Raw genomic sequence first — 72,089 nt, 5'->3', positions numbered from 1 at the left:
GGCGAGATCATGGACATAATTGTAGACCTTCCTTTCAAGGCCTTACAAAGCTAATTTTCTAGGGAAAATTACATGATTACCCATTTTTGGGTTTCCCTTTACAAAATTACCCACAAAAAGTTTTGGTCAACAAAAATACACAAAATTAGGTTTGGATTTACAAAACTACCCAAATCAGGCCGCGCTACCACCTCGGCCTAAATCAGGCCGCACTATCACCTCGGCTTCCATCAGGCCGGGCTTCCACCTCGGCCTCCATCAGGCCGTGCTACAACCTTGGTCAGGGGTAAAAATGACAAAACAAATAGGCAAATGAAGGAGAATCACTGTTTTGGGTAGTTTTGTAAACCCAAACCTAATTTTTGGTATTTTTGTTGACCAAAACTTTTTGTGGGTAATTTTGTAAAGGGAAACCCAAAAGTGGGTAATCATGTAATTTTCCCAATTTTCTAAGCCAAAGGATTATATCTCTACCCTCTAACAAAAGACCACTCTAGACAAAATGTTATGAATTTCCCCCCCCACCCCCACCCCCACACCCACACCCACACCCCCCCCCCCAAAAAAAAAAAAAAAACTAAAGAATGCCATAACCACGGACTGGGAACTGGGTAGCACATCCACCACTTGTACTGGAGAAAACTCGCTAAGTTTAGCTGTGGGATTTCTAACTTTGCTAAAATTGGGGAATGGATCTTCCTGTCTGCCTTATCTTCTTATCTTTGAAAGAGAGGACAAGCCATGTTGAGGTATATTGGGATAAAGCTTGTTACCCGGTTGCCTTTGCTTGTCCATTCCTAAATGTACCCATTTTTCAGAAGGGAAGAGGAAAAGACAAAGGGACAATGGGAGGTTAGCTGCCAGGTGGCAGATGGCCAGAGTATCAGAATCCACTCCATTTGGGTTTCACTTCCTGCAAAACCTGTTTCAACATAGGAGTTCCTGCAGATGAACGAAACTATGGAGTGGGGTGAGGAACGAGTGTACACGGAAGGATTGGTGGGGCGGAGCGAGACTAGAGCGAAGGTGGGGTTCAAAGTTAAGAGAAAGAGGCAATAGCAGGGGTTCAAAGTTGGGGAGAAAGGAAGAAAGGCAAAGGCTTGGTTATAGGGTTTCGAGGTAAATGACATGTTTGCTTTAGTGTCCTCAAACAATTGAGCACAAATAGATAGAAATGATTTCGATGAAACAGGTGAAATATCTCCTTTGTTATTTCACAATTTTTGTTCAAATTGATTTCAGTTTCTCAGAAATATAAGGTGCAAAAGTCATACTAAACAGTTCAAAAAATTGAAATCACCAAAATAATTATCAAAATCATACCAAAGAGTGCCTAAGTTGAAAATAATGTGAACTTTCTAGAATTGGGTCCACCACAGCCAACTAAACACAACCCCACACTCGCGCCTCACACCCCCACCCCTAAAACAAACAGAAAAAGAAAAAGCGAAATAGATCATAGAGATCAACAAATTCCAAAATAACCATTTTTAAGGTGTTCGCTCTCAATGTTCTTAGTCCCAAGATAGTACTACTTCAAACGACAAAGATAAAGTAAGAAATGATTGTATAAGAAATAAAATGGGAGTTGCTTCAATTCAAGACAAGCTCCGAGGGCCAATTGAGGTGATATAATCATGTTCAACAGAGATCTAAGAATACCCCAGTATGAAAAACCGACCAAATTTATATAGAGGGTTCTAGAAAAGGTAAGGATGCATCTAAAATGATTATTGACGAAATGGTAAAGAAAGATATGCAAATGATAGGGTTGGATTCTAATATAACCACATATAGACCTTTGTGGAGGACAAAGACCCTTTAGCCGACCCATTATAAGGGATGTCCTTATGATGTTCTATTTTATCGCTAAAACTTATTTCTTTTATCATCTTCTACTTCCTTCTTGTGCTTCTTTTATTTTGTATTTCTTTTACTTTAATGATCATAATGGATCCATGTAGCCAACCCAATTTAATTAAAATAGGAAAATTTACCGCGCCACCCCTTGGAGAATGCCACAATTATAAGACCATCCCCTCTGTTTCACCAAATTATACTCAAACCCCCTACTATTAGTCATTTTTAAGTGTCGAGTTAAAATGACCATTATACCCTTGCCATTAAAAAACTCTTCATTTGGCTTTTAGTGCTTTGATCCTCAAAGAAAAAAAAGAAGGATTTGAGACAAATATCGAGACAGGGAGAAAGCCCATTTAGTGATATCCACACGGTACTGCCACCTTCTCAGGCGGTGGTTTCATGCCTTCTCAGGCTACTCAAACCCTCGATACCAACTTTTCTTCTGTGAAGAATCAAGATAATCAGGGGTTGTTACCGCTAACAGTGAAGCAAATAAGTGAGGCTCCTCTTTCAAATGATGATAAGTCCAATATTTTCATTGATGGAGTTGATGTGAACAATATGACGATGATTGGGATGGTATTGAATAAAGCAGAAAGGGTTACAGATATTGCTTTCACCCTTGACGATGGAACAGGGCGAATCGAGTGTCACAGATGGGTGAATGTGTAAGGAGATGGAGGGAATACAGGATGGGATGTATGTGCAAATCCATAGACACTTGAAAACCTTTTAGGGGAAACGGCAATTAAATGCTTTCTCTGTTAGGCCTGTGACTGACTTCAATGAGATAACATGCCACTTCCTTGAGTGTATAAATGTTCACTTGTATAACACAAAAGTAAAGGGTGGGGCACCAATGCAGGCTAATATGATGAGTATGAACACCCCCTTGCAAAATGTGTCCAAGGGATATCAAGCTGCCACGCCAAATCAATTTTCTGGTCAATTTGGCATTGATGGCCTTAAAGGCATCGATCGAAAGGTCCTTGACTATTTGCAGCAACCTTCAAACCTTGGACGGGAGAAGGGTGCTCATAGAGACGAATTAGCTCAACAGCTAAGGTTCCTTTGGAGAAGATCATGGAAACCATTAGATCTCTTGAAGAAGAAGGCTTGATTTACTCAACAATTGATGAATTCCACTAGAAGTCTACTGGCAATGGTTAATACCTTGCTATCCACCCCAACCCCCCAAATATAAGACATACTGTGTTCATAGAAGCCATAGCTCTGGCTTAACTTCCACAATGTAAGTTCTCCCTGTTCACCTCCTGGAATGAGGTATGGAGTTAAGAGACCGACAAGATCAATGTCAATGTTTAGGTTATCTGATCCTTTTTTGAGTTCCTTATTTGAATATGTTTGATACTATGTTTTCTGGGATGTTAATCTTCATAATATGTTGTTGGTTGGAATTGGTTATCAGGATTGGAAGTGGGGCACTTTCGGGTGGAAGTGAATTCTCCGGTAGTGTTTTGTTGCGTGAAAGTGAGCTCTATCGACAAAGCAGACGGAAAGCCCATCGTTGTTGTAGTTGAATAGCGGCGAGTTGTTGCTGGCGCTCACGCCTTCTAAAAACAGGGACCCAAGTTTTCTTAACATGTTTCTGAGTATGTTCTTATCCATTGTTGTCCGCTGTCAATGCCGCCATTGCCGTTTGTTATCGTCAAGAATCTCCAGAAGGTCAAGCGTCGATCCTACACAAGCACAGAAGGCAGAGGCCCGGAGGTGACTCCAGGATTAGTCCTCCGATGCCCAAGTTAGAAACTTGGGCAACAGTTCTTCTAGCAGAGTAATGTCGTGAATGTATATATGTACTTACCTCGTTCTGTCTCGAAGGGTCTCCTCTTATAGGAATCTTCTAGTAGACTCCTACTGGGATACATCCCCCCTTTTCTGAAGGGATTGGGATGGTTTCTTGGAGGACTCCTCCTTGCACGCCCCATGACTCCTCAGGGAATATTCCCTTAAGGAACGGAGTCCTATTATGACTACTACTGAGGAGAGGCTAGGGTTCCTTCGCAATATCCAAAGCTGCATTATAGGTACGTGGTGAGATGCCACGTGTCTATGTCTGATTGGATGGTTTATTATGTGCATATCAAATTCCCCCTTACTACCACTGAGGAGTCCTTCCAGTGGGAGTAACGACTTCTTTTTTCTTCTTTTAAGTTCTCCTTCGGTCCTCTCCGTTCGACTTCGGCCTTCGTCCTGACTAAGGTAGGGACCTTCAGTCAGGTCTACTCAGCCTTGGCCTGAGCCCTCACCCAAGGTAGGGACCTTTGGTTAGGTCTGCTTGGCCTTGGCCTGAGCCCCCAACCAAGGTAGGGACCTTCGGTCAAGTCCGCTCGGCTTTGGCCTGAGCCCCCAACTGAGGTAGGGACCTTTGGTTGAGTTGCTCAACCTTAGCCTAAGCCCCCAACTGAGGTAGGGACCTTCGGTCAGGTCTACTCGGCCTTGGCCTGAGCCCCCAACCGAGGTAAAGACCTTCGGTCAGGTCCTTTCGGCCTTAGCCTAAGCTGCCAACCGAAGTAGGGACCTTCGGTCAGGTCCGATCGGCCTTCGCCTGAGCCCCCAACTGAGGTAGCAACCTTCATTTAGGTCCGCTCGGCCTTAGCCTGAGCTCCCAATTGAGGTAGGGACCTTTGGTACCCTACCTCGGTTAGATCCACTCGGCCTTGGCCTAAGCCCCCAACCGAGGTGGGGACCTTCGATCAGGTCAGCACGGCCTTAGCCTAAGCCACCAACCGAGATAGGGACCTTCCGTCAGGTCTGCTCGACCTTGGCCTGAGCTCCCAACTGAGGTAGGGACCTTCGATCAGGTCCCCTCGGCCTTAGCCTGAGCCCCAACTGAAGTAGGGACCTTCAGTCGGGTTTTCTCAACCTTGGCCCGAGCCCCCAATAGAGGTTGAGACCTTCAGTTAGGTCTGGCCGGCCTTGGCCTGGGCCTAGGCCCCAACCGAGGTGGGTAGTCTCTTGCTCTTGCACCTAGTCTATGTGAGTCACGGGAATCGTTATTGATGACGTGGCCTAGCCATTAATGCTCGGGTAGTCGTACAATCTTTCTTCCCTTTATAAGAGATGGTGGTCATTTTTGGCCCACAATTATCTTTCCTTCGGAGAGCATTCCTTCAGTTTCAATGTCTCCTTCTTTCTATCATCTGGTTACTTCAGTCCGTCATAAGTGCCAATGTCTAGTTTGTCTGGGTATAGTCCGTCATCCTCGGAAAGGACGACGTCAAACCAAAGGGGTAGAAGCCCAGAAGGGATCCGAGGGATTTCTTCAGCCTCCTCTCCGGATTCACCCTCCTCCCGTGACTCCTTGTCGACAGCTACACCAAGTAGGTCCGAGGGATGTTTGAATGGAGAGGGCTTTAGGGAAAGGGTGCTCGAGCCTCGTTCCCGAACCCAGGATACCCTTGAGGTGGAGGCTCATAACATTGTTTCCACTATGGACGGACTCGAACTAGAGGAGTTGAAGGCCTCTTGTAGCATTTCGGATGCCTTCGTGCTCCAAACACCGAAACCCATAGATCGGGCCAGCTATAGGAATCTTGAGGAGTTGTGTTTGTATAGAGAAGCTTTCAAGGTTGGCCTTCGGCTGCCCTTCCATCCCTTCTTTTCCTGAGTGTTTCGACACTACGGGATCTGCCCAACCCAGTTGACGCCGAATGGGTGGCAGCAGATGCTAAGTTTTATCATCCTTTTCTCTAGACACTGAATCCCCCTCTCCCTTCCTCTCTTTCTCAATTATTTTCTTCTTCAGGCCAGTAAGGGGGTTTCGGGCTGGTAATATTTCAACCCCAAAAGGATCTTTGGCTTCTGAATGTTTACCCTACCTCGATCCACAACTGGAAGGAGAAATTCTTCTTCGTGAGGTCGTCGGAGGGGGTGTCCTTCAGCACAGTCTGGGACATCCCTAATCTGACGACGGTGAACTTTGCACCTGCCCTTTTTGGGACAGATGCAGAGTCGATGGCGATGGCGAGGGATTAGAATACTTACCCTCTGATCGAGTCCGATAGTCTCAAATCGGACATTGTTTTGTTTAGATTCGGGCTTAGCCCAGGTGAGTCCTAGGGCTTGGCCTGAATTTATTTTAGCTATGAACCTTTGTCCTTCGTACTGATCTTCTTCGTCTTCATTTTGTTGCAGTGTAAATTTCAAGAGCTAAGGCCAAAGCTACTGCTGCCGAGAGGCAGGCCCAGATGAGGGAGGCTAAGGCGCGAGAGGCGCAACAAAAGCAGCAAAAACAGAAGAAGGAAAAGAAGAAGGGAGCTTTCACCTCTGAGGCTCCCTCAAAGAAGAGAGCTAGAGTTGAAGACCCCACTTCCAAGGCCGTTCTGGTGCTTGCTGCTCCTGGCCGCACCATCTCACCCCCTCGTGTTGTTCCTCCTGGTACTGACTTTCGAAGCCCAAGGGTGAGCCTAGTTCGAGATGAAGTTGGCTTCGTCCCTCACTGGTCTATTAGGGAGGACGACACCCTGAATGTAGGGCGAGTGGCTTAGGAGTTGGTGCAGAAGGGTAGCCTTCCGAGAGACGCTACCGAGGATCAGGGTTAAGGGACCGCGGCTATGATAACCAACACTTGCGTATTCATGGCAGGGGTAAGCTTTGGCCTTCAGCTTCTTATTATTTATTTATTTATTTATTTACTGTGGTTGCTCTTCAGGCTCAGAACTAGGTGTGCCAGTTGACAATCTGAGCCGAGGCCCTGGCCCAAGACCTTGAGGTGTCTAAACGCGAGAAGTTGGCCCTTGACAATGAGCGTACCCTCTTTCTTGAGAAGGTGGAGCATCTGGAGGCCGACATCTTTTGGACCTGCTAGGAGAGCAATTGCAAGCTTTCGAAGCTGAAGGCGTAGGTAGCTGCTATGCTGCAGGAAGCCAAGGTCCAAGGGGTCAATCAGTTCAAGGCCTCTAAGGAGTTTCAGGAGGAGGTCAAGCACCCCATCTCCCCTGGGTACACCATGGGCTCCATTAAAGTCCGAGATTGGATCCTCGAGCACCATCCGGAGATCTCTTTCAAGGGGAGTGGCCTTGTCTTCGAGGAAGAGGGTGAGAGAGCAGCTCCAATTGCTACCGAAGTGGCCAACGAAGAGGAGAGCAGTGGTGAGGATGAGGAGGTTCAGATGCAACGTGAAGTGCCTTTGACCCCCATCCACGATGGTTCCGATCGAGAAATTCTCAACCCCGCTAAGGACGAGGCTACAAACTCAACGGACGCCCCATGAGGCTGCTTTTACTATGTTTCTTTTGGCCTTCGGGCCCAGCTTTATCTTAGAGGCTTTTGGCCCTCTTTTGCTTTTTTTTGTGACCTTCGGGCCTTTTCTAATGTAATTTTGGCCTTCGGGCCTTTTGATGTAATTTCGGCCTTCAGGCTTTCTAATGAATGAACACCTTTCCCTTTCGGGTCCTCTTACTTCTTGTATTGTCTTTGCTTTTTTCTTCTTTGTAATCCCAACGATTACTCTCAAATCCGAAGGACAGCTAAGGGATCTTTGGCCCGCATGTAGGTGTGTGAAGGCCGAAACTGTTATTCAAGTAATTTTTCCTAAGTGTAATATGTGCTTCAGACAATCTTAAGTACAAGGGATGGCCCTGCTGTGTCTTTGGTCTGATGGTAGGAGCATGAAAGCCGAAGCTCCTACACAAGTAAAACATCTAAGTGTCGTGTTTCCCTTTAGCTCCAGCTGAGGAAGCTTTCTTTATGTCAGAAGGTCGAGGGTTTTGTTGACGATCCATTCGACCTTGGCCTATGACCCCAACCGAGGTTGGGACCTTTGGTCAAGTCCACTCAGCCTTAGCCTGAGCCCCCAACTGAGGTTGTGACCTTCAGTTGGGTCCAATCGACCTTGGCCTGAGCCCCCAATCTAGGTAGGGACCTTTCGTAGGGTCCGCTCAATCTTAGCCTGAGCCCCCAATCGAGGTAGGGACCTTCGGTCAGGTTTGCTTGGCCTTGGCCTGAGCCCCCAACCGAGGTATATTTTTTTACTCATAGCCATTATCTGGAATCAATTGCTGTAAACCAGCTTATATATTTTTTGTAATAAAAATCCTCCGAAAAGCTCGGAGATGGAAAACTACAAATTGAGAGTGCTTAAGAAGCAACAAATATTAGGAATTCAAAAAATGACTAAGTAAATGTGCACGCTACTACTACTGATAGAATTCTTCAAGTTCTTCGAGTTCCATGATCGGGGTACCTTTTCTCCCCCTATAGTCTCCAGGTAATAGGAGCCTGGTCGTATTATCCTGGTGACTCTGTAAGGCCCTTTCCAATTTGGAGTTAACTTTTCTTGATGCTTCAAGTTCGATACCTCCACCCTTTTTAGGACAAGGTCTCCCATTCTGAACTCGTTCCTTCGAACTTTGGAATTGTAATGTCTTACCACCTTCCGTTGGTAGGCTGCAATTCTTTCTTGCGAGTCTTCTCGTACTTCATCCACGAGGTCTAGGTTAGCTCGAAGCCCTTTATCCTTTTTTTCCTTCGTTGTAGTGTTGAACTCGATGGGTCATGGTTCCTATCTCCACTAGGAATATAGCTTCGGTGCCGTAAGTTAAATTGAAGGGTGTTTCTCTGGTGGCTAACCTTTCAGTCGTTCGGTAGGCCCAAAGGATGTTGTGTAGTTCATCTGCCCATAGATTCTTGGTATTATCTAGTCTCTTCTTTATTCCTTGGAGTAAGGTACGATTGGTTACCTCTGTCAATCCGTTGATCGATGGATAACTGACGAAAGTGTTCCTATGCTCAATACCGAGGGCCTCACAGAACGAACCAAAAATTGGATTGGCTAATTGAGTTCCATTGTCTGTTACTATCACTCGGGGGATCCCAAATCGATAGACCACCGCCCTCTCGAAGAAGTCCCTTACATTCTTCTCTGTTATTGTTGCCAGTGCTTCAACTTCTGCCCATTTTTTTAAGTAGTCTATTGTCACCACAAAAAACTTTCGTTGCCTCGTAGCCAGTGGGAATGGACCCAAGATATCCATTCCCCATATGGCGAACGGTATGGGGCTTGACAGGGAGGAAAGCTCGGTGGCACGCTATCGAGGGATGGGGCAAACATTTGAAACTTCATGCACTTTCTGACGAACTCCTCTGCATCTTTCCTCATGGTCAGTAAGAATAGGCCCTAATGCAATACCTTGTGGGCCAAGGCCCGGGTCCCCAAATGTTGGCCACATATCCCTTCGTGCACCTCTCGAAGAGCATATTCGGCATCGATAGGGTCCAAACACTTGAGGTACAGTGTGGTGAACCCTATTTTGTACCTTATTTCATCCTTCAATAGGAACCGTGCTGACCTTATGCGTACTTTCCTTGCCTTGTCCCTATCCTCTAGGAGCACTCCTTCCTTCAGATACTTTGCTATGGGATCCATCCAGTTAGGGTCGTTCTCGTTAACGGGCAAACAACTCTGGGGTACTTTTGGTACTCGGTTGAGGTAATACCTCAAAATATACTGAACGTCCAAGGTCAATGTAGTCTGAAGTGGCCAATTGTGACAGTGTGTCTGCACTTGCATTTTTTACGCGCTATAGCTGCTTTACCTCAAACTCCCTGAAGGCTGCCACCTTTTCTCACACTTTCTTCAAGTATTTAGCTATCCTTTGTTCCTTTGCTTCATAGTCTCCATTCACTTGGAGCACCACAAACTGTGAGTCACTATGCACCACTAGCTTTTGTACCATCAAAGCTTGCGCCAGATTAATTCCGGCTATCAGTGCTTCATATTCAGCTTCATTATTGAAGGCACTGAAGTCAAACCGTAGGGCGTATTCTATTTTGAATCCTTTGGGACTGATTAGTATGATCCTTAGGCTGCTTCCCATCTTATTGGATGCACCATCCACATACAATACCCAAGCCTTGTCTATCCGAGCCTTGGTAAACTCCTGAAGTTCATCTAGGAACGTAGTCTCAGCTATGAAGTCCATCAGGGCTTATGCTTTTATCGCAGTCCTTGATTTAGATTAGATATCAAATTCTCCCAACTCTATGGCCCAATTTACTAACCTATCGGATATATCCGGTCTCTGAAGTATCTTCTTCAATGGTTGGTCCGTGAGCACACATATCATGTGTGATTGGAAATAGGGTCTTAGCTTTCTTGCCGCTATCAGAAGAACGTATGCCATCTTTTCCACCTTTCTGTACCTAGTTTCTGCATCCATCAAAGTTTGGCTGACATAATATATCAGCCATTGTTGTCTTTCCTCTTCTTTTAGCAGCACTGCGCTTATTGCCACAGTTGATACAGCTAGGTATAACTGCAAAGTATCTCTGGTGTCTGGCTTCGTCAGCAACGGGGGGGTCGCTAGGTATTCCTTCAGTTGTTAGAAGGATTTCTTGCACTCTTCTGTCCACTCGAACTTTTTGGATCCTTTCAAGGTTTTGAAGAAAGGAAGGCACTTGTCAGCTGACCGAGATATGAACCATCCCAGTGCGGCGATTCTGCCTATCATCTCTTAGACTTACTTCACACTCTGTGGAGACTTCATATCTCAAATGGCCTGTATTTTTATCTAGTTGATTTCAATCCCTCTTTCTGAGACGATGAAGCCGAGGAACTTTCCTGACGCTACTCCGACTGTGTACTTTGTTGGGTTCAGCTTCATGTCGTATTGCCTTAGTTGGAATACTTGCACTAGGTCTCAGATATGGTGTTCTGCTTTTAGGCTTTTCACAAATATGTCATCCACGTACACCTCCATGGTCTTGCCGATCATCTCCTTGAAGATCTTGTTCACTAACCTTTGGTAGGTGGCCCTTACGTTTTTTAGCCCAAAAGGCATTACTTTATAGCAATACAGCCCCCCTTTAGTTACGAAGGACGTCTTCGGGACATCGGCCTCACACATCTTGATCTGATTGTACCCTGAGTACGTGTTCATGAAGCTTAATGCCTCATGTCCTGAAGTGGCATCAATGAAAAGGTTTATCTTCAGTAGGGGTAGCTATCCTTTGGGCAGGCCTTATTCAAATCCATGAAGTCGATGCATATTCTCCATTTTTCGTTTGCCTTTGGGACTATCACAACATTGGATATCCATTCGGGGTATTGGATTTCCCGAATGAACTTGGCCTTTAGCAACTTCTCTACCTCTTCATCTATCTTCTGCTGCCTCTTGGGGGCGAAAGTCCTTTTCTTCAGTTGTACCGGCTTCTTAATCGGATCGACACTTAAATGAAGCTCTATTACTTCTCGGGCTATCCCTGGCATGTTAGGCTAACGAGGCGAAGATGTCAGAATTGTCTCGGAGGAATGAGATTATCTTTTCCCGTTGTTGCCTTGGCATTAAGGCCCCAACTTGGAACTGGCGAATACTATCCCCTTCTTCGACGTCGACCTAGATCAACTCCTCAGCTGGTTCTGCTCTATGGTAATTGGTGTCATTGCGCAAATCCTCTATAGGGAGTGCCTTGCCCGCCTTTTCTTTTTCCCACAGGGTTGTGGCGTAGCACTTTCGAGACACTTCGTGATCACCTCGGCATTCGTCGACCCCATTCTTGGTTGGGAACTTCATCTTGAGGTGTGGTGTGGAGACAACGGCTTTTAACAAGTATAAGCCGACTCTTCCTAGTATGGCATTGTATGCAGAAGTGATGTTGACCACGACAAAGTTTTCATAATTGTTACTTGGCGGTCTCCCATGCCGACTCTTACTAATAATTCGACTGAACCTTCTACTTTAACCGGGGCACCTGAGAACCCGCGCAACGGGTTTTCAACCTTCTTCAACTTTTCTTTGCCCAGGCCCATCTTCTGGAAGGCTTTAAGGAACAAGATATCAACTGAGCTGCCGTTATCCACCAAGATCCTCTTTACTCTGCAATCGGCTAGGGTCATGGTGATTACCAGGGCATCGTCATGTGGCGCCTGCACCCCTTTCAGATCATCATCCAAGAAGGAGATAACCGTCCCTGTCTTTGCCTTCTTGTTTGACCATTCGGCCATATGTACGCTTCTTGCATAGGCCTTTGCTTTCCTGGCTAAGATGGAACTTTCTCCAGCCGCCAAACCTCCATTGATAGTGGCTATGACCCTGGTTGGGATTTTCTGATCGTCCTGGGGGCAAGGGTCAGCTTCTTCAAGTGTCCAGTCCCTTCGTCGTTCCTGATTATCTCTGTGGGCCAACCCCCTTCTTTCACGGTGACCCCTTCCGTCCCTCTGGTGGTTGTCCCATTGGTCATTGTCGTCTTAGGCATCTTCCTTTTCATGGTTTACAAACCGGCCCAGATATCCTCTTCAGATCATACTTTCTATTTCTCCCTTCAGGTGTCAGCATTCTTCAGTGTCATGGCCATGGTCCCTATAGAAGTGTCCATGTTGCATCTTTCGGGATGTCGCCCCCATCTTCCCTAGCCACTTCATGGCTCTGGCATCCGAAGAGTCTTTTATCTGCATTAACATGTCCGTCCTCCTCCAGTTTAGGGGTGCATACCTTTTAAACTTCCTTGGCGGACTGGGTGCCCGATCACGTTCAGACTTTTGTCTCTTGCCCTCAGAAGGCTTATCATCACCTCTTGAAGTTCTTTTCTTCCCTGCCTTCCCTTCGGCTTCTTCTTCAACCTGAAGGGTTTCTTCCATCTAGATGTACTTATTGCATTGAGCCCTCAACTCAGCCAAGTTCCTCGGTGTATGCTTTGCCAAAGACCTTTTTAGTTCTTTGTCCTTGACGCCCCCCAACAGGGCCATGAACTCTTCCTTTGGGTCCAAACCTCTGATCGTGATCTTCTCCTGTTGGAAGCGTTTCATGTAGTTCCGCAGTGACTCCCCCTTATACTATTTGACATGGGTGAGGTTCAATGTAGTCTTTTGAAGGGGTTGGCTGCTGGAGAATCCCTTCATGAAGAAGTAGCTCAGATCGCTGAAGCTGTGAATTGATTTTATTGGCAAGCGGTTGTACCATAGCCTTACCGCTCCTCTAAACATCAAAGGTAAGGCACAGCATATGATGTTTTCCGAGACTCGGTGGAATTGCATTGCGACTTTGAAGCCTTCCAGATACGTGTCATATTTGGGCTGGCGAAATCCAACCAGGAGCAGATCCCTCATGACTTCATCAGCTAAAGCCATGTCACTAGTGAGGTCCAGCTCGCGAGTGCCTACCAGGTTTTCTGCCACCTTCCGGATCTCGTCCTTCAGGTCGAGAATCATCTGCTTCAACCCTGGGTCTTCATGTCTTTGACTGTCTCCTTGATGTGGCTCTTCATGCCTAGCCCTCGTGGAGCACCACGTCCTTTCTTTCGGTGAGAGGCTTTCCCTGATCGTGCGATTTTGAGGATTTCGGTCGATAATCTTGAACTCTCTCTGATTGGACATGGGAACCTTTCGCAATTCCATTGGTCTTCTGAGTGATGACTTTGGAGACCTCCTTCATTGTTTCGGCCATCCGGTCGTATTTTTCTTGAAGGGCATCGAACTACTCCTTAATCACATATTCTTGCGCCCTGGGAGGGGATGGGGGATTACCGTCCCTACGCACCGAATAGCCGAATGCTGGTCCCTTATGGAGCCTTCTTAGCCGTTGTTCCCTTGTTCTTCACCTGCGTCTGCGCGAGGGGGGCAAAGATTCTAAAGGCTCTCCCACATTCATATTTCTATTCGATGCTGCTCTTGTTTTCTTACGATTGTAGGTTTTCCCCACCATTACTCTGTCGTTCCCAAGGACGGTGCCAATCTGTTACCGCCGAGAATCTCCAGGAGGTCAAGCGTCGATCCTGCACAATCACAGAAGGCAGAGGCTCGGAAGTGACTCCGGGATTAGTGCTCTGATGCCCAAGTCAGAAACCTATGCAATAGTTCTTCTAGCAGAGTAATGGCGTGAATGTATGTGTGTACTTACCTCGTTCTATCTGGCGGGTCTCCTCTTGTAGGAATCTTCTAAGAGACTCCTACTGGGATACATCCCCCCTTTTCTGAAGGGATTGGGATGGTTTGTTGGAGGACTCCTCCTTGCGCGCCCCATGACTCCTCAAGGAATATTCCCTTAAGGAACGGAGTCCTATTATGACTCTACTACTGAGGGGAGGCTAGAGTTCCTTTGCGATATCCAAAGTTGCATTGTAGGTACGTGGCGAGATACCCCGTGTCCATGTCCGATTGGAAGATTTATTATGTGCGTATCACTATCCGTTGCCGATGCCACCGTCACTGCTTTGAACAATCATCGGTGGTTCAAATCCAACGATTTAGGAGAAAGGTAAATTAGGTCTTGAGTGAAAGAAATAGTACCTTATCACAAGGGTATTTTAGGTACTTCATATTTAATAAGTGCATTTTGGTATTTAAAATAAAATATAACTACTGACATCAGCATATAATGTATATTCCTTAACACTGACTGACGGTAGGGGATTTGAGTATAATTTGATAAAACAGAGAGGATAGCCTTATAATTGTGGCATTCTCTAGTAGGTAGTGAGGTAAATTTCTCATTAAAATAAGGTCACGGTGGTGATTGTTGAATAGAAATTTAAACTAACTTCATACAATACAGTACAACTCTACCTTATCCCAACTAAATGGGATCAACTTCATAATCCTTACCCTCCATTAAACTCTATTCAAGATTGGAATTGATACAAGACCTAAGCTATACATGTTTTTCCTAACTTCTCCTGGAATTATTTTAAGTCTACCCCTAGTTATTTTTAGTTCCTTCAATGAACCAGGGCAGACAATAATATCAAAAATTCAAGAGGGAAAATCTTTTTTTTTTGGTAAAGAGAGGGAAAATCTTGTTGCAAGAAGAATGTAACCTACTCTTTTGCCCTTTTAGTACATCATTTCACATAAAAAGTGCATTACATGACTTTCAACCTTTGGGAAATCTTTTTTTATCCCTACAATAAATGCTACATTAAATAACTTAAAAAAATAAGACAAGAGACAATAAAAAGAAGGTTACATCTTGTTAGCCCACCACTTTGGTCATAAGAAGTTGTTCCCATTTCAAGAAAGCCAAAGATGTAACAGGGTTAACAGGAACCCAAAAAAATAAAATGGTGATGCTTACTGATTTATGGATACAAATATTAAGACCAATGGAATAACACAACCTTTCCTCTTTTCTCCCTTATCCGTCTCACTCAATGCAAATGCATGCCCCGAACAACATACTTTTATGTTTCATCACCAAATATAATCATTTACAATGAGAATGTATATGAAGTGTTCATTATCAACCTTCATCCATTGCATCATTTGCCCCTACATGTCCGAGACCAGGGGTTCTTGTTCTCATCCTGCCTTGTTTATGCTGTCTCATCAGCTTCCGATGCTTTGGCAACAGAGTCCTCCAGTGCCTCAAGGAAAGACAACACAGTGAACTTGTCTACAGAATAGGACCCAAAAAAGAAGAAAAAAAAAGGATTACCAATGAGAAGACTTCACTCCCTTTCCCCATTCCAACATTTTTGACCAGGATAGAAAGTAGAACTTTACTACCACCACTGCTATGAAACAATGTAAAACTTGGCAAATCAAATATTCTGTACCTCAATGAGGTAGTAGTAGTTGTTGCTATCATTTTCGTGGTAGTACCATGGTAGTGGAAGTAGAAACCACAAACCACAAACCACAAACCACAAACCACAAAACAAGTTGGAAAATTAGGGTGTTGGGTAAGACTATAGATTCACTAAAATGCATGAAAACTAAAACCTCTGAGTAATTATAGTCCATGGAGGTGCGCATACTCACATTTACTAGGGTCAACTCCAAACTGAGAGAGATCAATCTGCCCTGTTCTAAGGACCTGTACAAGGCAAAAGCATCACATGTAAACTTTAAACAACTTGATATGGAAATAATGGAAAAAAAAAAAAAAAAAAATCAAATAGATAATATGAAAAATAGAAAAATAACAACAATGTGAGGTAAGGACTCACATAAGTAAATGCTTCTACTTGTTGACGAAAAGGCGGACTTTGAAACAAGTCCATCAAATCCTCAGGAGTCCATTGACCCTATAAATCACAACCATTACAAACTTTTGCAACTTAAAAAGAACAAGATTTAGAAGAAACTACTGCATGTCCATGGTTTACCTCAGGCAAATATGATGCTAATTGCTGTTCCAATGACAATGTCTCAATCAAAGGCATTATTAGATCAGGCTTTAGAATATCTCCTAATTCCAAACCTAATGAAAGAAACAGAACGATCAGTGATTAGAAATTAAAAAATAAATAATCAAAAGAAAGATAAGTGTGTCAAAATACCCATAGGCATAAGTTAACCCTTAAAGATGGTCCACCAAGTGCATACTGGTACAACACATGGCTCACATGGCTCACATGCAGAGTTACTTAATATGTAGAAGCAGAGAGATCTCCCAGACCAGAAATTCCCATCACTAGATGATCCTAGACACCAGACTTTTGTCTAATAGGTAATGTCCAAAGAGGTACAGATACCATTAGATTGGTAACAGGTACAGCTTTCATGAAAACGAGGATACAAATTGTTAGGGGAGGGGAGAAGACCTAAGAAATGCGATTAGTAACACAAAATACTTGAGATCTTTAAAGCACACTCTCGCTCAAAATCCATATCAGACACTTTGTAAGGGATAAGACTTCAAAAAATTGGTGAAAGCCAAACATAGCTGCATTTAGTTTATTTATTTATTATTTTTTTTTGGGGTGGGGGGGTTGTGATAGGTGAGATGCATGCATATTCTGGGATTAGGCATTTTTTTCCTCCGCCAAGGGTGGTCTTATTTCAGAGATGCCAGAATTTTCCTGCAGTCTGAGAACTGCATTGAAAGAGTAAGGTCCATAGAAGAAAAGATGTTTGAAGGATATGTTCCATGACCGGCGGATTGGCCAGCAACAAAAGGATTTTGGGGGCCGTATTGGGGTGGATAAGAGCTTCCCTTTGTCTTTGGACCTACACATGGAAGGGGTGTGGCTCTCCTCGGCACTCTACAGATGGATCTAGTTTTATGATGATAAGAATTCTTTTTCAATGAGAAAGTAGGAATCATTTTCTTTCTGTCCATACAGAACTGTTCCTTTTTTTCTTTTAATAAATGTATACAGAACATTGATACTGCTCCTTCTTTTGCCTTTTATTTTGAAGATTTTTGTCTCCATTGCCTTTATGAACTCTCTCTGCTGTTGCCTATCAGAAACAGAAGAATGCAAGAGGTCACCTGATTAGCATGCATCATCAGATCAGGCAGGTTCAACCCCTCCACACCACCCCCTTGGGAAAAAAGAAGACAAACAAGAAAAAGGAGATCTATACGGGGATAGTTCATTCAATTTGACCCCAATACTACAGGTGTACCACAAGAATTTCCCTACCGGAAGACCATCCTTAAAGTCTCACTATAAGGTACCAGTGTTTCTTCATTTACACAAGCATTACCTCCATCCTGATCTCCAGTAGCATCTACAACAACAATCAGGTACTATGTAAGGGCAGCACTACAAAACACGAGAACAAGAAGCCATACAGGTATAAGAGCTACTCCTTGAACGAAATGGCTTATTCATACCTGTAGGTCCAATGTTACTTAATATTCTTTGAAGATCTGCCAATTGTACTGGTCCAGATGAAGATGTTACATCCATAGTAGCTTCACCACCCAAGTTTCCAGCTCTGAAAGTAAGAAAAAACAATCAAACCAGGTATTTCCAATCAAATCAATAAAGAGAACCAAGTGAAAACTCAGGACCAATAAGCTTTGAAATATACATAAATTCTCAAAGAAAATACTAGGGCAGTGCTATCTCAAAAAAAATCCAATCCTCTAGCAGCATAATTGTTATGGTGCCAAGGCAAGCCTAGTCTACCTCATTGCATTAGGCAACCCTTAGAATATGATATATTTCAATATTTTCTTGCATTATAAAATAGATTCCATATCAATAATTCTTATCCAGGGTCCATAGATTTGTTAGTAGACCCTGGTTATGTGGTATCATAAGCCATTATATCATGGTATCGTAATTCCTAAAAACATCAGTTGTGACTTGTGAATCCCTTCCTCACTAACACCCTTCATCCCTTCCACTCTCTCTCCCTCTCCATAATTTGTGACCACCTGCAATGGTTTCCGGCGAGGATCAAACTTGCGAACATACACAACAATTTTTTACTCTAGTCTCTGATTTCTACTGTTGCTTCTCTATACATAAAGTAATTCAAAAAGAAGGGAGTGCGAGAGGTCGGATGGACGAGTAAAGCTATTTCGAATATCAGTCTTCCAATGGAGAGCATGCCATCCTATGAGCAACATCAGATGACTCCTTTTCTCCTCCTCTGTGGCCCTTCCTCCAACATTTTTTACTTCTACAAGACTTTTTTTTTACATGAGAACAACAAACAGCGTGTACAAGGAATCTTATTTGTTCTTAGGGGTCCATTTCTTTCCTTCTTTGGGCCTAGGTGCCCCAACAGTATAGCAACTAAAATGCCTTGGAGGTTGAGCACAACTATGCCCAACAGAGGGCAAGGGAGATTGTTTTATGCACAAAATGTTATGATGTTAATCGAAAAGGTAAAGTCCATCCAAAACCTTTGCCTCTGTCATGCTTGGCACAAGTTCCTTGTATCCATTTAAGTAAACATACCTCGAAGAGATCTCATCTTCAACCATGTCTTCTGACATTTCCGACATTTGCAAGGGAATCGAAGCCCGAGGTTCTTCCTCATCTAACGCTGCCAAACAGAAGGATACAATAGTTCTGAGAATAACAAAGCATTACCTTACTACAGAGAGCTCCAAACAATTACCCATACCTAAAGGCTGATTAACGTGGTAATTAACTGAGCTGCATATTTGGGGATCGCCATCAGCTATTGGCTCCTGAAACCAATTGATCAAGAATATGGTTAAAACCTTAAGAAATAGTAGTGCATTGTAAACATTCAGATGGGGGAACACAGCTGACCTGCATCCAAAAAAAGAACCTTCTGTTGTCGGTGCTGAACTTCAAAACATATACCCTATCAGATGATTGACCGACCTGAGTAAAACAAAAATAAGTGAACATGAAGATACAAATGGTATCTCAGATATCACAATATTGAAGGATAACAATTTAGCATAAAGTGCATACCTTCTCAAATACTGCTTCATCAGGAAATACAATCTGATCCTGTTATACCTTGTATCAAGGGAAACTAGATGAATTATATCCAATATGCATAAGATATGAATGCAAGATATCTGGTGATGCTCAGGAGGATAGGCACCATGTGCCTATGCATCGGAAGTGTGGAGAGGTGTTCAGTTGTAGATGGGGGTGAATTAGATCTGTCTAATTTGATCTGGCAGCATATATTGTAATAATGGGTTTTAAGGAAAGTGTCAGTTACCAAACGGACCCTAAGTGGTTTAATGGTCTTTGCAATTCTCTAGAACTTTCTCTCCGTGATAATAAATAGAGTTGGTGCCATATTTGACACAAGTCATTACCCCATCCAACATGGTATCAGAGCCATAGGATCTAAAACCCTAAAGGCTCTCCCTCTTCTCCATCTCTTTCTCTCTTTCTCATCTCTCTCCCAGCTCCTCCCTCCATCTCCCTTCATCTGCTTCTCTCTCGTGGTGGGACCTTAAACCACTAAAAAGGTTTCTAGCTTCCATCTATCCTTCCCCTGGGCTCTCAAACTTTCTTCTACAATGATCTCAGAGAACTCTTTTCCATTGATTTTCCCCGTGGAATCGTTTTTTTTTATTGCCATGATGCTTTTTCCCTGCTTGATGCTCCGTTCATATTGATGTTTGTTGCGATCGGTGCTCCTTATCTTTGTAGTGGTATGTACCAACCACTTTTTCCGTTTAGGGTCTTTGTTCTAGATCTATCCCCAAAATCGATTTCTCATGGCTTTTACCCATTATCGATTTTTGGGTTTTCTATCATTTTTCTGGTTTTTTTGTGCTTTCTCTATCTCCGGCCAGTGTCTTTTTTATTTGCAAAGCCCCCTTGAGACACCACGGCTTTTCCTACCTTTCCCCCTAGTGCTATCAAGCTTGATGGCACAAACTACCATATGTGGTCATGCTCGGTCTGCATATCCATCAAGTTCCATGGCTATTACGGCTACCTCACTGGAACCTCGAAGCGCCCGACCACCGGTTCTGAAATTGACTAGTGGGAGTATACCAACTCTCTGGTTATGGCCTTCCTTGTCAACTCTATGTTGGAATAACTTTCACGTTGCTATCTCCTCCTTGACTCCATTGTGAAGATCTAGAAGTTTGTCTAAGATATCTATTCCCAGGGGGAGAATGGAACTCAGGTCTTTGAGCTTCGCTGGAAGATTTGTGATCTGAGGTAGAGAGGGCTCACTCTATCACAGTACTACTATGAGTTGCGGACATTATGGACTGAGCTAGATTTCTATGAGGAGTATACTTCTTCCACCCCTGCAGATATCACCGGTTTTTAGAAGCAAGAAGACAAGATCCGGGTCTATAACTTTCTAGTAGGACTCCAGTGAAGTGCAATGATAGTGGGAAGGAGTGTCACACTAAGGAGCACTGCTGGAAGCTTCATGGCCGTCCTGCTGATACATTTGGCAAAGGGCGAGGGAAGGGTCGTGGCCATACTATGTTTGCCCCTTGGATTATAGACTCTAAGGCTTCTGATCGGGTCACAATTATTCATGAAATTACTATTTAATTGTTAATTTTAATTAGATTTTTATAATTAATTTGACCACATATTGTGATGATCTTTGATTGCAGGGTTTTCAAGAGATGTGCAAGGATTTGATGCTAAATGGATGGAGGTGGTTCAGTCTAGAAGCAAGGGCAAAAGATCGAGGGTAGAATTGGAATTTCTAAAAGAAAAAGAGAATAAAAAGGTAATTGAGGACGGTTTTCTCTTTCTCTCCCTCTTCTTCCCTCTCCTACTTTATCTCATCCTTCCCCCCCTTTTCTCTCTCTCCTTGTCCAAATTAGATTAGGATTCTCTTTGTCCTAAAGTTTCTCCCCTCACAATTCTCTCTCCTTTACGCGATTTCCTCCCCTACCCACGGTTCTCCTAAAGTTTCTCACCGAATCTCTCCCTCCTACAATGTCTCTTTTCTTATCCATCTCCCAGGGATTCCCTCTCTCTCCCACGTTTCTTTCTCCCTCTCTTTAGTCCTAATCTAGTCGATCTCTCTCATCTACTCCCTTGTTTCTCTTCCACTCGGCTAGTAATCTCTCATTCCTAATTCCCCTCTTCTACTATCTCTCTTTCCCCCTATTTTTTCTCACATCTCTCACGGTTCCTTCCGTTACACATGTTTTCCCTTTTCTCCCCTAATTGACGTCCATCTCCCCCCATCACATGCACCCTCTTTCTCCCTTTATATCTCTCTTTTGGTCCTTCACTTTGGAGACTCTTGACACTCATTCTCTGGGACATAGGCTGCCCATATCATACCCTCACACACATTATCTCTGGCTGTTTTTTCTTTCTTTCTTTTTGTGGTTCTCCCTTCTTCTTTGATTGCACCTTCTTTGGGATGGATTTTCCTAGACAACATTGCACAGAGGTCATTGCCATTGCACCGAGGTTCCGTCACCACCATCATCATCGCTGCCCTTCATTCATTCACACCATGAGTGGCTAAGTCCCCTTTCTATCTTTAAGTTTAGATGAAGTTTTGATTTATTGTTATTTAATGTCTGGTTGGAATTCATACTTGATTGTTTGATGTTAAAGACCCCTTCCATTGTGGATGATTTTTAATAGTTAAATTAGTTTAGAATATTTGTCTCTGTGATTCAGTTATTATATTCAAACAATGGTATTCTATGTTGATTTTTGGCATATACACTTAATGATAGCTTTTAACCAATCAAACTAAGCGTGCTAAGAAAAAGTGATGGACGATAGTGCTTGACAAGATAGGTTATGCTTAGGGTAGTCATAGATTAGATTTTTTTTTTTTTTTTTTTTTTGTTGCATTGGAACTTGTAGTTCCAGTGAATCAAAGTATGAACCAGAGATTGATAATAATACCAAAACGGATTCAAGACTTGAGGATAGTTTCTTCTCATTAAGTCTTATCTTCGTTAATTTTGCTTACTTAGTTTAATTTGAATTCTGAATTATAACTAAACTAAGTAAGAAAATTACAAAGATAAGAATTAATGAGAAGAAACTATCCTCAGCTAGTTCATACTTTGGTTCACTGGAACTACAAGTCCCAATGCAAAAAAATCTAATCTCTGGCTACCCTAAACATAACCTATCTTGTCAAACACTATCAGCTATCGTTAGTGTATGCCAAAAATCAAAATAAAATACCATTGTTTGAATATAATAACTGAATCACAAAGACAAATATTCTTAAACTAATTTAACTATTAAAAATCATCCACAATGGGAGGGGTCTTTAACATCAAACAATCAAGTATGAATTATAACAAAAAATTAAATAACAATAACTCAAAACTTCATCTAAAACCAAAGGTAGAAAGGGGACTAGGCCACTCATGGTGCGAATGAACGAAAGGCAGCAATTATGATGGTGGAGATGGAACCTCAGTGCAATGGCAATGACCTCTGTGCAATGTTGTCCAGGAAAATCCGTCCCAAAGAAGGTGCAATCAAAGAAGGGAGAACCACAAAAAGAAAGAAAGAAAAAACAGCCAGAGATAATATGTGAGGGTATGATATGGGCAGCCTATGTCCTAGAGAATGAGTGTCAAGAGTCTCCAAAGAGATTGACCAAAAGAGAGATATAAAGGGAGAAAGAGGGTGCGTGTGATGGAGGAGATGGACGTCAATTAGGAGAGAAAAGGGAAAACGTGTGTAACGGAAGGAACCGTGGGAGATGTGAGAAAAAATAGGGAAAAAGAGAGATAGTAGAAGAGGGGAATTAGGAATGAGAGACTACTAGCCGAGTGGGAGAGAAACAAGGGAGTAGATGAAAGAGAGAGAGATCGACTAGGTTAGGACAAAAGAGAGGGAGAAAGAAACGTGGGAGAGAGAGAGAGAGGGAATCCCTGGGAGATGGGTGAGAAAAGAGAGACATTGTAGGAGGGAGAGATTCGGTGAGAAACTTTTGGAGAACCGTAGGTAGGGGAGGAAATCATGTAAAGGAGAGATAATTGAGAGAGGGGGTTAAACTTTAGGACAAAGAGAATCTTAATCTAATTTGGACAAGGAGAGAGAGAAAGTAGGAAAAGGGGGGAAGGATGAGAGAAAGTAGGAGAGGGAAGAAGAGATGGACGTGAAAGAGGGAGAGAGAAAACCGTCCTCAATTTCCTTTTTATTTTTTATTTTTTTTTATTCTCTTTTTCTCTTGGAACTTCCAATTCTACCCTCGATCCTTTGCCCTTGCTTCTAGACTGAACCACGTCCACCCATTTAGCATCAAACACGTGCACATCTCTTGAAAACCCTACAATCAAAGATTATCACAATATGTGGTCAAATTAATCATGAAAATCTAATTAAAATTAACAATTAAATAGTAATTTCATGAATAATTGTGATCCGATCATCATATGACAGGCTGCTTGCCTCTTTTCTCACAGTACACTACCCACCCTAGTAATGGCAAAGTCAAGTTGGCTAACGAGACTTATTTTACTATACTGGGAAAGGGCTCTGTTAGCTATACCCATTCTTTATCCCTTTTTACAGTATTGAATGTTCCTTCTTTTCCTGCTAACCTTTTGTCCATTAGTAGTCTTACTACCAGTAGTATTCTGGGAATTTTAGCTAGGGTTTTTTCTTATTTTAAAAATTGTACTTCGAGTAAGTTCTTTTGTGAGGCATCTGTTTTGGTCAAAAAAACTCAGATCACTTATTTTGTCTCTGGAAATAAAAGTGCAACTCCTTTTTCATTGATACATTATGATATTTGGAGTCCATCCCACTGTGTCTGTCAGTGGTTATCGATGGTTTGTCTCTTTTATTGATTGTCATTCTCGGACCACTTGGGTTTTATATGATGTGAACCAAGGGCAAGACCTTTTATTGCTTTCGGCAGTTTCACCGCATTGTTCATACTCAGTTTGGTGCTACCATTAACTCCTTCGAAGCGACAATGGCCGTAAATACTTCGAAGAGTCTTTTCAAGCTTACCTTTCCGATCATGGGGATGATCCATTAGACTAGTGTGGATACTCCAGCTCAGAATGGGGTTGCTGAGCGAAAGAATCGCCACCTTTATGAAGTAGCACGCTTTCTTATATTTGAGATGCATGTTCTTCCCTAGTACTGGAGTGACGTGATTCTCATTGATGCCTTATCAACCGAATGCCTTCTCATGTACATTCCTTCCGCCCCCCTCTAGATCTTCTCTAAGGTTCTGCAGCTTTTCCTATTCTTCCTAAGGTATTCAGTAGTTTTTTTAATGCTCGCGATCATCATCCTAATGGATCCTTCTGGTCTCGAGTGCATTTTTCTGGGCTTTGCTCCCACTCAGAATGGCTATTGATGTTTTCATCCTCCCATTCGACGTTAGTTTGTCACTATGGATATTGTCTTTCACGAATCTGCGTTATACTACACTACAACACCTCTTTAAGGGGAGTCCCCTTAGTCCTTCCAATGTGGAAGTTGTGCCGCCTCTTGAACTTGATATCCCTGCCAGTATTATGTTTTAGGGGGAGAGTGACACTCTTATTTTGCCTCGGCCAGAGATACGTGTTTATAGTCACAAACAGAATAGCTCAAACCACTACACATCCAACATCTACCCTACCATGCTAGTTGTCTCCCCTCGAGCCTGATCTTGTCCCCTTAGACCCAGGTAATTCTCCTTCTATTGATCCATCCCCTGAACTGCCTATTGTTGTTCGTAAAGGCACTAGGTCGTGTACTTTACATCCTATTACTAAAATTGTTTCTTATAACTCACTTTCTCCTCTCCTTCCTACTATAGTTTTGTGTCTTCTCTTTTCCTTTGTGTCCATTCCCTATACCTAGCAGGAAGTTGTTTAGATGATATTGGCGTTACTAGTGATGATCTAGCAGAAACCTCTCGCCTCAAGAGATACTTAAGTGAGGAATTCAAGATCAAAGAAGCTTCGTTACTTCCTTGGCATGGAACTTGTCAGGTGCTCTCGTGGGATCTACTTATCTCAGTGAAAGTATGTGCTTGATCTTCTTTCTGAGACAGGCATGTTGGGGTGTAAGCTGATAGACACTCCTATTAAAGCTAACGGTCATTTGAATAGCAAGGAAGGTGATCCTGTGGATATGGGGAGATATTTAAAATTAGTGGGGCGTTTGATCTATCTTTCTAATACACACCTTGACATAACATTTGTTGTCAGCCTAGTTAATCAGTACATGCATGATCCCTACTAAACTCGCATAGAAGTTGTGCTGCGTATTCTCCAGTACTTGAAATTTTCCCTAGGATGTGATATCATTTTTCTCCTCATGGTCACCTTAAGAAGGAGGCATTCACGGATGCTGATTAGGTAGCTTCCCCTGATGACGGAAGGTCTACTACTGGTTATTGCACCTTTGTTGGTGGTAACCTTGTTACATAGGGAAGCAAGAAGTAAGCCATGGTTACCCATTCAAGTGTTGAAGCAGAGTTTCGTGCTATGGCATATGGCATTTGTGAGCTCCTATAGCTTCATGGTCTTTTCACAGATTTGGTTGTCCCTGCAACCATTCCTATGAAGCTCTTCTGTGACAGTAAATCTGCCATTAGCATGATCAACCTAAGCATGTGGAGATCGATCAACACTTCATAAGAAAGAAGTTGGATATGGGTCTTATCATGTGCCTTTTGTTCCCAATAGTGAACAACTGTCTGATCTATTTACTAAAGGTCTTGGTAGTAAGATGTTTCATCCTATTATCTGCATGTTGGGCATATGTGATATCTATGAACCAACATGAAGGGGTAGTGTTGTAATAATGGGTTTTAAGGAAAGTGTCAGTTGCCCAACGAACCCTATAGGGTTTAATGATCTTTGTAATTCTCTAGAACTTTTTCTTTGTTATTATAAATAAAGAGGGTTGGCGTCAAATTTGACACAAGTCATTACCCCATTCAACAACATAGTTATCAAAGTGTTGCCTAGGCGATAAAGAGTCCAGCCTGAACTGGCGCCTTGGTCGCCTAGGTGTTGCCTTGATTTTTTGCCTGCCTCCCTCGCCTTGGGTTGCCTTACACCTTAATAACATTGTCCAGAAGCGTTTTTGGAGTGGGAGGGGTCCATAGGGGGAGAATAGGAACACTATGGAAGATGATCCCTTCTGCAAATAGCAACTTTTTCATGCATTTGAAAGGGAGAAGTATGGTCATAATTTTGATGGAAAGAAGGTGCTTGGGAAGAGTATTCCTTTTAAAGCTACGTGGCCCTAGTTGGTTTTCCATTAGTCCAGAGTTTTCAGCAATTAATACATTTGGTATATGGCATTGATGGTTTGTGTTAGTAAATGAGTAGTTATGGTGGTTTGAGTTTGTAAATGAATAGTTATGAATAGTTTATGCAAAGCATCTGAGGGTGTATATTATTTGATGTAACCTTAGCCTATTTTCCTGGACTGCACAATCTGCCACGTGGCAAGTTGGATCAAACAAAAATGTTTTGGAAAGATAGACCCCAAGATAAGAATTAAAGTATCGGTATAGGTCACAGTATCGGTCAGCTAAGTTTAAGATACTTATTAGAGATACGCTAAAGATACACACATAAATGGACGCATAAAATATATATATATATATAACATGCATCCTGCATAAACACTAAAATGGAGAACACCGTACTGAGAGACAAGTGCATTCAGTTGAAATTGTTCAGAAGGATGAGGTTTCTTACATGTAGTAATGGTTTATTATCGACTTTCTAAGAAATTTTAAAATTCATAAACAAATTGATGCAACAATTCATCTTTGATGCAATGTTTTAGTTTGTTTTACCTAAATATATACCAAAAAAAGAACAAAAAAAGAAGTAAAACAAACTTAATTGTTTGATCTTACCATCCAGTTTCTTACAAGAAATACTACTAGAACAGTGCAAAAGAGATGGCAGTAAGTTGAGCAATCATGACATGAGATACAACGTTCAATTTTGTAAAAGGATCAACACACTTGGCTTGTCGCAAGAACAAACATTAAATGGAAACGATGACACTAGTAGCAATGATCCTTGTTGAAATTTAGAATTAAATAGAATGGGGAAATCAAACTGAAGACACTTATTTGGCTGTAAGGACTCCGTAGATGTAAACTGGAGGAGATGATCAACATGATAATGCCATAATTCATGACAAGGAGGATATGAAAGAATGGTAAATCAAGATTGTAAAATCTGTTCGGTAAAAGTGCAGTTGCGTTTCAAATTTTGGAAACTTAAGTATTGCCAACAAGAAAAACAAGCTCTGTTTCAAAAGTGAAATGAGTTCTATAGATACATATCTATCGGTGAGTATTGGTTCAATATGGTTTGATATGAACCGATACGCATGTAATTCAATTGTTCGGGGCTCAATTGTACGTATCGAGAGTATCAGAGTATGCATCAACGAGTATCGGCGTGTATCGTATCGTACAATACACTTCAATACATATAATTTTGTTTAAATACATGTATCGTATCGGAGCCGACCAATACCAATACTTATCGACTGATACGGTATGATACGAACCAATACTTTAAACCATGCCCTAAGGTGCCCTCCTCATGTAAGGATTCAGCCAGAACGGAGTGATCAAGTGGAAAAATAAGCTTCGAAATTAAGAATAAAAATTGAACTCATCAAAAAGAATGGATTGCTGAAAAAAAAACAAGGGGAATATACCATTATGCAAGAGCATATGATTGACTTATGAGTCTGATATTTTATGCATGGCCATTTCATACCATTTCCTAAATATCCAATGGGTGGATATGCCACATCACCTTCCACATGGCAGTCAAGATATTACCATAACGTGCTGTCTACCCTTGGTAAAAAACCAATCCTTGCTTACCAACCACATATTGTCTAACCAAATCCAATTCACTCTAGATACGTTCCTCAAAAAATCCAATTCATGCGGATTCACCAAGGATATGGCAGAAAGAAATAATAAAAAAAGAGCTTCAGTATAAAGATCTTCATTAGTGCGTAAGCCGATTGTACACCACCACTGATAAACACCATAGAACTTTTTTCCATCAAAGAAATGGATGTATGAGAAGTTAACGCAGAAAAATACAGGGTCAATCAATTAAAATGCAACAGCTAGGAGATCACCTGATCCCTGTGATATAGACACCCATGCTGGCCTACACAAGAAGAAAGAAGGCAGCCCAGCACCAGCCCAGATTTGGACTGATCAAACCAGCCAAACTAGCCCCAGTTTTTGTCCAGTTCTAGCCCCAGATATTAGGGCCGTTGAACCAGTACCTTATGCTATTTTTCTTGTCTCCATTATGGTCTTCTAAAAGCCCCTTGGCAGTACCCATTGATCCAGCCTACAACAAACTGTCAAAGGTTCTATTTTGGTGTCCTGCAAGCTGCCTTTTTGCTGCCCTCTTGTTCTTGTGGTTTGACCAGTCAAAGTGCATGTTGGGAGTGTGGAATTAAGTCTTCTAGAAGAGTCTCTATTGTTCTATGTTAGTTTCTTAGTGAACCAGTCAGTACTTGATTGTTTTAAATCATATTTTTTTGGGAAAACTACATGATTACCCACTTTTGGGTTTCCCTTTTCAAAATTACACATTCAATTTTATTTAACAAAAATACACTGTTTTGGGTTTGGGTTTTCAAAACTACCTAAAAACAGTGTTCTTCCCTCAACTAAAGGACCTTTTTGACAGTTTTACCCCCACATCCCCTTCACAGTTCTTCCGAGGAGCTAACCTGCTCCTACTCTCTTCTTCTTCTTCCTACCACCCCACTTGCCTAACACACTCTACCCCCTTCTTCTTCTTCTTGCCACCCCACTTGTCCTTACAACCTGCTTCTTCTTTCCAACATTTCCAATACCATTACCAATTTTAATTAGGGATTTCCCATGGCGCGTCTTCATCAGACAAAGAGCATTCAATGGAAGATGGGCGAAGATGGAAAAGTCGACTTCTAGACTCAAGGCAGTGGATACTCAGCCGAATGGGTCGGACTCATTTTCTGATTCAAATCAAAGAAAACTGTGTTATTAGCTTTTTACTGTGAAATTTTTTGAGAAAATAACAGGGGAACAAAGCCCCTGTTTTCCTATTCAAATCGAAGAGAGCGTGCAACTGGATCCTATGAGATTATCTGAAATTTGGGGTAGTATGAATGAAAGGGCAGGGATGGAGGAGAGAGAGAGAAATAGAACTAGTGGAGGGGACACCACAATTCAATAATATCCAAAATCGATCCTTGGTGTTCAATTTTATTCCTCAGATATTGAACCTTTTGTTAATCAAGACTCCAATTCTCTCTCTAATTTGTCTTCCTCTCTTTTCCTTAGGCTTCAACTTACATAAATGCTTGCAAGGCTTCTTTTGAAACTCCAAAGCTTATCCTGAGTTATGCTACTCCTTCAATGGCCATGGCAGCAAAAGTTCTGCCAATGAAGGCGATTATCATCCAACCGTCCAACGCCAATATAGAGGACGAATCAGAGGGGGTGGTCACAGGAACATGGGAGAGTGGGGTTGGGCAGGGGTGGAGTAGCAGGTGGGCAGGGAAACGAGGGGCGGATTGACCAATTCAGCAATGTCTTCAAGTTTATCAGCAATGAAGATCTTCCAGCCACTCCCTCTCCCCAAAACCGCCTCTGCCCATCCCAATCCTATTCTTCTTGTGGACCGGCTCAAGAAATGAGAAAAGATGAAGAGGGGGTGGGGGCAGGAGTTTGCAGTGGTGGACACATAGATCAGAGAAGAGGCAGAAGGGTAAAAGGGTAAAGCATGCATGATTCCAGGAGGAACACTGTTTGGTTAGTTTTGTAAAACCAAACCTGATAGTGTATTTTTGTTTACTGAAACATAGGTTGGGTAGTTTTGTAAAGAGAAACCCAAAGGTACGTAATCTTGTAATTTTCCCTAGTTTCGATATTCATGTTAGTTTCCATTTTGAGTTTCTTTCTAAATTGTACGGTTGTACCCTCTACTATACAAGAGGAGTTGATTTAACACAGTAAGAATTAATGAAAGATTGAAGTTCACAATCATTGCAGCTCCTTAGTCCTGAGATAAGATGGTCAACAACTGTGATAACTGTGCATGAGAAGCCTAGGACTGAGAATAATCTATCCCAACCCAATTCCTTTTCTTCTTGTTCTAACTTGTGAGAGTGATTTGAGAGTTCTTAGAAGAGTGTTTGGAGCCCAGAAGATCAGCCTACGGAGGAGCTTGAAGTACAGCAAGGATCCAGGATCGATTTCAGCAATTGTCTGGGTTTTGAAGCTCCATCGATTTTACCAGATCTCTCTAGCCTGTCAGCCAAATCTCAAACCCTTTGCAGATTTCTTAAGGACCACTAAAGGGTCCTACCACAAAACCAGGGCCATCTGAGGCCTGGTTTGGCAACCAGCTTTTCTCCCACTTGGTCTGCAAACAGCCTTCTCTGCCCAGATCTGCTGTTGAGTGTGTGTCTGCTTACTGATCTGATTACAGCCTTTATTGGAGGGTCTGAAACCAGGTTTGAGGTTTCTTTTGACTGTGACTATTGAATCTCTGATTTGCTATATTTCTCTAGTCTGATTCTTCCAGTTCTGAGATCTGAGATCTGAGATCTGAGAGAAGTATTGTTTTGGTTTGGGGTTTACTACCAATTGGGGTTTTTTGCTTAGGTAAACAACCTTACATCACCCTAACAACTCGTGACCACACCACAACCAGAATCAGGGCCATCTACAAAGTCCTAGAGTTATCTAGGACTAAGGCCCACCATGAGTCCTTAGAAAAGTAAAGCACGCCAACCACCGGCTCTCAACATAAAAGTAAATGATAGAAATGTAAAGGTGCCGACCCGGACAATTTAAAAGCAGTACGATTGACCTTCTTGAATATACCACTAAGGTTGCCGACTGTCCTAATGACCAGCTAGGCATATGTCTAACCACCACAGTGACCCGACAACTCCCAACCGAGGTGAGGACCTTTGGTCAGTTCGGCTCGGCCTTGTCCGAGACCCCGACAGAGATAAGGACCTTCAGTCAAGTCTGTTCGGCCTTGGCCTGAACTCCCAACCGAGGTGAGGACCTTCGGTCAGGTCCGTTCGGCCTTGGCCTGAACTCACAACCGAGGCAAGGACCTTCGGTCAGGTCAATCATCCCAATTTTGTATATAGACAAGAAAAGTGGCGACCAAGGATAAGGACTACCTCCCTAGCATTTAACTACAAATATAATGTGTCAACATCTTAAAGCAAATAAGTAAAGGAAAATAGGTAGGGAAGAGCATCACAAAAGCATACCTATCCAATCTCTTGGACTGCAGTACTCATTGACCTATTCATTTTCTGTTAAATAGTGTGACCCAAAACACTTGTTTACCACCAAAGATTGGGTCTCAGCAGCGGGTTTTGACCTTATGAGCAAACCTATATCAAGTAGTGGAACATTCATTTACATAATTCTGCTACAACCAGATGACAACTGATGAAGGATACAACTTCAACCTCATTCCGAGTCCGATCAAGCCACTGGAAATGGACCAAACCCTCCTCACCCTAATGAATAAGTCCAATGTTAATTTCATGTTAACAGAACAAATTATAAAGCATCAGAAAGGAAGATAAATGAATTATAAAACAGGGATCAACAATAATGTTTTTTCTCTTCTTCAGTAAATAAGTGACTAAATTTTTCTAGCACACCAGTACAAAAACAATCTCATCTCAGATCACCCTACCCTTGCTATTCGAACAAGCCCTTTACGTGTATCTGGGATCACCCGTGTCCCCTCGGTGAACATCTTACCAGCACGGAACTCCAGCAGAATTTCCTGCATATGAATATCAGTTAAGGCAAGTCCTGAAGTTGCGTACTTGTCTAATGTCTACATACAAAGATTTATGTGCCCAATTGGTAAGGGATTAGGAAAATCAGGCAAAGTATGAGATCCACTATTCCATGTTTATCTGCATGCACATTCTAAGATAGATATCACATATTTCAGACAATATATTGTCCGAATCCCAAATCATACAGAAAACAAGAAGTGAAGAGTAAGAACTCAAGGTAGAAAGTTTTAACTTGTGCAGCGTTTAGAAAGGTGTGAGCCTAAGTCACTAGGGCTTTTCTGATGCAGATAAATCACAAAAGTGGGCAAGGCTCTTGGAAATGCTGCAAGTCGCTAGCTAAGGACTTGAGCCAAGTGAATACACCATACAAACTGATGAAACAGGGTCCAATGCAATACTACTCAAAAAGATTTGGGTTCTTACTTCTTTCCGAATAAACATTTCTTGGATATGAAAATCCACTTCTCAACATACAAATGAAGGGAAGGAAATCATTTTGGATGAATAAAGCAAAACGTGTATTGAATAAAAATGCAACTCCTGCACACAAGCACACAAAACAGAAACCTTCCCATACAACATTTTACACATCGCAGACAATGTGCAAGCTGGCTGCTCATGCCATGCTCTTTCTATGCAGCTAAAGGTCGCAAAACCAACTTATACAACCTTCTTAATAAAATGATAGCCACTCTCTTTCTACATGGCCAGAGCACCACTCGTTGGAAGATGACTCAAGGGTAGCCATTGATTGCATTTAGTCACTTGATTCTAGCCATGGAGACACCGGCATCTTAAGCATTCACTTCATTGTGTTGACCCCTGGTCTACTCTAAGCATAGCCCATCCCATTGGATATCTATACCTAGAAATACCATGGTAACAGAGCACAGTGGGGATTTAAGAAATTCAATATTCTACAGCATTATATTTGATATATATATATATATTTGTAAATTTTTAGTTGTATTTGATAATGTAAGATGTCCGAACATTTGGACTGCCAAACAAATTTCTATTCAACTGAGGGAACCAAAGAAATAATAATAATAACTAATGGAATTCTAACTCACCGAAGTAATTAATGTTAGAAAACCAGAGAAATTCTAGAATTGCAGGGAGGAACCAGAACAGAACTGGAGATTTTCAATAACTAAACAAAGAAACATCTGATCCGAGTAAAAGTCAGGTCTAGTCTACTGGGTAATCAAGCCAAGTATAGGAGACCATCAGCTCCTACTCGACCACCCACATATATGGGAAGACAAAACACCACCCATGCAACCGTTGATAAAGGAAAAGCTCCTATGGATGGAGAGAGTGACAGAAAGTGCTACCATTGCAATAAAACATGGCATTTCACCAAGTTTTGTCCTTAGAAATCATGGAATGCTAATGCTATTGTTTCTGCTTTTGAAGCTGCTAATGGAATTAGGAAGATATGAAAACTTAGGACAACAGTGTAGTCAACCGCATTTTGGTTGCTGAATCAAAGGGAAAGACTGTACGTGTCATTGCATTTTCTACAATCGAATGACAAGAGGACCCAGAGTTGCACAGGTAATAGTGGATAGCAGCAATTTTTGAATGTAGTTTCCAATCCTTTACCCATAAGGCTAGCCTACTAAAAGAAAAGCATCCACAACCTTGTATGGTTTCTCTTTCAAAAGGTAACACGTTAGAAGCCAACTAAAGGAGTTTCGATCCGCTCAAGTTGGGTTCTCACAATGACTAAGTCTGGTGCAGTATTATTCTTATGCAGCAGACAGACATTCAACTTGGAAGACCATGGATTTATGATAATGATATATTGCTTCTTTTTTTTTTTTTTTTGGGTAAATATGATATATTGCTTGAAGGAAAGAAGAATCAGTGTATTGTGTTCAATCCTTTATATGTTCCAGCACAGAAGGCAGAACAAAACATGAAAACCAGTGGTAAGCAGGTGAAGAAACAAGAAAAGAAGCTAGAGAAAGGAGACTCTACTGGAACCTAGCTACTAGCACTACCTCAATCAGCGTTCCTTCAAGCCAACAAAGAAACCAGCATTACCTTGGCTTTGGCTAGAAAGGAAGTTACTCATCCTCCTGACATCATTTATCCTAAGCTATTCAGGACTTATTATCCAATTTTTCAGACTTACTACCTCAGGAGCTTCCAGATGAGCTTGTTGAACTGGCCTCAACACTGAGAGGGGTGTGAATCAGCGCATATTAAAATTCCCGTTTTCAAACAGTCAATTGGTACCGTGATTGTTGCAGTAACCCTTTAAACACAAACTGACTAGCGCCAACCATTTTTACCAATCACAATCGTACACACTCCTGGCTTACAACCACTGTATGACCATGCCCACCAGACGATGCACACCCACTCTGCAATCAAACACACTTCTAATATCCAATCACACACAACACCAAATATATGTGGTTTGGCAATTTGCCTACATCCATGGAAAAATACTCCTTTAGGGTTTCGTGTTTACTTGATACGCTACTCAATTTTAACCGCTACAATGGTTCAAGAGACTCTAATGCTTATGTTCTTGATTACACAAGAACTAGGACCACAACCCTGATCAACATCCTAAAAGTCACAGACCTGATAAACCTTACAAAATAATAAATAATCATATTACAAATCCCACCCTTACAAAAATTGAACTAGGTTTTTTTTTTTTTTTTCCTTGATGAATAAATAAATTCATTACCAAGAGGAGAAGTATACCAAGGGGAAGAAAGGGGGGGGGGGAGGAAGGCTAAGCCAACAAAGGGGCTATCAGCAGGCCAAAAAGAAAAGCCCAGCAACAATAGGGGGTAAAAGATGATACATCAGTTGGTGGGGGGAGATAATAGTGGTAGGGAGACCCCAGGAAACAACGGTGTCATGAACCATACGGTGTCTGATGCAACCAATCTTTGAACTAACATCAAAGTAGATGGCTTTCCAAATCATATCAAAAGAACGAGAGTTAGAAGTCCATCTATGAAGATTCCGCTCTATCCCTATATGGTTGATAGTAGCACACATATAGAATGTCCACTAAAGGTCATCAACCTAGATCCATTCTCTACTCAAGGGGAGGATACGTCTGCTGACAGGCCAGCAGGAGGCAAGGACTCTTTTCTAGATAAAATCGGAGAACGGGCAGGAAAAGAAGAGATGGTCAACATCTTCAGTGTCATTCCAACAAAAATAGCATGAATGGGGGACTTGGATGTGATGGTAGATGAGGAATGACTGCATAAGAAGGCAGTTGGAGAGAGCTCACCATGCTGTGAAGCTGTGGCGATGGATATGACCTTTGAACCAGATAATGTTGAGCCAAGGGATTAGGGGGTCCTTTAAAAGAATGAAATTCCAATCAGAGACAGAAGAAAATAGTGTCAGAGGAGATGGGGACCAAATAATTTTATTTTGCCTTCCTCGATGGCCAGGGGGGATAGGAGGGAGGGTCAGAGGGAGGACCAGAGATAAAAAACGAAGGGAAGGGGGGAGACCAGATTTACTGGGAAATGATGGAGGCAACAAAGGCTAATCTGCTTAAGCCAGAAGAATAGATGATCCTGGGAGAGATTTGGGGGAGGAGGATACCTGATGGGTGCCAGGGGTCCAGCCAAAGAGAGGTGGCTGGGTTTATCAACACATAAACACAACCTAGCTTAAACAAAGGTTTTTGTGTTTGGATTACCTAATTAAGAAATCTTATTGGAAGAACGTCAACTTTCTTCCACATGTTCCACCTCACTTTGCTTCCCAAAGGCTTGAACAATGCAAATAAATCAAGTCATATGATGTCCTCACAACCTCTAAAGCACAACTACTTTGTTTTGGCTTGAATTTCAAGAACACGGAAAAAAAAAAAGGACTCAAAAGCCTTAAAAAATGAGCTCACAATCGCACTTTGAATTTGGACCGTCAGATCTGCTAGATGGAGGGCTAAGATTGAGCCAAAAAGAATCTAGTGACAATCTAGAATGTCAAGATCGATGGCTAGAACAAGATTGTTGGATTGATCTTCAAAAGTGTGGACTCGATCTGGATCGTCGGATTGCTCAGCTTCCGTCAACATGGAGTGTGACATGTCTTGGTGAATAGAATGGAATCTTCGGCGAAACCTCCCAATACATGCGACAAACTGAATCATCATAATAATCCGATGGGATAAAGCGTTGCTTCCGCGTGCTACCAATGAGACATCAAGCAATGGAATATTTTCTGCCGACCATAGTGTGCCTACAGGTGCTACACCTAGAGCTATTGGATTTGGATATCGACAACATTGCCACTCCAAGACTCTCTGATCAGCATCACACCCACCTTCACTGCGACTTGGTACTTTGTGGCATACATAACTCGACGCGCTTGGCCAACCAGGGATAATGGGCGAGAATCTTTCCCTTTTTCGGATCGCACCTTGATTTGAACCAACAGTTGATGAGATTCTGGACCTTTCAAAACCGAGTCTCACAGGGTTGTAATGTCCGAGAACTGTTGAAATACACCCTTCATGGGGTGATTTGGTCGAACACTTGAGGAGTGTTACTATATTTAGCCACGAGAGAAAAATATGATCTCTCGCTAGCTTTGCTAGTCCAAGATCAATTATGCATTATTTGGTATCATAGCTACGGACGAAGTCGACAATTGCTAAGTTCTACTTCAACCTGAAGGTAGATCGTGCATATCTAAAAAAGCGTGTAAGCAGTGCACGATACTCCTACCACTCTGGGGAGGGTCATAAAGAACATAACCTTACCCACACTTTGCGAAGTAGTTTCTAGACTCGAACCTGCGAACACTAGGTTGCAATGGAGCAACCTTATTGTTGTGCTGAGGTCCACCCTCTTATATCATGCATATCTAAGTTGTAAATTTTCCAAAACTCAAGGACAAGTTTTTCCAAGCTAGGGAGAATTGATGCAAATTATAGGGAGGAGATTTGGAGGATATTCTAGAAGATCTTAAGGAGATTAGAGCATATTCTAGAAATCCATCAGATTTGAGTAGAGAATATTCTGTTAAAAATATTCCAGCTACTCTGGTGATTGCGGGTTTCACTTTGTAGCTTCTTACTCTCTATTTTATAGGCTCAGATAGGTATGTTACAATCCAGCCATAGTTTCTATTTTGTAATGCTCTAGAAAATTTCTATTTTGAAGGAAGACTTAATTTGCAAGGGATCCTCCTACTATACCAGAGGTTTCCTATTTCGTTGGTTTCTATGAAGTTATAAATAAAGGAGAAGGGGCTTCAAACCTCTAACGCTTGAAAAAAGAAGTGAGTTTTGGCTTCAGCCTTGTTCATGCAGTGGTGATGCAGTTCCAGCCCTCTTGGTGATGATTCAGTAGGTTGGGTATGGTGGCGATTCCATTCCCACAGGCCAGGTGGTGAAGCCTTGGTCAAATCCCTTGTATTTTCTTCTTTCATATATATATATATATATATATATAGATAGATAGATAGATAAAAGCATAGAGAATATTGTTCTTAATACTGGTTTTGTCCCCCTATAGGCGATGCTGTTTGTGATTGATCTCTCGCTGGCTTTCAAGATCAATTCTGCAATACTCTTATGGCATTATAAAAAATATGTTAAGACCCAAATAGAACTCCGATATGTGGTCCTATACGTACATAAATACTTGAATAATCAAAGTGGACTGCCTGAAACACCAAAAACTGATCTGCAATTAACATCACTTGAATAACTAACTAAAAAACCAACAACAAAACTTAGCCTTATCCCAACTTAATGGGGTCGGCTACATGGATCCAAACCAAACAAAGTAGGTAAAAACTGAGGTCTAAACAGAAAAGGGGGATGAAGAGATGAGAAAAGAGGGATAAGAAATGAGATGAGAAATGGAAATGGAAAAGACAAAAGAAAGATGAAAGATGTTGACTAAAAAACCGGCTTATAATTAAAATCCCAGTACAACATAAACCCAAAGCTAAACCTGCACATAGTCTTCTTATTGACTACTCATTTTAAAAAAGGGAGCATAGTATCATACAACATATCCAGCCATAGAAGCCTAGAAGCTTCCATCCTATTCCTCTTCTACAGGAGAAATCTCTCAAACTTGGTATCCGTCTCATTCCTCTAATGAGGTGAAAAACAACGCATCATTCATTGATGCTGTCTGGATTAAAGGTCGCCTCACCGCTCCGCTGATTTCATATTATTACAAAGGTTCATTTCTCTCAATCCCTACACTTGGTATATTATTACTGAACTAGGGTGCAAAAGCATGGGGAGCGAACAGGATTAGATACCCTGGTAGTCCACGACGTACACATTTTTTAAGCAAATAGTTCACAGTGCCCATTCTATAGATACTGGAAAAGGAAACAGTGTTTGCACACCTTACATTGACAAATTTGAATTTATACAAGGAATCTTTAATGCAGCTAACGAGGCGCCCCTACTGGTGCCAGAACTGGTGAAAGCTCCCCACGCTGATCGCATTATAACTAGCACTAAAGCCAGCAAACAATGCATCCTCACTATTCTTAAGTAAATAGAATAGCTTGAAAGCCCCCTAACCTGCAAATGGAGGGTGGTCGTAGATCACAAAGAAAAGGCCTTAATATTTTACTCATAGGGAACGCTACTCAACACAACCCTTTCAACAGCAAAGTACAAGGCCCATTGGGTGAGGCTCCATAAAAGATTACGCATGCTAGCATGCCAAAACTAGTACTTTGAAGCCAGCTGAAAAATCGATGACACGTCACCCACGCAACAGCTGGCTTCACCCCCCAAACTTGGTAAAAATGGTAAACACGACAAACTCCAAATTTGTTCCATTCAAACGCAGTTCGAATCCGATAGCGAGGAGGGCCAACAAGTCCAAGGTTTCTACTCGCTGTGATTGATGATAGAAATTGACTTTGAAACCTCGAATTTTCACCCATAAAAGCAAAACTTGACCTCTCTTTCTCCCCTGATAATTTGAAATACCTAGATTGCCCCTTGTCACCACTATAGGTCCCACTGAGAACTCCTCAGATGAAATATCCAGGTCCATCCTCCTGATCAAGTAAAGAACTGCATTCTCTTGACTATCAACCTTGACGGTCTCATCAAGCAGGTTCCTAAACTGATACAAAAGTTGACAACCAACACCTCATCATGGTCATGTAGATCCTCAAGTTAAATTGTTACCTATTTCTTTGCAATTGCTCTACACTCAAATGGAACATTGAAAGACTAAGCATTTGGTGAATCACCGCCCAATTTCCTCAACTCTAGCTGCTCGAGCAATGACTGGAGTGGGAGAGTCTGAGTCAAAAAGAGGATTCCTCAGTTCTTCCTCTCATTCAAAACTGTGCATGAGACTTTCATTTTGCACGGGCTCCTAAGTGATAAAAGAAAGAAGATGAGTTCTTCTTTTTTTATTACCTTCCTTGTGAATGTGTAAGACCAAATCCATGAAGAATTATATACAAAAAATTCAGTCGAGAGAATAGCACATATAGAGATTTAAAAAAGAATCAATCTAATCTAGGTCATAATCCATATGGGATTCCCATGAAAACAAATTGGGGAAGTTCAATCCTAGCAATCCAAGGCTTTGGTGGTCCACCAGGTCTACTGGAAAGAATTTATTTTAAGGGAGGGCCATTGAAAACCATCAAGGATGCCAAAACCTACAATGTGGAGACTCATCGCTTTCTCAACCATATTCAAAATTGTCCAGGGGATCTCGGATTCGAGCACGAGAGCAGATCAAACCAGCGAAGGCTCTCCTCTGAACCCTAAGCGAAGGAAGTGAAGGCCCTCCAGCAACAGCCGCCTGTCACGGCCTTAGACCATGGGCTGGTGGGCTAGGCCCATGGGCCTATGTTGAGCGGGTCGTGACACGCCGCTCTGGAGCAGCCTAGCCGTGAGGCCAGGCTGCTCCCACCCTCCCGTCTTCCTCTCTCATCCTCTACCTCACACCTTCTCTCTCTTTCTCCTACTCGCTCTTTCTCTTCTTCTTCATTATGTCCATCTCTCCCTCTCTTCTTCCTCCTCACCTCCCTTTCTCGGCTCCTTCATCTTTGGTTAGGGCATCGTCGGCTAAAGTTGCAACTTGGCCGTCAGCCATCAGTCGTCGGTCACCATCCCCGCTAGGCCTATCTAGGCCGGTCTGGTTTCTTGCTTTGCCTACAGCCTCGACGCCTCTAGTCCAAATCGCCTGCTCTCTCTCCAATTGCCGTCTTACACCGCCACCGCTTGATCACCAGCCAACCATGCAAGGCCAGCCATCGCCTGAAGTGCCTGACTCACTTGGCTAACGTCGATTTGTTGCCAGCTGCATGTCCAACAACCTGTTTGGCCACCATCTATGCTCGGCCAGAAGCCGAATCGCCAATGCCCTCCGCAAGGCCGACGCCCTCCATTATGGCTGTCAACTCGACTAGGCCAGCTGCCTGCTTGGTCGTGGCCCTCCGCAAGGCCAGCACCCTGCCGCTGTGACTTCCCTCTTGACGATGGTGCTCTCTTGGCTGCTGAGAAGATGGAGTGAAGAGATAGTTTGTTATGATTTGTGGAACCCTAACTGGAATTTACTTGGTTGCCCTTGCTTGTAATGGACTTCCTTGTTTAGTCTTTTGCCCATGTGGGCTTTCAGCTGTCATGGGCATTTTAGTGCCATATTTTGGAGCCTTTTAGCCCATGTGGGCCTTGGTTGTAGTCCTTTATGGGCTTTAGTGCCCTTATTGGATTTGCAATTTCCCCTTTGGGGTTATATATGATGCTCCCTCCCCCTTCTTTTAATGCATTTATTATTCACCCAAAAAAAAAAAAAAAAAATTGTCCACTTCAAAACGAAGTTAGCTTCTTAAACAGGCACACAACAAGACACAATTGTAAGCCCTGAGAATATCAGCCGCCAATGTTCACAGGCTAGATACTGTCTCCTTGTACTTGTCAATAACTGACAAAGGCCAACTTTATTTATAGAAGAGAAATAATACGAATAAGGTATTGTTAGGTGAGGATGACTCATCCTTATCCTAACATGCACACATGTGATACATTGAACCTGGACACACATTAACTATCCCCCTCAAGTTGGTGCATTTATGTCTCTCATGCCCAACTTGCAGACAATAGGATGAAACACTTAGCAATATGAACCTTTTGTGAACACATCAGCCAACTGATTTTCTGTGGTGACAAAAGGTATGCAAATAGAGCCTTGCTCGAGCTTCTCCTTGATGAAGTGCCAATCAATCTCAATGTGTTTGGTCCTGTTATGCTGGACCAGATTGGAAGCAATGTAGATTGCAACCTTGATATCACAGTTGCGTCTCATTATAGTAGTGTCACATTGGCTTTGCAACCATTACCCCTTAATCATTGAGTAACAACTTGAGCCATACAAGTTCATAAAGTCCCTGTGCCATTGGCACAATATTCAGTTTATGCAATACCCTAAAGTAAAACGCTGATCATCAATGGAATCGGCCCAGTTGACATTAGTTAAAGCTTCTCCTTTAAGGTTGTCATTGTTTGAGAATATGAGGCCTTTCCCAAGGGCCGATTTTAAGTATCTCAGAACTCCATGCATTGCCTCAAGGTGTGCCGTTTGTCGATCATGCAAGAACCAACTGACAATCCCTACTGCCTATGTAATGTCTAGCCAGGTATGAGAAAGGTATATTAACGTCCCAACCAATCTCTGTTTATTGGATCACCACTCTTGCTACTGAGAAGATGATTGACCAGAGTCAGTTGGCTTACACCCAAGCACACCTGTCTCAATGAGAAGATCTAGCACAAACTTCCTCTAGGAGATATACCCCTACTAGATCGAGCAACTTCAATTCCAAGGAAATACCGGAGAGGTCCCAAATCTTTAATCTCGAACTCCCTTGCCAATTGAGCCTTTTATCTTTAGAGATTTCAGCTTCATCACTACTTGTCACAACCACTGTTAGTTAAAACGCATTTTAAACAAATGCGGTTGCCGTTTTTTCCCGTTTAAAACGCGTTTTCCCGTATGCTACTATACAATACAGGAAAAAACGGCAATGGCAAAAATATCCATTTAAAACACATTTTAAATGCGTATTTGTATTTTAAGGGCAAAATAGGAATTTTATTTTTTTTAAAAAAAATTGTAGAAGTGAAGAGTGAAGACGATAGGATACTAGGGTTTTGGTTTTTAACTTCCATATTATCTATAGGAAAAATATCTCATCTTCTTGTAGCCCATTGAGTAAGGAGAAGCTAAAACCAACAACATCTCATCTTCTTATAGCCCATTGATTATTTTATCTTGGGACTCCTAAGAGCTTTTGGAACATTAGATGTATATATACAGGTAATAATCTCTCAAATTGCATGAGTATACTATCGTTTTTTTGGTTTCGTTTTTTTGAAAACTACACGTTTAATACTCGTACCATTCGTTTTTGTCCGTTTGCGGTTCCCATTTTTTTTACCATACCGTCCATCGTTTTTATCTATTTAAAACCCGTACCGTACATCTCTGTTTTTTTGTCGTTCCCGTTTTAACTAACAATGGTTACAACTATATCATCAATGCAAACAATGAGGGTAGTGACCTTACGATCATCATACTTGATGAACAATTTGTGATCAGTTTAGCATTGTTCATAGCCAAATTTTAGCATAGCCTTCAAGAATATGCCAAACCAAGCCCGTGGGGATTGTTTTAGGCCATAAAGAGATTTCCTTAGCCGACAAACCTTCCCAGCTGTGGGTGATGCTTCAAAGTCCGGAGGAATGTCCATATAAACTTCCTCTTCTAAGTCAGCATTTAGAAACGCGTTCTTGACATCTAACTACTGGAGGTTCCATCCAAGATTGGTAACACAAGATAGCAAAGCACGAAAGTTCATCTTTGCAACCGATGCAAATGTATCCTGATAGTCAAAATCATAGGTTTGTGTAAAATCCTTGGCAACAAACCTTGCTTTATACCTCTCAATGGTTCCATCGGCCTTATGCTTCACCTTGTACACATACTTACATCCTACTAGCTTCTTTCCTTCTGGATGGGGAACCAGCTCCCAATTGCCATTCTTTCCTAGAGCATGTATTTCCTCCAACATAGCATCCTTCCACTCAGGATCAGCCATAGCATCTTTCCAACCCTGTGGAATAGAAACAAAAGACAAGGAGGGAACAAAGGCACAATAGGATGAGGATAGGGATTCATAAGAGATAAAGATGAAAATGAGATGTTTAGTGCATGCTCTAACTCCTTTCCTCATAGCAATAGAGATGTCACAATCGTCATTACCAGTGGCAGGATCCATATTACCTGACTGAGATGAAGGAGGTGGATCCAGGGCTGTTGTTGGACATAGTAGGTCAGTTGCAGGTTGCCTTATCTGGTTCTTTTGTCTAGATTGCGTGAGCAAGTCTTTCTTTAGAATATTCTCCCCCTCATTGCTATCAGCTTAAGGTTTCTCTCCCTCAATACAAACAATATCAATAGCATGAAGGAAAAAGAGGAATAAAAGGAGTTTTGGAATTATATTCTCCCTAAGAATAGAGGACTAGTAGTAAGGCTCAGATTCATGGAAGGTAACATCCATGGGTAACAAACAATCGACGAGTGGGAAGACGGTAGCATTTGTAGCCCTTTTGGCAGACAGAATAACCAATGAAGATACAACGAAAAGCCCGAGGGTCAATTTTGGAGTGGGAAGGTGTGGAGTTTGTGCGCATAACAAACACACCCAACCACCCAAGGAGGAAAATGGGAGGCTAGGGAAGGCTCTAGAGGACAACTCACATGGGTTTGAAAAACCAAAACATCTGAAAGAACCTTGTTGATAAGATAAGTTATAGAAAGGACAGCATCCCCCAATAAAACTTTAGAACATTCATGGTAAAAAGAAGGGAGTGGGCAACATCAAGAAGATAGCAGTTTTTCCGCTCAGGACTACCATTTTGTTAAAGAGTACGAACACAAGAAGTTTGAAAAAGTAATGCCCTGGTCATCAAGATATTGACAGAAATGATTGTCAATATATTTGATTCTGTTATCACACCGAAGAATTTCGAATTGGGTAGTAATTGAGTCTGAATCATTGTGTGAAATGAAAAGAAAAAGCTAAGAACTTCAGATTTATTGCAGAGAAGATAAATCCAAGTTAAAAGAGTGCATTTAAATAAACCACTTAAAACCACCTCAAGAGACAATGCGAGAAGGTCCCTACACATCTGAGTGAATAACAGAAAATAGAATATCACTTTTATTTTAATTCGGTGAATATGAAATAAGGATATGTTTAGCCAATTCACAGGTATCACAATAAAAGGTGTCTGGGCTATAACCCTTTATTAAAGCAGGAAACATGAAGCTTAAACTACAAAAAGAAGGATGACCAAGGCGCTAGTGCCAAAGGTGTACTAGTTAGAGGACACTATCCTCATGAAGAGTATGAGCAGAAAGTCAAGGAGGCATCATAGGAAGACCCGGATCCAGATAGTACAATCTGTCCCACACCGTAACATATCCAATCATTTCTCCTGTCACCAGATCATGGAAAAGGCATGGGTAGACCAAAATGAAACACAACAATTGAGATCAATTGTAAGACGATAGATAGAGAGCAAGTTGTACAAATGTTAGGCACATGTAAAACAGATGATAAGGATATATTACGAGAAAATTTAATGGACCAAAAATAGAGGATAATGATTTGTCTGCCATATGTACTTTATCCTTAACTAAACAAGGGAGACATGAACAAAAGAGGTCGGAGGAACTAGTCATATGATTAGAAGCACCTGAAAAATCAATGAGTTAAGGACATATTAGAACTAGAGGAGACATGGAAAATACTTGACTGGGCAAGATTGGAAGTAGAGGTAGGACTAGGCACAGAAGAGGTGGTCCCAAGTTGAGACATCATGAGCTGAAGTGCTAATAACTGATTAGAAGAGAAGGATGCAGCAAATGTAAATGCAGGAGTAGGCTTTCCAATAGGAGAAGCATCAGTAAACTCAGTGATATGTGCCTGGGAGTGAATAGGACTCTGTTTGCTGCCATGCCCTCCCCCCTTAGGGGGAGCATGGAGTTTCCAGCATGTCTCACGGTCACAGGAATGGCAAGGTCTGCCACAATAATCACATTTGACCGGTTCTTTGGTTTTGGAAATTGTCTTAGGACCAGAAGGATCCACACTCGCTGGTGTAGAAACCAAAACAAAGTGAGAAGTCACAACGGAAGAAAGCATAATGGAACGGCAGCAATATTCATATTGAAGCAAGTTATACGCCTGAAGAAGAGTGGAAATTTGTCCCTGCCAAGAATCTGGATTTGAATCTAATCGTACTCGGGATTCAAGTCTGTAAGAAAGTCATAGAACCATTCCATCTCACGTTCCTTCTGAAGGCAGTGGCATCCGTAGTATATGCCATGAAAACCAGGTGATAAAATCCAGTTGTTGTCAGAGAGCATTCAAAGTAGCATAGTAGGCTGTAAGGGAGAAATTTTTCTGAGTGGTCTCGCAAACCCGTCAGTGAAGCTTATAGATTTGTGCATAATTACTGGTCTGGGCATAAGTTTGTTGCACAGCATCCCATAATTCATTTGCAGAATTCATAAGAGCAAAGCTAGAACTGATTGCTCATTCCATAGAATTGAGGAGAAAGGACATGATGAGTGCATCATTGGCCAACCAAGTATTCTTGAAAATCCTAAATTCCTCAAATGGAATTAGTGTTTTAGTGGCTGCATTAAAAATACATGGAAAATCCTTGACCCTTCTAAGGACATGGTGAGTTCCATGGACCATACACAGTATCAGACAGTGTGTCTAACCTTTTTCACTCCTGGACAATCTTTTAACAGATAATGAATTCACTATATTACCAGATATTTCAAATGGTTCTGTTTTGTGTTGTGTACTGGTATTTCAAAGAACAAAATTCTCATAGATGCTTTAAAATGTTGTATCTGGATAAATACAAAATCAAAGGCGAATATGTTGACCAATGCAGGCCGTTTTGCATAACATAAAGACTACCACCTAAACACTTGGCTCTAAAATTCCTAGAATCAGATAGGTAAACACTAAAGCTAGTAAGACAAAAGATTATACAGTAAGCATGTCAAGTAAGTATATAACCACTTTCCTAAAAATTGGGGGGGGGAGGGGTTCGGATCAATTGATTCGGGGTTTTTTTTTTCCCCCCCTTAAGATAGAAAGGAAACATTGTACAATAGCAGGAGAAAGATAATAAATAAATTTTTCTTTGGATTGGGGTGGGAGGATGGTTAACAAAACTAAGATAGTTAAACATTAATACATAGGAAACAATCATATGCCGTTAAATACCTGCATTTGGGGAAAATCTTCCGTTGCAGACGACCCCATAGCTTCAGACCTGCTTCTCCAGTTCGGAAGAAAAACAAAAGAAAAATTATGAATTAGTATTCATCCAATAAACTAAACCCAGGTAAGCCAGCCGCCTTTTTTTCTTCTTTTTCCTCGTACCATCAACATAGATTCAAAAACCATTAAAATAAACCATGACGTTGCCAATCTTAGAGGCATGGATTACAGTATTTAAAAAACTAATAGTTATGGAAACAATGAGCTAAGAACAATAGAACCCTAGTTTCCCATTAATCATGCATTGGATAAAGCTTTTTAATGATTAGTGGAAGCAATGGAAGAAAGGATTCTCTGAGGCATTGGCAATTATGAGTTATTAACCTTTTGCCGGAATCTGATGAATTGTCGAGAATCGGTCACTGATTCTGATGACGATGAAGAAAATAAAGATTTGAGAGAAAAAGAGGGAGAGAGAGATTTTGAACTTCTGAAGTGCTTACGAGTCTCCTACCATGCGACGGAAAGGAACCTTCGAGGGTTTTGGAGCCAAAGTTGAATTTACCAAACCGTACCTGTTGTTCAACCATATTACATATGCAAGCAACGGGATCGGGATCGGGATCGGGATCGGGATCGGGATCGGGATCGGGATCAGGCACTACCAAGGTTCTAAAACCTCAGATTTGTCAAGTCTGATACTGGATGATCGGCCTAGATTGGATCATATCGGACAAATTTCCCCCTGCTTTCTAATAAAAATCAGTTTTTCATTACATTTTTACCGTTGACCATACTTGTGTAAGTGGCTTGATCCGTCAAGTTCAAAACTAATCGAATGCAGCTGATACTGACCGGTCTGATCCGAGTTTTGGGACCATGATCACAAGACTTGCTACTGATGTAATCTACTTTGATTAGTAAATCAGAGAAGCCGATCCTAATTGAATGGTATATTCCAAATTCTTGAAGATGTTAATGTAAGTGGTGGTACTTCTGCTAACAGGTACCAAGGCCTAGGAAGTCCTGGGATCGACTCTCTTGCTTTTTAAAGGAAGTTGGGGTTGAATATAATATGCGAGGGGATAGACATGCTAGCGACATATAATGGAATCTGACATACGAACACTATTTACTAAGGATGTGAATTTGAAACTGTAACCGTTTATTGAAACAAAACTGAGCCGTTTACACCAAAACGCAAAACCATTTAGTAAATGGTTCGATTCTGATTTCAAGTTCAAGATCGGTTAACTAAACGGGTCGGTTTGATTTTAACCGCTTAATCCGTCGGTTTCAAACCGAATTAACATCGTGAAAATCGAACCATTTACATCGTCAAAACTGACCTGTTTAGCAATTTAATAGAATAAAAGGTAAACTGATATGTTTTTAGTACCTCATGCTCTTTAACTTTAGAACACTAACGGTAAGTTGCATTCATTAGCAATTCTATTTGTATTTCACTTTCTCCATGTAATATTTGCTTTTGCTTAGTTGTTTGGTTGTTTTAACAAAACATGATAGGTTTAATTTATAGAAGAATTAAAGACCATAGAGGTTGTCCAATTGTCTATTCAACAATTTACTCATATTATGTAGTTATGTAGTTAAATCCTTGCTTGTTCCATGCCTCATTTAATTTGATACAAGATTGAAGTGTTTATTAATAAAAGCAAATTTCAGTAAGCATGCGAATAAACTAGCAAACCAATTGCTAACCGTTTAGAAATCGTATAGATTAAACCTCAATCAAAACCGTCTAAAAACCGTGAAATCGAAACAGTTTGCTAAATGGTTCCATTTCAGAAATAGCAACCTTTTAGTAAATGGTTTGGTTTTGGTTTTAGCTAAATAAATATGAACCGAATTAAACCATACCATATCACCGAAACCAAACCAATTAACACCCTTACTATTACCATTGAATGAATCAATTTCAAGACTTTCTAAAGGAAGTTGTTCAATCCGAGTTGTAACATTAGGTTTGAGATGTACCCCTTCAATCGAGTTACCGTTTTAGTAGTAGCTTATTCGCCTACTCTTATTTCATTGCCGCCTCCAAGTAATAGAACTACTATTCCACGAAAGCTACATAGAATTTTAAATATATATGAAGCTTCAATTAGATTAAGATGCTCTCAATTCATTTCGATGTCGCCAAACAAAGAACCTAGGTCGTTTTCCTACTCTTGTTTCATCACTGCCTCTAAGTAATAGAATTACCATTCCTGGTGAGTTGCTTAGAGTTAAATTCTAACTACATAAGGAGAGTTAATTATATTAAGGCGTCAAATCACTTCAAAATTGGGGGAGAGATGATTCCAGAGGGTGGCGGTCGAGGTAGGGGTGTCAATCGGTCGGTCCGGCTCGATTTCGGTCTGGGTTGAGTCGGTTTCGGTGTGGGAAAGTTGAAACCGAAACCAAACCAATAAGGAATTTTTGGTTTCGGTTTGATTTCGGTTTCGGTGTGGTTTGGTTTCAGTTTGTCTTCGGTTTCTTAAATCAATTTGTAACCGGGTTGGTTTTTGTTTTTGGTCCAGTTTGGATTCGACTTTCCATACAAATGTTTACAAAACTATGCAAATTTTTATTTTTTTAATGAATTTTGGAGTGTTTCGGTTTCTTACCGATTTGGTTTCAGTTTCGGTCCGGGTTTTGAGCCGGTTTCGGTTTGGTTTCGAGTTCATCCAGTTTCCAATGAGGTTCGGTTTGGTTTTGGGGTTGCAATACTCCAAATCGAACCGACCCAATAAGGCTCGGTTCGGTTCAGTCCGTGTTGTTATCGGTTTGATTCGGCCGGTTTTACCGGTTCGGTTTAGGAATTGACACCCCTAGGTCGAGGGGGTATGCAAAAGCGAGGAGGTGGAAGATAGGAGGGTCGCGGGAAAAGGAAGGGATTGGGGTAAAGAGAGAGAGAGAGAGAGAAGATGATGGAAAGAATGGGGTTGCATAAACAGATAAATTGAATGTGAGATGCAGAGAGGGGGATTTACGAGTCAATAAGATCCTCGTATATACGTAATATTCGTTACCAAAGCATATATGTAATATTCTATTACAAATTGTCCGAAAGATCCTTTAGAAGTACAATAACTTTTCCCTTCGCCGCAAGGGTTTCTCTCCCACCGCGCTTAGGGGTTTTATCGTGCCTAACAAGATTTTTTGAATACCGCGGTCTCGTATTCCCCGTCCAATTAACGGCTTCCTCGATCCACCAATGGCTGGATTCCTAGAGGCTTCTCCCTCCCGTGAGGGGGCTGGCTAGTCCAGCGTATTGTCTCCGCAGCACAGAGTAAGTGCTTCGTTTATTACTAAAATTTGTATTCCCCCACCCTCCCCCCGTGCTTCTTTCTGCAGGTTATTCACCATGGAAACTACTCAGGATGCCCCACTTCTGGAAGATACTCTTATGACGGACCATTCGACATCCATTGTCGAATCCCCTGAGCTCCTGGAGCTAGACATTTCTGAACCAACCCCAAACTCTTCCTCCCTAAACTGGGACCTGGTGCTAGTTGGGAAAATTTTCTCTTCAAAAAGGATTTCGACCCTCAATATTTTGAAAACACTCTCGATCGCATGGAATCTACCCAACGATATTGATGTACATCAGATTGAACACCAGTTGTTCCTTCTCCAGGCCTCCCACAAAGCAGAGATCCACCTCGCACTTCACCGTGGCCCTTGGCTCATCAAGAACTGCCTTCTTGCCATTCGACGATGGAGAGCCGATGTGAATCCGGCCAACCATTCACCGACATTGATATTTGGGTCCATATCATAACCTTCCGCTTCACCTGCACGCTAGGGAGGTTGCTGAACAAATTGGTAGTAAGATTGGGTAATTTCAAACAGTGCGGCTTCTGACCAAACTCTGGGATTTTAATTGCTCATTGGCCATCCGTGTCTCAATACTGACCGATCGCCCTATTCAACCTAGTATGCGCATCAGCAGGGCTGGCGCGAACCAAATCTGGGTGGAGTTCACTTATGCAAAGCTACCTTGCATTTGCTTCTTCTGCGGTCTTATCGGCCGACTCGAAAAAGCATTCGAGATTGGAGGAGCACCACCCTTTCCACCACTTGAAGAATCCTCTTGCTAGCTATACTTCGAAGCTTCCTTCGGGGATTGGCTTCGTCTTGGAAGTTACAGCTCCAGACCCTCAGCGGTGGAACAAATGAGGGTCTTAGCAAAGGCCATCCTGATCGAACAGTGTGCGATGTCTTCTGCAACCGAACCTGGCCTACACCGCCAACGGCTCCACCCACAGCCTATCAACCTGCTTCGCCTCCTAATCCACCCATCAGATACTTTTGCCCACCCTAGACTGATCCTTTCATGGCCCCCCTACAGCGCACTGGCTCCCTGATCCACCCTTGCACCATCTAAATGCCAGCCCCTCCACTGGCGAACCACCCGTTCTTCATCAGGCAGCAGTCAAGGATTTCGGACCCCTCTCTCAGAACACGTCTTACGATGATACCCCATCTCCCACCTGGCAAACCCATGCCACCTCATCATCCTATCGGCCCACACCACTGGAGCCTTTCCCACCTGCCACCCCTTTGGACCAACCTAAACCGACCACCTTATCCAACTCCAACAACCCGAACCAGACTGCCTTTGTCCCCACTCGATCCACTACTCCTCTTCTTTCAGATTTCTCGGGAGCACAGATGCCCTCTCTCGGGTCGGTTGCCTGCCATTCCCCACCTCCCATGTGAACCTGGCCGACAATCCTCTCCGCACAGACTGCCTTTGTCCCCATCTCCATAGCTTCCAAAATTATCATTCTCACCTCAGACCAAACACCCCTCTCCACTGCCCCCCCTTCTGTAATTATTGAGGAACTCAACCAGGATGATTCTGAGATATCTAGCAGACTTTATAACAAAAGGAAGAATCAATCCACCCTTCTTCTGTTACAACAATTCAAAAAATTGAAGATCTCTCGCGACCAGGACTTCACCTGTGACCCGGCTGGTCTGCTCGAGTGGCATCCCCCTAGGATGTGTATGAAGTCCCAGGCCGGGCATCGATTCCATTTCTTAGAACATTTGCTCATCTACTGCTAGGGTTTGGGTGACTGCCCTCAACCAGCCCCCACCGGAACCATAATTATTCTCAGCTAGAATTGCCAAGGGAGCGGCCAACCCTTGACAATTCTGTACCTACAACAGGTTTGCAGTTCAACCCTATCACGCCCCATTCACATCTGACCAGACCGGTGACCGGGTTACCTCTGGGTAACCCAAGAATTACCAGGATTCTCTGATGCAGTAAATCACAATTCATCATGCAACACAAGATATGGGAATATAACTAATTAATTCAGCAAAAAACTTATCTCATATATCTGTAAATTCCTCACTACTCTTGATACCCAAATTGTTATACATAGTATATATACATGTGGGCCCGCAAGCATGATAATTACATAAGAAAATAATATTTTTAATATCTAGAGCACAAAAGGGAAATTAGCAAAAGAATAAAAAAGGGTGATGATCGGTAATCACTATTGTGGCCCTACAATGCAGCCCTTGCACGGGCACCCGACATCGTGCCCGAAACCTTACAGAACCCATCACCCCTACTGAAAACTCAACAGTGGGCCCTGGCTCTTGTTCCTCAATAGGAAAACCTCCAAAATCATCTAAAAATGTGTATATACAAGGGTTGAGCTCACTAGCTCAATAAATGGAAAGAAAGACACAAACAAGTAGCCACATTTCAAACGATCCTATATGCATGCAACTTATTTTAGGCCTAATCACCTAGGAAACAATGCTAAGTCATCGGTTACGTGCTACTCACAACCACAGTGCATGTATGCCCTGGGTACGAGACATGCCATCCCGCAATACAGCCATAGGTTTGTCGAAGAGGGCCGGCCGTGAGTATTCAGAAAAGTAAATCGTGACCATACTATAGAATAAAAGTAAATCGTGGCCGTACCATAGCATAAAAGTAAATCATGGCCGTACCACAACATAAAAGTAAATCGTGGCTGAACCACAGTAGAAAATAAATGCAGTATGCTAGGCCCTCTAAATATATCACTAAGGTTTCCAATTGTCTTAATGATCAACCAGGCGTACTTCTAACCACCACGGCGGTTCGTGATCGACATTTCCCCTAGTGATAACCTAACACCTAAACCCCTGTTGGGAAGGGTTATAGCACGAGGGAATGTCAACCTAAACCCAATGCATCTATATGAGATAATACGATTACATAGTGTATCCGCATCCCATTCCACGGCACACCAATGCATTCGTTTCCAAGCAGACTACGACGTCTAATCTAGTAATTCATCACATATCCAACAATCCATCACCAACCAGTAATTTAAATAATCCATGCTTGTAATTCAAAGCAAGTAACAGGTAATTGAAATCTTAAAAATACATCATAACGGTTTATAAATGTATCCTGCAGTAGATAAGACATATGCATGAAGATGGCATTTATAAATGGCAAGATGATGTACGTAATGAAAATGATGCAATAAACACTCCAAAATAAGATCAACGTCCCCTTCCCACTTACCTATTCATGTATAAGATGTGCACACTTAGTATAAGTGAGAATAGGCGCTTGAAGATGAGGGTCAAAAAATTTAACATAGAAAGGAAACTTAGAATACGTCTGTTCCAGGACCATAAAAACAATGAAAGATATGGTCACGACACGTTTAATAACGCAAAGGAGGTTGTCGATGAAGTTTGAGCTCGAACGGAGCTCATTGGACCACAAGTGGGTCTTAAAAGTGGGTAGGAGGATCCACCTATACAAGCCACCCATGCAAGCAACACCCAGACCACACCGGCAGGTCTAGGTACCCGCCAGTCCTACCCGCCGGTAGGACCCTCGAGGCCCAGGCAAGATTGGTGGGTTCTACCAGCGGGTCTAGGTACCCACCGGTCCTACCTGCCAGTAGGCCTCGAGGCCCAGCGTGGAACAAGCAAGGCAGCAGGGGTGCGCAAGGCAGCAGGATTCGTGCAAGGCAGCAAAGGCGTGCGCGCGAGGTGTGATTTTTCAATGATGATTGCGGGAGATCCGATGGTCCGATTTTGACATACCATGTATCGTTGGAATCGTGATTCCGAGAACTATCCATCCATAGGGACATTTTTGATAGATTCATTCGTATATAAAAAATCATAATTGGACACTTCTTTTCTTTTGCACGGGATTTTCGGGATTCTTGGGTGGGTATAAAATGTTTATAGGTTGGGTTACCTCAGTCAATTGTCATATCTGTTAAATGGAAGCAAGAGGTCGCATCCACAATCCATAAATCATCATGGTCGGGGGAGGATGACAAAATTAGGTGCCTACATAATCCCCCTCTTTGGCCGAGGCCTGTGCCAACAACTGAAGGGCAAAGAAAAAAAACGACCACATTTTGTCACCCGGAGCATGTACTACCATCATCTTGCTCACTAATGACGGAGTTGAAGATGCAAAAGATAATATCTCTTAACTACTTTAAAGTTTAGGATTTTATTTGGGCCGTCGATTGTCGGAAAGAAATTCACTGCTCTTTCATTCCTGCAAAAGATGTTAGTACTTGATTCTTGACTTTCCTAGACTGGGCTTCCTTGTGCCAGTCTATGGAAATCACTAATGAGATTGGGCCACTTGGGGTCGATTCAAAGAGATGGGCCACCTGGGGCCGGTTCAATGAGATTGGCCACCTATGGCTGGGTTAATGAAATTGGGCCACTTGGGGCCATTTCAATGAAATTGGGCCATCTAGGACTGAGTCAATGAAATTGGGCCACATGGGGCCGGTTCAATAAAATTAGGCCACCTAGGGCCGAGTCAATGAAATTGGGCCACTTGGGGTTGGTTCAATGAAATTGGGCCACTTGGGGCTGGTTCAATGAAATGGGCCACCTGGGGCCGGTTCAATGAAATTGGGCTACCTGGGGCTGAGTAAATGAATTTTTTTTTCTTTTCTTGATTTTCTCTTGTCATTTGATTAAGAATCTTTGAATTTGAACCATTGGACTAGAATCTTGAATTTGGTTCTTTGAATTGGATTTTCTTTATTTTCTTCTATGTGATGTAACTTTTATCTACCACATAAACTTTTACTTACCACTTGAACTTGATTTTTGTCTTTTCCCATGAGTGTGGTGAATTTATTTTAAATTTCACCTCCCTCTTGAATTTGATTTTCATCTTTCATTTTCATATGATATAATTTTTATCTACCACATAAAGATTTGACTTGGATTTCACCTTTCACTTAAATTTGACTTTTACCTTTCACATGCATGTGATATAATTTTATCTACCACACAAGATTTATCTTGGGTTTTGTGTTTTGTGGCAAGAATCTTTAAGTTGCACCTTGGAATTGGAATTTCAATTTTTTTTTTTTGGAAAATAAATTTTTTAACCATAAAATGGTCCCCTCCTCTTGCTCATTTCCTATTACGACTTTTTCTGAGTTGGGAACGATTTGTGAGCGGGTGAGCTCGGGTTTTTGACTTTTCTCGAAGATTTGAAGTTCTTCGCATTTTGTCGGGTTTTTTTAATTTTTTTCTAAAGATCTTCAAGTTTTCTTTGAAGTTCTTCATCCTCCTCTTGAAGATCTCCAAAGTTCTTGAGGAAGGAGCCAATTGGAGAATTTGAACTCTTTTTGTGCTTTTTTGCAAATTGTGAAACTTTTTGGGATTCCTTGTAATTTTGAAAAATTTGGTTGAGAGAAAAAAGAGGACTTGCGGAGGAATCTGGCTTAATGGAGCAGAGAGTTGCGGTACTTCTTCTCAGGGGGACGAGAGTCCCGCAGACTGGTACACTGGATGGACACTCCATAGTCCATAGGACTCGGGATCACATATGCAACTCCATATGGGGTACTTGGGTGAGTTTTGCATTTTATTTATTTTTTCCATTGTGTTTGTATTTTCCAATTTATTCATCATTTTTTTTAGAGGTTCAATGAGGGGTTACCACCTACTTTGGCTAGATATGGTCATCCAAATTCGGCCCGAGACTAGTACAAAGTGCTTCCTTACAGAGTTAAGGGGCTTGTTGATTCATCTTACCTGAGCCGATTGGTCTTGTTGGAGACCAGAAAGTTTAGTCTGGCACTAGTGGGAGCCCTGATTGAGCGGTGGTGGCCGAGTACTCACTCCTTCCATTCCAGACAAGGGAGATTACCATCATGCCCTTGTGTTTTTATGCCTTGATATGCATACCATTTGGGGGGAGGCCCCTGACCCTTTCCGAGGCCTTAACAACCAGAGAGTTCACAAACTTGATAGGTATAGATATCGAGGATGATCAGAAACATATCCATCTAGGTGAGATCAGTGCTCATTGGTGGAGGATCGGCTTGGGGGTGAATCCTGATAACATTGTGCAGGTGACCCGTTCTTTCCTCCTGTTCACTATTGGCCAGTGTCTCTTTAGTGACCTCCGAGGGGGGTAGATATCAGTATGGCGGCCCTTTTCTAGAACATTCAGGATCTGGATACTTAGGATTAGGGTGGAGCCACTTTGCTTACCTGTTGCGGACCCTCGACCTTCTAGCATATGGAGACTGGGGCCTCAAGGGCACGGGCTACATTCTCCAAGTAGCTTCTTGTCCCTACACACATTTCTTTTCATTTGATTGCACTTCTATACTTCAACTTTTCAATTCATTATGAACATCTGGAAATTATGGCTCTTGTACTAAAGGCTCCCCAAGCATCATTTTTCCCCGCAACCACAAGATGGGGAAACGGTCAAGTACTCTAGGGTCACCGCCATCCTCCGGGGGTCACTGCTCATTCTCTTCTAAACGGACTTACAAAGGTAAGCCATGTTTGGCATTAAATTTTCTTCTGTCATGTGCTGTACTTGCTTCTTCTTGAATTTGTCGGTTACTTGGAGACCGTTTCAGCATCTCAGGTCTCCGGACCTTGATGAAGTTGCTCGGGCCAGGTACCTAACAGAGAACCAAGTTCTATTTAGGGGAATCTGGGGCCATGACTAGTATTTGGGAGAGCAAGTCACACCCCAGTGGTCTGATTCTGACCTGCGCTTCCCTCCTTGTCTTCCTCCACCTACCATGCATCATCTGGAGCATATTCCTGCAGATCAGATCGAGGGATTGGCTGAAGGAACGTGGGATGACTCCTTCCTAAACCAGGATAGGGATTATGAGACCTTCCTTAAGGAAGAGACATTTTGTACTCCCTTTGGTCCCAGTGGTCCAACGGTATGTTGCTCTTCTTGAATATCCCTTTCATTTTTCAATTCCTCTTTTTGTTTAGCTTTGATTGATGTTCTTTTAGGGGAGGATACATCATGCGGACCCTTCTACCATTCAGTCACAAGTTGATGCTATTGGTCCATCCCCAACTGGACCTTCTACTGTTGTGGGTGGTTCTCTCTGAATGGCCACCATCCCCTTTCATGGCTTCCTGGGATGGTCATATCCCAACATAGCCCATCCTGGTATCCTTCAGCTCCTGGAATGTAGACTAGATAGAGATGCTTCTCTTGGGCTGCCTATTCCATATGATTGTGTGAGTATCTAACCACTTCTCATTGGATTTTGACTTCTTTTGACTGAGATGGTCCTCATTAGGTGTCTCCAGAGGCCTATGCCGAGCTTAGGAGGATGCACCAGAGCTTATTTGAGGTGGTGCTTGATAAGGTATCATTTCCCCCTTTTTTTTCCTTTTTAATCTTGTCCTTCCTCTTTATTATTCTTTTTCTTGAGCATTCCTTATATTTCCCAGGAAGGAGAGAACACTATCTTATAGAGCCAAGTCATCTCTTACCAATAGGAGAATGCCTAACAGCATACATAGATTCAGGATCTCACCCCAGAGGTTGGCGAACTCAGGATTGGCACCAACTAGGTTTCGACATTCCATGACGAAAACACCGAGTATGGTTTAGACGAGGATTTTGACTCTTAGGGATCTGTTATTGTAGTTTCAGCAAACATAAACACATGTATATCTTTTTTTCTTTTTCTTTTTTCACTCCCCATGTTTATTCCTTCTTCTTTTTGTATTACCAAATTTGGCCTTTTATGAATGAAGATCCATTTGTGACATAAAGAAAATCTTATTTATGAATTTGAATTTTTAGGCATGATTAATTCCATAACTCAAGTCTTCATTAGAATAATACGAAAATCCAAATATCACGCTATTTCACTACCAAGTTAAATACATAGAATGGAAATAACTTTCCTACCACAGACAGGATAGGTAGGTAACAAGGTGGGGAGACAGTTCTTGGGATGGGTAGAAGTTCACCAACTCTTTTGGGACCTCTGCTTTCAATCCATACTGTCGGCTGATGTAGGTGGGCAAGTAAAAGGACGTATGAGTCAATCCCATCAACCTGACGTAATTGCATCTGGTGGCCTTTATTAGAAAATCCTCTTGTGGCCACCATGGGCATCTCCATGCAATATCCTATGCAGTTCTTCCTTATAGGTACTCCTCCCAATCAATGATAAGCTTGAATTCTGGGACTTCCCACTTATCTTGGTAGGAAAGAACTCTGAGTTGGCATCCATTTTACGGCCTGGTCAGCTTTAGTTTTTCAAGTAACCAAATCTGGAAACTAGCAGAACTTCCTTGATAATGATCGAGTCCAAATTTATGGCTATGTCTCATGTCATCAAATCTTTTGAGTGTTTCTGCAAGAACAGTAGGGATGATATCACCTCCTTCCGTCAATTGCTATACCACTTTTATCAGAATATGTGGTGCACTATGTTCGGGAGTTCGGAGAATATAGTGAGCTATCATGCAAAGTAGATGAGCATCATGTGATCTTTGCTGATGGATTCCTCCCAATGATAGATACTTAACGAAGATCTTGGCCACCTTCAGAATGTCACTTTTCCCATATCTAATGAGTTGTTTCACTTCCTCCTTTTTCCATCCGAAGAAGTCCTGAATTTCCTCTGAGTAATCTTCCTTTAAAGATGGTTGGATTAACCTGCCCTCAGGTGGAGATAGCATACAAACTCGGAATTCTTCGAGAGTTGCGGAATTCTTCGAGAGTTGGGAAAATCTCAACCAACCCAAATCGAAATACACGAAGATTGATATCCCAGTGTTGAGATACCTGTCGGAGTAAACTATGATGTAATTCTACTCACCTGATTCGACTGAGCATTGATATATTCATAGATTCTAGCAGTCCTGGTGCAGTAATGTTTATGTCCAAGGTCCATTTTCTCAATGTTTCATCTAAAGAGCCCATGACCTACCCAGCAGTCATCACAAACAAAGAGGAGATGTGATGATTTATCAAAGTATCACTCATTAGCTATTGACACAACCAAACCTCTACCACAGTTGCATCAAACTCTTCTTTTTTTTTTTTACTAATCAAGGATGGGGAATGAATTGGCCTTCATCTACTAGTGCCGAGTGGCGACTTTTTTTGGGGGATGAAGTGCTGGATAAGAACTTGAAAGACCATATGTGGATGACAGATACCTAATGGCCTTATATGCCAAATGGTGATTCTTGGGGGACACAAGCTATGATGATCTTTTAGATAACTTGATTATTAATCTGGGAACCAATTTATTGCCTTGAGATTGTTGAGACCGCACTTGCACATGTCAAGTTGCCTACGTATCCCTTGATAGGAATCAAGTCTAGCATAGTTCGGGCTATTCACCCTTTTAGACATAATATCTCTTGAGTTGATCCATGTTGACCAGTCCGGGCATTTCTTCACTATTGTGGTCTATGAGTTTCATAGCCTTGCCTAGTAGAATCTCTTTGACAGTGAATGAGCCACTCTGGTTGGGCCTGAACTTTTCTCTTGGGTCATGAATTGGGGCTCTCTATTCTCGAAGAACAAGCTCACCTTTTTCTATGTGATGGGGTTCATATTCTTGTTGAAGGCCCTTCATATGTCTTTCATCAAGAAAGTTGAGCTCATCGTGTTTGGCCTTTATCTATTCTTTTTCAGGTAACTGACTATCCAGAAGCACCCTTAAGGATGATACAAGAATTTCCATCGGTGTAGACACCCAATTTTGTCACCCTCCTCTGGCTATGATGAATTATGGATCTTAGACATAACTTTTTACTTTCGATCAACAGAGATGATAAATTGATTGAGGAAATCCAACCCAGAAACATCCCATACTCACCTAAAGTCCCAAAAATCTCATGCAAGAGAAAGGAGGGTCCAATTATGATGTTTCATATACAAAGGAATTTGGTCCTAGTTGACCATATGTAAGTATATTACTTGAAATTATGATTCCAACGATATATGATACGTCAAAATCGGACTGTTGGATCTCCCACAATCGCTCTTGGAAAATTACATCTTGAAACACTTAGTCGCGACCATCATGGCCTGCCTTGCACGCACCCTACCATCCCTTGCCCATGCCTACCAGCCCTTGCATGCACCCTGCTAGCACCTTGGCATGCCCGCCAGTACCACGCGCACCCTCGCACCTCGTATGCACCTGCCAGCCCTCCTGAGCGTGCTTGCCAGTGCCCCGTACCCCCGCATCTTGTGCATGCCCGCTAGAGCCCTGCGACCCTGCCTACCCTTGCGCCCACCTGCTAGCCCTCCCCCTCACATGCACCTATAAGCCCTCCCATGTATGCCTGCCAGTACCCGTGCCTGTGCCCCTACTAGCCCTTTTACGCACTTACCAGCCTTCCCGTGTGCCTGGTAGCCCTCCCGCACGTGCTTGTCAGTGCCCCGTGCACCTGTCAGCCCTCCTGTGCACCTGACCCCCCATGTGCGCCCTACCTGCTAATGCACCCCTGCCAGTACCCCGTGCATGCCCTGCTTGCCGCGTGCACCCTGTGCCACGTGCACCCCTGCCCATCCTAGTGTGTGTGAGGGTAGCGGCCGAAGAATGATGAGATTTCTCTCTTCCCCTGGAGGGAAAAGGACTTACATCCATTTTGTCCTCTCTTCTCTCTTTCTCTTTCATGAGGGAGGGGTGTGTCATATGTGCTTTGCTTGGAGATACGTGGAGGCCTATTTTGCTAGAGTGTAAAGTTCATCATTCTAGACGGGGGTTTGATGATGGTCCAATATGGGGATTAGGATTATAAAAAAGGGTTTGGAGTAGCCACATAGGGTTATGGGCCTAGGACCTGGGGGTGGGCCCAATTCCAGAGAAAAGGGCTTGAAAGTTAGTCTGGTTAAGAGATTTAGGGTAAGTGTCAGGTTGTAGAATTGGGAAGGTGTTAGGCACCCAATCTACCCTGTTCGACCTGTCTTCCTGCTAGATGCTTAAGAACGAATATTTTTCATAATTATTCCTATTCCATGTGCATGGCTAAGTTATCACACATATATACATTTATTGAATTTAAATGACTATGTACACTAAAACAAAGTCTATATAAAGTCTACATGATGACAATTCAGTTAAGAAACTGTACCTGAACTTAACCCCTGTTTCAGGTCAAGAGGGGTGGGCCCCTGATTAGTACTGGTTCGGACTGTCTTTCAGATTCTCCTGGCCTAGGGGAAGATGTTTTTGACCTCTAACTTCCTTTCTCTAGAGATTTTGATTGTGATGATATTCAAGCAGAGTTCCAGCAAGGAACGGTTACTTTCGGATTTGGATTCGGACAGAGCTTCGGATAGGGAAGGCTATTTTTGGATTTGGATTTGGATAGGGTTTCGGCTAGGGAAGGCTATTTTTGATCTCTGGATGAGGTGGCACTCCAACAGAGTTTTTGCTGGGGATAGGCTATGGGAGGGATAGGCTAAGGTGGCATTTAGGTAGAGCTTCCTCTGGGATAGGCTAGAGGAGGGCTAGGCTGAGGTGGCACTTCGACAGAGCTTTTGCTGGGAATGACTATTTTTGAAATGGCTCCAAGGGCACTCGGACAGAGCTTCCGCTAGGAACTACTATTTTTGGAAAGAAATGGATTGACCTAAAAATGGATTGAAGATCCCCGAAGCGCCGAAGAACACTTTGAATATCCGAGTAGAACTCTAGATATTGACAAAGATCACTTCTTAGACTTGAAGAACCTCGAGGGGGGAGAGATTTCTACTTTTGGTAAAGATCAAGAACACTCAAAGGGGGGAGGCTAAAAATATGCTATTTTTGGAAAAAATGGATTGAACTACTAACTTAGATTAAAGATCTTCAAAGTCCCGAAGAACACTTCGAGGATCCGAACAAAATTTCTAATCTTGATGAAGATCACTCCGAAGATCCAAAGAAACTCAAAGGGGGAGGGGAGGAGGAGAGAGGGTAGAGCTTCATTTCCTAAGGGTGGTTGTGGGGTTATGATCTTGGTTTGTTAAATCCAAAGGAGGGGGGTATTTATAGGATTTCCAAGCCAACAGGGAGGAGAGAGAACTTTTAACCAATGGGTAAAAAGGGGTTTTTGGATAAATGGGAGGAGAGAGAATTTTTAGCCAATGGGTAAAAAGTGGGTTTTTGGACAAACGGGAGGAGAGAGAATTTTTAGTCAATGAGGGGAAAAAGTGGGTTTTTGGACTAATAGGAGGTTGTGGCATAGGGTATGCTGGAGTAGTGTATACACAAAAAATGGGTGAAGAGGAAAATTTTTCACCCATCGGGCCAATGGAACGTAAATCCCGACCGTTGATGGCGGCACACAAGGTTGGGTTGAAATGCATGAGGCATGACTGACACGGATGCATGGGAGGGTAGGCATGGTGGAAGGATGGGTAGGCAATGTGCATGGGCTGGCTAGCGCGTGCACGAAGTGTGCGCAGCAGCAGGCAGGGGCACTGGCAATAGCTAGCGGGGGTGTGAGCAGCAGCCAATGGGGGCACGAGAAACAGCCAATGGGGGAGTGCGCAGAGGTAGGTGAGGTGTTGGCAGCAACCAACGGGGGTGCAGGTAGGGCTGTGCATGGGGTTGCTGGCTGGTAGGCAAGCGTGCGCAGCATGCATACAGGCCAACCCTGGCAGCATGCGTGCTAGCTAGCATACTGGCCAGCCGGTATAGAATGTATGTAGGTTGACCTACTGGCCAGCGTGCATGGTATGCATGTGGTTTGGCCTTCTGGCTAGTGTGCGCAGCATGCGTGCGGGCAGGTCTGTGAGCTACGCACGTGCTAACATGGAATTTTCTGGTGGCAATTGCAAGAGATCTGACGATCCGATTTTGATGTGCCATATATCATTGGAATCGTATTTCTGAGCACTATCCATCTGTATGGTCATCTTAACCAGATTCCTTTGTATATAAAAAGGTAAAATTTGGACCCTCTTCTCTCCCGTGCAGGGGTTTCCAGGGTTTTCAGATAGGAGATGAAGTTGGGGTATTTGGGTAGGTAGGGAATTATTTTAGGTTTCCAGCAGGCTTGCCATTGTATGTGGCATACGTACGGGAAAATGTAATTTTTCAAAGATGATTGCGAGAGATCTGACTGTCTGATTTTTGATGTGCCATATATCATCGGAATTATATTTGCAAGCACTCCATCTGTACGGTCATTTTGACCAGATTCATTCGTATATAAAAAGTCAAATTTGGACCCTCTTTTCTCGTGCGCAGGGGTTTCCAAGGTTTTCAGATAGGTGGGGAATGTTTCTGGGTTTTCTTAGTCAATCATCTTCTCTGTTGATCAAAAGTCGCATCCAGGATTTGTATTTCATCATAGCCAGAGGAGGGTGACAAAATTGGGTGTCGATAGAATGCCCCTCTTTGGCCTAGGCCTGTGCCAATGGCCGAAGGACAAAGAAAAGAACGACTGCATTTTGTCACCTAGAGCATGTACTGCCGTCTTCTTGCTCATTAATGAGGAGTTGAAAGATGCAATAGATAATATCTCTCAACTACTTTAGAGTTTTAGGACTTACTTGGGCTACCGATTGTTGGAAAGGATTTCGCTATTCTTCTAATCCTGCAAAAGATGTTAATACTTTGGTCTATGACATTTCCTAAGCTGGGCTTTACATGTGCTAGTTCAGAGAATTTGGTCTCTAGGTTGGGTTTTTCGAACCAATCTGGACTATCTGGGATCGATGGTTATAAGGGAGGAATTCGTTGCTCTTCCAATTTTGTAACAGGCAAAAACATTTGATTCTTGGATTTTCCCTAACTGGGCTTCGCATGTGCTAGTTCAGGGAGTTTGGTCTATAAGGTTGGGTCACTTGGAGCCGATACAAAGAGATTGGGCCACCTGGGGCTGGTTTAATGACAATGGGCCACCTAGGGCCGGGTCAATGAGATTGGACCGCCTGGGGCCGGGTCAATGAAATTGGGTCACTTGGGGCCAGGTCAGTAAAATTGGGCCATCATGAAATTTGGTTCTTGATTTAAAATCTTGGAATTTAAACTTTGAACTTTAAACCTTCATTTGGAATCTTAATTTTATTTTTATATAAATTCTTTATTTCCATTAGCATGAAGGGAGGGAACTACCTACCTTGGCCTTGTATGGCCACCAGAACATGGTTCGATTCGGTCATGGTATAGGATACTTCCTCGTAGAGTGAAGGAGATGGTTGATTCATCACGCCTATGCCGGTTAGCCCTTATAAAGACCCAGAAATTCAATCTGACATTGGTAGGGGCCTTGATGGAGCAGTGGTGGCCAACTACTCACTCATTTCATCTGCCTGTTGGCGAGATTACCATCACTCCTCTGTGCTTCTGCACCTTGACGGGTGTTCCATTTGGGGGTAGACCCATGACCCTTCCCGAGACTTCGTCAGCCAGGGAGTTTGCGGACCTGACAGGTCTTACCATTGCAGCTGATCAGACACATATCCATCTTGGGGATATTAGTGCACAATGGAGGAAACTGGTTTGTGGGTAAACCTTGGCAACATGGCCCAGGTGACCCATTCTTTCATGTTGTTTGTTGTGGGTCAGTGTCTTTTTAGTGACCTCCGAGGGGGAGTAGACATTCGCCTGGTGTTCTTCTTCCGAGATCTTCAGGAACTAGATTCTTAAGACTAGGGTGGGGCCTCCTATACATGCCTCCTGTAGACCCTAGACCTACTGTCATATGGAGACCGAGGTCTCAAGGGAGCGGGCTACATCCTCCAGGTAATTTTCATTCTTGTACCTGTTTCCTTTCATTCATTTGGATTGCATCTCCTTACTTTGATCTTTTTTTTTTTTTTTTTTTAGAAAAGCCTTGGTGCTTTGAGCACCTGGAGATTACAGCTCCCAAACTGAGGGATCCCCAGGCATTTTCCTTCCCCATAGCTACAAGGTGGGGAGACAATCAGGTGCTTAGGGGCCGATGCCATCCTTCGGGGACCACTGCTTGTTCTCTTTTGAAAGGTCTTATTGAGGTATGCCACATCTGACACTAAAATTGTCCTGTGCTGTATTTACTTTTCCTTTGATTTGCAGGTCACTTGGAGGCCGTTCTAGTCTCTCATATTTCCAGACTCTGACAAAGTTGTCTTGGCCAGGTGCTTATCTGAGAACTAGGTCCTATTCTGAGGCATATGGGGCCATGTCTGGTACCTGGGAGAGGGAGTCATACCCCAATGGTTTGATCTCAAGTCACGTCTCTCTCCCTGTCCTCCTCCACCTACTATGCATTGCCCAGAGATCATCCCCGCAGACAAGATTGAGAGTTTGGCTGATGGAGTGTGGGATAAATTATTTCTCGACCGGGATAGGGACTATAGGGCCTTCTTGGAGGAGGAGACAGTATACACCCCTCTTGGTCCTGATGGTCCAATGGTATGTTGCCTTTTTATAAGTATTTCCTTCATGTTTCAACTTCTTTTTGCTTTGGTCTTGACTGATGTTCTTTTAGGGGAGAACAAGATGTGTAGATCCTTCTACCGTTCAGTTGCACGTCAGTGTTTTTGATCCTTTGCAAGCTGGAACCTCTACTAGTGTGGGGGGAGCTCTCAGAATAGCCAATATCCCCTTCTGTGGCTTCCTAGCTTGGTGTTATCCCAACGTGGCCAATCCTAGCCTCCCTCATCTTCTGGAGCGGAGAATAGATGTAGATGCTTCCTTTGGGCTACCCATTCCTTATGATTATATGAGTATCTGATCATCCTTCAATTGACTTTTGACTTCCTTTGGCTGATATGTTCTTTCTCAGGTGTCTCTGGAGGTCTATTCTGAGATCAGAAGGATGCATTATGGATTGTATGAGGCGATGGTTGCCAAGGTATTTCCTACTTTCCCCTTTTTTCTTTTCGCCCTTCTTATTTCATTTTTTTTTCTTCTTGATCCTTTCCTATATTTCTTAGGATGGAAGGATTGACGCCTTGGAGAGCCAAGTCAGCTCCTACGAGCAAGAAATTGCATAACAGGATGCACTGATTTAGGACATGAAAGAGAGATTGGAGCAGATTGGACTAGCATCTGCGAGTTCCCCGATATTCCCTGTGGGTGATGTCGAGTATGGTTCAGCTGATGACTTTACTTCTGAGGGACCTATTCCTGTAGTTCTATAATTGTAAACACGTGTATATTTTTGTTTTTCTTTTTCCCTCCCGCTTTTATTTTGACATCTTATGAATGGAAATCTATCTTTGACATAAAGAGAAACTTTTTCTTTTGTTTTTGTTTGTGGTTTGCAATGTTTAGGCATAATCAATTCCACAACTCAAGTTATTATTAGAATAATCGGGATAACACAAAAATCCAAATACTTCCTCATTCTATTACCAAGTGAATTACATGGAAAGGGGAACAATTTTCCTACCATAGATAGGATAGGTAAGTGATAAGGTGGGAAGACAACTCTTGAGGTGGGTGAAAGTTCACTAACTCTTCCGGGTCCATCACCTCAAGCCTATATTGTTGGCCGATGTACGTAGGCAAATAAAAGGATATGTGAGTCAATCCCATCAAACTGACGTAATTGTAGCTAGGGGTCTTCATCAGAAAATCTTCTTGTGCCCCCCTGGGCATCTCTATACAATATCTCACCCACTCCTTTCCTGCAAGTACTTCTCTCAGTCAGTGATAAGGTTGAATTCTGGAACTTCCCTCTCATCCTGGTAGCAAAGAGCTCCGAGCGAGTCTTCTTTTAATGGCTTAGTTAACTTTAGTTTCTCGAGGAGCCAAATTTTAAAAATAGTAGGACTCCCTTGATAATGATCTAGTTTGAATCTATGGCCATGGCTCATGTCATCGAATCCCTTCAATGTTTCTGCAAGAACCGTAGGGATGATGTCACCTCCTTTCTTCAACTGTTTTACCACTTCAACCAGAATGGAAGGTGCACCATGCCCGAGAGTTCAAAGAACATAGCGAGCTATCATGCAAAGTAAATAAGCATCTTGTGATCTTTGTTGATGGATTCCTTCCATTAGTAGATATTGGGCAAAGATCTAGGCCACCTTCAAAATGTCAATCTTCCTATACTTGACGAATTGCTTCATTTCCTCTTCTTTCCATCCAAAGAAGTCCTGAATTTCCTCTGAATAATCTTTCTTCAAAGGTGGAGATTACATACAAACTCAGAATTCTTTAAAAGTTGGGCAGATCTTTATTAATCTAAATTGAAATACATGCAGGTTGGCATCCCAGTATTGAGGGACCTGCCGAGTAATTGGTGATGTAATTTCACACACCCGATTCGACCGAGAAATGACACATTCATGGATTCCAGCAATCCTGGCGCCCTCATGTTCATGTCTAAGGTCCATTTCCTCAACGTTTCATCTGACGAGCTCATGACTTTTCCTGAAAACCATCACAAACAAAAGTGATATGATGATTTATCAAAGCATTACTCATTAGCTAATGACCCAAACAAGCCTTTACCACTATTGCATCAAGCTCTTTTTTTTTTACTAATCAAGGATGAGAAGTAAACCGGCCTTAATAAACTAGTGTTGGGTGGCGATTTTCTTTTAGGGGATGGAATCCTGGATAAGAATTGATGGACCAATAGGGGAATGACAGATACCTAATGGCCTTGCATACCAAATGGCGATTCTTGAGGGACATAAACTATGATGATTTTTTAAGATACTTTGATTATTAATCGAGGAACCAATTTTTTGCCTTTAGATGGTTAAGACCACACTTGCACATGTCAAGTTGCCTACATATCCCTCGAAAGGAATTGGTCTGACGTAGTTCAGGATGCTTACCCTTTTAGACATAATATTTATTGAGTTAATCCATGTTGACCAATCCGGGTATTTCTTTGCCATAATGGTCTATGAGTTTCATAGCTTTGCCTAGTAAAATCTCTTTGACAGTGAAAGGGCCACTCCAGTTGGGCCTGAATTTCTCTCTTGGGTCATGAATTGGGGCTCTTTGTTCTCGAAGAACAAGTTCACCCTTTTTTATATGGCGGGGATTCACATTCTTGTTAAAGGCCTTGGTCATTCTCAGTTAATATTTCTTTAGATTATCTATGGCTTTTATATGCCTTTCATCGAGAATCACCCACTCTCCTTCAGGTAGCTGACTATCAAGAAGCACCCTTAGGGATGGTACCAGGATTTCCACGGGTAGAACTGCCTCAACCTTATATACCAAAGAGAAATGGGTTACCCCCCGTTGAGGATCGTACAGAAGTCCGATATGCCCATAAGGCAAAGGGTAACTTATTAGGCCAATCCTTGTGTGTTTCCGTCATTTTTTGTAGGATGACTTTAATGTTTTTGTTGGCTACTTCTACTGCCTCATTGGTCTGTGGCCTGTAAGTGGTAGAGCGATGCCTTTTGATGCTGAACTTTGTGCAGATTTTATCGGTCTTGCCCTAGAAATGGGATCCTGTGAGGGTAGTGGCCAGAGAAATGGACTATGCCTCCCCGTCCTCTCTCCTCTCTCTCTCTTTCATATGAGGGGAGGGGTTCATGTCATGTGTGCTTTGCTTATAGGCCCTGCACCACTGTATCGCTGCTTAGAGATACGTGGAGGCCTATTTCACAAGAGTGTAAATTTCATCATTTCAGATGGGGATTTGATGATGGTCCAATTCAGGGATCGGGACCATACAAATGGGGTTTGGAGTCGCCACCTGGGGTTATGGGCCTAGGACCCGGGGGTGTGTCTGATTGCTGAGAAAAGGGCCCAAAATTTGGTCTGGTCCAGAAATTTAGGGTAAGTGTCAGGTTATAGAATTGGGAAGGTGTTAGGCACCCAATCTACCCGGTTCAACCGGTCTTCTTGCTAGATGCTTGAGAATGAACATTTTCCACAATTATGACTATTCCACATGTATAGCTAAGTTATCACACATATATACATTAATTGAATTCAAACTACTATATACATTAAAACAAACTATATATAAAGTCTACATTATGAGAAGTTGGTTGAGAAATTATACCTGAACTTAACCCCTGTTTCGGGTTAAGAGGGGTGGGCCCTTGATTAGTATCGGCTCGGACTGTCTTTCGAATTCTCTTGGCTTAGGGGAAGATGGTCTTGACCTCCAACTTCCTTTCTTGAGAGATGCTGATTGTGATGGTATTCGGACAACATTCCGGTTAGGAACAGTTACTATCGGATTGGATTATGACAGAGCTTCGGCTAGGGAAGGCTATTTTTGGATTTGGATTTGGGTAGAGCTTTGGCTAGGGAAAGCTATTTTCAGGCATGGGATGAGGTGGCACTCTGGTAAAGCTTCGGTTAAGGAAGGCTATTTTCAGATTTAGGATGAGGTGGCACTCCGGTAGAGCTTCCACTAGGGATAGGCTAAGGTGGCACTTCAGCAGAGCTTCCGCTGCAAATGGCTATTTTTAGAAAGATTCTAGGGACACTCGGATAGGGGTTCAACTATGAATGACTATTTCTAAAAAGAAACTAGCTAACCTAAAAAAGGATTGAAGCACTCCAAAGTCCCGAAGAACACTTTGAAGATTCGAATAGAGTTTCAGATCTTAACAAAGATCTCTTCGTAGACCCGAAGGACCTAAAAAAGGGAGGGTTTCTATCTCAAGAATGCTCAAGAATGCTTAAGAACACTCAAAGGGGGTGACTTAAGAACATACTATTTTTGGCTAAAAACTAGATCTAACTAAGAATTTGGATTGAAGATCTTCAAGATCCCGAAGAACACTTCGAAGATCCGAATGAGTTTTCGGATCTTAATGAAGATCGCTCAGGTAGCTTTGGAACACCCTAATGATAGTTCCCTAGTCCCATTCCAGGGAAGTATTTGTATGTTTTTCATCATTCCACTCACTGATGGACTCCAGACTGCTTCTTAATTAGCTGAGATGTGCTCTTCAGATGTCCCTGTGGCGAGGACTGTGCAAGTTCCTTCTATTTAAAATCCACTAAGTTAGACATCTTCAGCTTGTTCTTCTCCTTTTCAATATTGGCCAGAGTATTCACTCTCTCCAAGTCTTCTGTGATAGTGATCACCTTCCCCTCATGTAGGAATTTCACCTTCTAATGAAGACTGGATGACACTTCCTTTGCATGGTGTAGCCATGGCCTTCCTAGAAGCATATTGAAAGATGCTAGTATGTCGATGATCTGGAAGTCAATATCGAATCTCACCGGGCCAATTAAATTAGCCATAGTAAGGATCCCAAGGACTTCTCTTTTGATATTGTCAGATGCTTGCACTGTCTGGTTTGATGGCCTCGTCTCTTCCATATTGGCACCAATGCTCTGGCTAACCTCAAGGGTAGAACATTCAAAGTAGACCCACTGTCAACGAGGACTTCAGGAACAATCTTGTCAATGCTTTCCACTGTGAAGAAAATCAAGAGGGGGAGGGGAGGAAAATTTCACTATGAAAGAGTTAAGGGGGATTCTAGTGTGTTGGTCTGTTATTTCTGAGGGAGGGGGGTATTTATAGTTTTTTTTGGCCAAATAGGAGAGGGGGAATCCCTTTATCCAGTGGACAAAAGGGGGCTTTTTCCTAAATTGAGGGGATAGGATTTTTGTCCAATGGGTAAATGGGGGAGTTGAAGGCAAAAATGGGTGGGGAGGGCTTTTGTCCAGTGGGTAAAAGGGGATTTTTGAAAAAAAGGCGAGGAGAAAAATTTTAGCTAAAAATGGTGATTTTCAAAAAAAAGGGAGGATGGGTGGGGAGGGCTTTTGTCCGGTGGGTAAAAGGGGATTTTTGAAAAAAAGGCGAGGAGAGAGAAATTTTAGCTGAAAATGGTGATTTTCAAAAAAAAGGGAGGAGAGAGAAATTTTAGCCAAAAAAGGTGATTTTGAAAAAAATGGCAGGAGAGAGGAACACCAATCCCAGCCACTAACGGTGGTGCTGGGACCAGGCCGAAGTGCCCGAGGCATGGTTAGTTTAGGCAGGTAGTGCGGGTAACGTCATGGGTGCCCGACGGATAACGTGAGGGTAATGGCCGAGGTGGTATGGGCATGGGCAGCGGGAGTGTGCATATATGGGTGTGCGGGCAATATGCATAGTGTGTGCAGGTCAGGCTAGCATAGGTGTGTGGGCAACATTTGCACGGTGCAGGTAAGGTGTGCGCAGTTATGCAGTAGGGGCACCCACAGCGTGAGGGCGCGCAAGCTATGCATCGAGGGCATGCAGGCTGTACAGTAGGGACACACATCATACGGTAGGGGCGTGCAGCCAGGTTGGGCTGGTTGGGTTGGCTGGCTGGCTTGGCTGGTTGGTGTGCGTGAAAAAAATGTGATTTTCCAGGGAAGATTGCAGGCAATCCGGTTGTCTGATTTTTTGTGTACCATATACCGTCGAAATCGTATTTCTGAGCACTATCCATTTGTATGGTCATATTAACTGGATTCCTTCTTATATATAAGCCAAAATTGGACCCCTCCTCTCTCCTACGTGGGGATTTCTAGGGTTTTGGGTAGGGGAATGTTTCCGTCAACATATCTATTGGTCGAAAGCTGAAAGTTGCGTCCAAGATCCATATCCCATTATAGCCAGAGGTGGGTGATAAAATTAGGTGGCTACAGAATGCCCCTCTTTGGCTGAGGCTTGTGCCAACGGCCGATGGACAAAGAAAAGAACGACCACATTTTGTCACCCAGAGCATGTTCTGCCACCATCTTGCTTAGTTATGACGGAGTTGAAAAATGCAACAAATAATATCTCCTAACTACTTTGAAGTTGAGGACTTACCTGGGGCTGCCAATTGTGAAAAGGAATTCGCTGCTCTTCCAATCCTATAAAAAATGTTAATACTTTGATCTTTGGTTTTCCTTAGCTGGGCTTCATATGTGCCAGTTCAGGGAATTTTGGTCTCTAAGCTGGTTCTTTCGAACTAATCTGGACCATATGGTCTTCCAAGTGGGTTTTTTCAAACCGGGCTAGGTTATCTGGCCTTGTCAATTAGAAGAAAGAAACTGACTGCTCTTTCCACCCTGTAAAAGGCAATAACAATTGATTTAGATTTTTTATTTGAATTTTGGATTTTGATGCTTGATTTGGAATCTTTTAATTCTTGCTTTTGATTTGGAATTTTGTTCATTGATTTGGTTTGAATTTTGAAGCTTGATTTGGAATCTTTGGAATCTTTTGATTCTTTGGTTCTTCTTTGAATTGAATTTGTACTTTTGAATTGGAATCCCAAAATGTATATTTTTTAATTTTGATAAAATGGGCCCTCCCCCCTATTGATTCTTCATTTTAGCTTTTCTGAGTGAAGTGAGTTCCTGGAACTCTCTAGTTTTTCTTGGAATTTTCTTTCCTGTTTTTGGAGTTTTTCACCTTGTTCTTGAAGTTCTTGAAGAAGTTATTTGGAGAATTTGATATTCTTGCAGGATTTTTTGCAATTTGGGAAGCTTTTTGGGGTTTCTTGTAATTTTAGAAAGTTTCTAGGGATCTTTGTAATTTTGAAAAATTTCTGGGGCTTTTGTAGTTTCTAAAATTATGGCTGAAAGGAGGAAGAGAATGACTTTGGGAGAGGTCCAACTCGAGAGTTGCAGCAGTCCTTCTCACAGGGATGAGGGCTTGGCCGACTGGTATTTCGGGCAGACTCTTCACAACAGCCGGAATCATATTAGCCACTCCATATGGGGTTCCTAGGTAAGTCTTTACATTTCATTCATTATTTTGATCATCTTTTATTTCTGTTTTGTTGTTCTCTCTTTTTTTTTATTGTATTTTTTTTGCTTTTTGCCTTTTTTTTTTTTGCATTATTTATTTCCATTAGCATG

At 42.4% G+C, this 72,089-nt stretch overlaps 1 protein-coding gene and 1 pseudogene across 2 annotated transcripts; one reads left to right on the top strand and one right to left on the bottom strand.

The window, feature by feature from the left end:
* The first annotated feature begins 2,235 nt into the window (after positions 1-2,235).
* LOC122075129 lies at positions 2,236-3,033 on the top strand (annotated as a pseudogene).
* Positions 3,034-14,771: 11,738 nt separating this feature from the next.
* LOC122076474 (26S proteasome regulatory subunit RPN13) lies at positions 14,772-46,616 on the bottom strand. 2 transcript variants are annotated; one of them, XM_042641774.1, is made up of 14 exons: positions 46,456-46,616; positions 46,075-46,123; positions 31,647-31,739; positions 31,405-31,464; positions 18,952-18,990; positions 18,784-18,858; positions 18,632-18,698; positions 18,463-18,550; positions 17,385-17,488; positions 17,255-17,278; positions 15,928-16,022; positions 15,769-15,846; positions 15,581-15,635; positions 14,772-15,212 (listed from the first exon to the last, which is right to left on the bottom strand). In XM_042641774.1, the coding sequence occupies exons 2-14, from the start codon at positions 46,111-46,113 to the stop codon at positions 15,133-15,135; spliced, it is 897 nt and encodes a 298-aa protein (XP_042497708.1). In that variant the 5' UTR covers positions 46,114-46,123; positions 46,456-46,616; the 3' UTR covers positions 14,772-15,132. The 2 variants fall into 2 exon arrangements, with proteins under 2 accessions (XP_042497708.1, XP_042497709.1); XM_042641775.1 differs by lacking the exon at positions 31,647-31,739.
* Between the last annotated feature and the right edge of the window lie 25,473 nt (positions 46,617-72,089).

This window comes from Macadamia integrifolia, chromosome 4 (genome assembly GCF_013358625.1).
Source record: "Macadamia integrifolia cultivar HAES 741 chromosome 4, SCU_Mint_v3, whole genome shotgun sequence".
NCBI classification, from domain to species: Eukaryota; Viridiplantae; Streptophyta; class Magnoliopsida; order Proteales; family Proteaceae; genus Macadamia; species Macadamia integrifolia.
Note: the sequence above shows the minus strand (reverse complement) of the source record. Positions and strands in the feature narration are given on the sequence as shown.

What these genes read in the sequence shown, in the direction of transcription:
- LOC122076474 (XM_042641774.1), bottom strand. Translation starts at nt 46,113, where the DNA reads ATGGGGTCGTCTGCAACGGAAGATTTTCCCCAAATGCAG. An exon ending in CTCGGAATGAGGTTGAAGTT is followed by an intron (nt 18,991 to 31,404) that starts GTATCCTTCATC and finishes AAGGTATAACAG; the next exon opens with GATCAGATTGTATTTCCTGA. An exon ending in GGTTCTTTTTTTGGATGCAG is followed by an intron (nt 18,699 to 18,783) that starts GTCAGCTGTGTT and finishes AATTGGTTTCAG; the next exon opens with GAGCCAATAGCTGATGGCGA.